The sequence below is a fragment of the Coregonus lavaretus genome (genome assembly GCF_964263955.1).
Source record: "Coregonus lavaretus genome assembly, chromosome: 36".
Lineage (NCBI taxonomy): Eukaryota > Metazoa > Chordata > Actinopteri > Salmoniformes > Salmonidae > Coregonus > Coregonus lavaretus.
In genome coordinates, this window is record NC_140023.1 from 3,133,532 (window position 1) to 3,200,200 (window position 66,669).

Genomic DNA, 66,669 nt, shown 5'->3' on the forward strand with positions numbered 1-66,669 from the left:
ATAAGAGGAGGAGGGAAAGGGGAAGGAGGAGGGATAAGAGGAGGAGGGAAAGGGGAAGGAGGAGGGATAAGAGGAGGAGGGAAAGGGGAAGGAGGAGGGATAAGAGGAGGAGGGAGAGGGGAAGGAGGAGGGATAAGAGGAGGAGGGAGAGGGGAAAGAGGTGGGATAAGAGGAGGAGGGAGAGGGGAAAGAGGTGGGATAAGAGGAGGAGGGAGAGGGGAAAGAGGAGGGATAAGAGGAGGAGGAAGAGGGGAAGGAGGATGGATAAGAGGAGGAGGAAGAGGGGAAGGAGGATGGATAAGAGGAGGAGGAGGAGGAGGAGAAGGAGGAGGGATAAGAGGAGGAGGGAGAGGGGAAAGATGGTTGTGGGTCTTTGGTATTCAGGTGAGTTTAGTTGCTATAAGACTGAGGTCAAGGGGTTCTTTAAAATGCCAGTTGTATGTACAGTATTTGGTATATATACAGTGGGGGAAAAAAAGTATTTAGTCAGCCACCAATTGTGCAAGTTCTCCCACTTAAAAAGATGAGAGAGGCCTGTAATTTTCATCATAGGTACACGTCAACTATGACAGACAAAATGAGATGTTTTTTTCCAGAAAATCACATTGTAGGATTTTTAATGAATTTATTTGCAAATTATGGTGGAAAATAAGTATTTGGTCACCTACAAACAAGCAAGATTTCTGGCTCTAACAGACCTGTAACTTCTTCTTTAAGAGGCTCCTCTGTCCTCCACTCGTTACCTGTATTAATGGCACCTGTTTGAACTTGTTATCAGTATAAAAGACACCTGTCCACAACCTCACACAGTCACACTCCAAACTCCACTATGGCCAAGACCAAAGAGCTGTCAAAGGACACCAGAAACAAAATTGTAGACCTGCACCAGGCTGGGAAGACTGAATCTGCAATAGGTAAGCAGCTTGGTTTGAAGAAATCAACTGTGGGAGCAATTATTAGGAAATGGAAGACATAAAAGACCACTGATAATCTCCCTCGATCTGGGGCTCCACGCAAGATCTCACCCTGTGGGGTCAAAATGATCACAAGAACGGTGAGCAAAAATCCCAGAACCACACGGGGGGACCTAGTGAATGACCTGCAGAGAGCTGGGACCAAAGTAACAAAGCCTACCATCAGTAACACACTACGCCGCCAGGGACTCAAATCCTGCAGTGCCAGACGTGTCCCCCTGCTTAAGCCAGTACATGTCCAGGCCCGTCTGAAGTTTGCTAGAGTGCATTTGGATGATCCAGAAGAGGATTGGGAGAATGTCATATGGTCAGATGAAACCAAAATAGAACTTTTTGGTAAAAACTCAACTCGTCGTGTTTGGAGGACAAATAATGCTGAGTTGCATCCAAAGAACACCATACCTACTGTGAAGCATGGGGGTGGAAACATCATGCTTTGGGGCTGTTTTTCTGCAAAGGGACCAGGACGACTGATCCGTGTAAAGGAAAGAATGAATGGGGCCATGTATCGTGAGATTTTGAATGAAAACCTCCTTCCATCAGCAAGGGCATTGAAGATGAAACGTGGCTGGGTCTTTCAACATGACAATGATCCCAAACACACCGCCCGGGCAACGAAGGAGTGGCTTCGTAAGAAGCATTTTAAGGTCCTGGAGTGGCCTAGCCAGTCTCCAGATCTCAACCCAATAGAAAATCTTTGGAGGGAGTTGAAAGTCCGTGTTGCCCAGCGACAGCCCCAAAACATCACTGCTCTAGAGGAGATCGGCATGGAGGAATGGGCCAAAATACCAGCAACAGTGTGTGAAAACCTTGTGAAGACTTATAGAAAACGTTTGACCTGTGTCATTGCCAACAAAGGGTATATAACAAAGTATTGAGAAACTTTTGTTATTGACCAAATACTTATTTTCCACCATCATTTGCAAATAAATTCATTAAAAATCCTACAATGTGATTTTCTGGATTTTTTTTCTCATTTTGTCTGTCATAGTTTACGTGTACCTATGATGAAAATTACAGGCCTCTCTCATCTTTTTAAGTGGGAGAACTTGCACAATTGGTGGCTGACTAAATACTTTTTTTCACCACTGTATGTATGTACAGTATATGGTATTGATGTGACTTGGTATTTGTGTGTGTGGTTGAGGTTGAGGTTGTGTATGTATCTGTGAATTGGTAAGCTGTGGTTGTGTGTGTGGTTGAGGTTGTGTGTGCTTATGTGCAGTGGTGTAAAGTAAAGTAAAAATACTTTAAAGTACTACTTAAGTCGTTTTTATGGGGTATCTGTACTTTACTATTTATATTTTTGACTACTTTTACTTTTACTTCACTACATTCCTAAAGAAAATAATGTACTTTTTACTCCATACAATTTCCCTGACACCCAAAAGTACTCGTTACATTTTGAATGCTTAGCAGGACAGGAAAATGGTCCAATTCACGCAATTATCAAGAGAACACTCCTGGTCCTCCGTACTGCCTTTGATCTGATGGACTCACTAAACACACATGCTTTGTTTGTAAATTATGTCTGAGTGTTGGAGTGTGCCCCTGGCTATCCGTAAATAAAAATAAATAAAATGGTGCCGTCTGGTTTGCTTAATATAAGGAATTATAAATAAATGAATTATAAAATACTACTCAAGTAGTATTTTACTGGGTGACTTTCACTTTTACTTGAGTCATTTTCTATTAAGGTATCTTTACTTTTACTGAAGTATGACAATTGGGGGCCTCCCGAGTGGCGCAGTGGTCTAAGGCACTGCCTGGCAGAGCTAGAGGCGTCACAGACCCGGGTTCGCTGTGTCACAACTGGCTGTGACCGGGAGTCGCATAGGGCGGGTTTGGCCGGGGGGGCTTTACTTGGCTCATTTCGCTCTAACGACTCCTTGTGGCAGGCCGGGCGCCTGCAGGCTGACTTCAGTCGTCAGTTAAACAGTGTTTCTTCTGACACATTGGTGCGGCTGGCTTCCGGGTTAAATGGGCGGGTGTTAAGGAGCGCGGTTTGGCGGGTCATGTTTCGGAGGATGCATGACTCGACATATGCCTCTCTTGAGCCCATTGGGGAGTTGCAGTGATGAGACAAGATCGTAATTGGATATGAGGAAAAAGGGGGGTAAAATATGACAATTGGGTACTTTTCCACCACTGCTTATGTGAGTTGTCTTGTTGTGTGTGTGGATTGGATTGCTCGAGCTGATGTGTGTATTTATGTGGGTGTGAGAGCGGGTGTTTGTCAGGTTGGTGTGAAAGTGGGTGTTTGTTAGGTTGGTGTGAGAGCGGATGTTTGTCAGGTTGGTGTGAAAGCGGGTGTTTGTCAGGTTGGTGTGAGAGCGGGTGTTTGTCAGGTTGGTGTGATAGCGGGTGTTTGTCAGGTTGGTGTGAAAGCGGGTGTTTGTCAGGTTGGTGTGAGAGCGGGTGTTTGTCAGGTTGGTGTGAGAGATGGTGTTTGTCAGGTTGGTGGTGTAAGTTAGGGTGTAGGTTTGGCTGTTGGGTTTGGCTCAGGGTGTTGACTTGAGTTGACTTGATGTGATGTGTGTGCGTCAGGTGGTTGATGTTTGAGTGTGTCATGGGGCTGGTCTGGGTTAGTGTGTTGCTGTGTTTGTGTGTCAGGCTGCTGGTTTGGATGGCCGGCAGTGTCAATCAAATGTATTTATAAAGCCGTTTTTACATCAGCAGATGTCACAAAGTGCTATACAGAAACCCAGCCTAAAACCGCAAACAGAAAGCAATGTAGATGTAGAAGCACGGTGGTTAGGAAATACTCCCTAGAAAGACAAAAACCTAGGAAGGCTCTGAGGGGTGGCCAGTCCTCTTCTGGCTGTGCATGGTAGAGATTATAAGAGTACCAAATTGTTCTTCAAGATGTTCAAACGTTCATAGATGACCAGCAGGGTCAAATAATAATCAGTGGTTGTAGAAGGTGCAACAGGTCAGAACCTCAGGAGTAAATGTCAGTTGGCTTTTCACAGCCGAGCATTCAGAGGTCGAGACAGCAGGTGCGGTAGAGAGAGAGAGTCGAAAACAGCAGGTCCAGGACAAGGTAGCACGTCTGGTGAACAGGTCAGTGTTCCCTAGACGTAGGCAGAACAGTTGAAACTGGAGCAGCAGCACGACCAGGTGGACTGGGGACAGCCAGGAGTCATCAGGCCAGGTAGTCCTGAGGCATGATCCTAGGGCTCAGGTCCTCCGGGAGGGGAGGGAGAAAGGGAGAGAGAGAGAATTAGAGGGAGCATACTTAAATTCACACAGGACACCAGATAAGACAGGAAAATTACACCAGATATAACAGACTGACCCTAGCCCCCCGGCACATGGACTATTGCAACATAGATACTGGAGACTGACACAGGGGTGGCTTTTCTGTGGGATTGGACCCTTCCTGACCAGTGCCACTCTGTTTCTCCACTTTTTAGATGGAGGGACCATGGACACATCCACAAACCCTCTCTGACTCGGGTACTTCTCATTAGGCAGAAGGATCCTGGGGAAGCAGAAACACACTCAGAATTTGGGAAAACTACACAGACGACCTCACTACAGTTCACAGACGACCTCACTGCAGTTCACAGACGACCTCACTGCAGTTCACAGACGACCTCACTACAGTTCACAGACGACCTCACTACAGTTCACATAATGTGTTGTTTGTATCCTGATCTAGTTACTGCATGTCTATAGCATACTACCTTTACTTTGTGTTATCCCACTGTAATACCAGTTACTACCAGAAGAGGTACCACTATACCTGTTGATTTAACATGGCATACAGTATAATCAATGTGATACAAGGCTGTTCAAGGCTCACGATAACCCAACAAAGAATGATATAATGACTGTGTTGAATGTAGGTCATTTTGCAGACCCTCCGAGGTCCTTGATATAGAAGGGTACAGACATCGCTGCAGCTGCTTTTGGCTATCACCTGGGAGGGAGGGAGGGATGGAGAGGGAGGGAGGAAGGGCCATGGTATACAACACCTTCACTACCATCCACCCCTGGCTCTTTAGAGCAGGGCTCTCCAACTACTGTCCTGGAGAGATACTGTGTGTGCAAGCGTATGTTCCATTCCAGCTCTAACATACCTGATTCAGGTAATTGTGATCCAGGTTGAAGACCATTATTTAGTGATTATTTGAACTGGCCTGCAATCAAAGTCTGTACACCTAGTAGCCCTTCAGGACCTGAGTTATGAGGTCAACCCAAACAGATTGGATAATGTTCCTGGGGAATACATCTCTGTGCATTAGGCCTATTTCTATAGGGTCACGTACTCAGCGAGCAGCAAATGGTAACTGCAGAATTCCAATATGGGAAACAATGTTTTCAATGTATCTGTCACAAAAACATAAATACATTATTATTAGTATTGTAGTTTAATTTCTCAGAACCAAGAGATACAGCCATGCAGTCATGAACATTCACTCTGCATTTTCTTCACTCCCTCTCCTGAAAGAGGTAAAAAAGTTAATATTCATGACTAGCTGTATCTCTTGATCCAGAGAAATTCAAACTAAAGCTACAGAACTCTATATATACAAAAGTATGTGGACACGCATTTAAATGAGTGGATTCGGCTATTTCTGCCACACCCGTTGCTGACAGGTGTATAAAATCGAGCACACAGCCGTGAAATCTCCATAGTCAAACATTGGCAGTAGAAGGGCCTTACTGAAGAGGCAAGTCAGTTTGTCAGATTTCTGCCCTGCTAGAGCTGCCCCAGTCAACTGCAAGGGCTGTTATTGTGAAGTGGAAACGTCTAGGAGCAACAACGGCTCAGTCGCGAAGTGGTAGGCCACATAAGTTTACAGAACGGGGCCGACAAGTGCTGAAGCGCGTAGCGCTTGTCCTCGATTGCAACACTCACTACCGAGTTCCAAACTGCCTCTGGAAGCAAAGTCCACACAATAACTGTTCATTGGGAGCTTCATGAAATGGGTTTCCACGACCGAGCAGCCGCACACAAGCCTAAGATCACCATGCGCAATGCCAAGCGTCAGCTGGAGTGGTGTAAAGCTCGCCGCCATTGGACTCTGGAACAGTGGAAATGCGTTCTCTGGAGTGATTAATCACTCTTCACCATTTTAATTTTTTTATGTAACCTTTATATCACTAGGCAAGTCAGTAAAGAACTAATTCTTATTTACAATGATGGCCTACCAAACCCGGACAACGCTGGGCCAATTGTATGCCACACTATGGGACTCCCAATCACGGCCAGATTGTGATACAGCCTGGAATCAAACCAGGGTCTGTAGTGACGCCTCTAGCACTGAGATGCAGTGCCTTAGACCGCTGTGCCACTCGGGAGCCTGAGGCCATCTGGCAGTCCAACGGACAAATCTGGGTTTGGCGGATGCCAGGAGAACGCTACCTGCCAGAATGCATAGTGCCAACTGTAAAGTTTGGTGGAGGAGGAATAATGGTCTGGGGCTGTTTTTCATGGTTTCGGGCTAGGCTCCTTAGTTCCAGTGAAGGGAAATCTCAACGCTACAGCATACAATGACATTCTAGACGATTCTGTGCTTCCAACTTTGTGGCAACAGTTTGGGGACAGTTTCAGCATGACAATGCCCCCGTGCACAAAGCGAGATCCATACAGAAATGGTTTGTCTAGATCGGTGTGGAAGAACTTGACTGGCCTGCACAGAGCCCTGACCTCAACCCCATCGAACACATTTGGAATGAATTGGAACGCCGACTGTGAGCCAGGCCTAATCGCCCAACATCAGTGCCCGACCTCACTAACGCTCCTGTGGCTGAATGGAAGCAAGTCCCCGCAGCAATGTTCCAACATCTAGTGGAAAGCCTTCCCAGAAGAGCGGAGGCTGCTATAGCAGCAAAGGGTGGTCCAACTCCATATTAATGCCCATGACTTTATAATGAGATGTTCGATGAGCAGGTGTCCACATACTTTTTTTCATCTAGTGTATTATTACTTAGATTTTCACATCCCACTGGAGGGCTGGAGCGGAGAGCTGGCACAACCCGTCCTGGCTGGATGCCTACTTCCGCACAGTATGTGTGAGGCATCAGCACAGGACGCACTGGGCTGTGCACGCGCACTGGCGATACAGTTCGTAGAACTGGCGCAGGATATGCGGGACCGAGGAGGCGTACTGGAGACCAGGAGCGTTGAGCCGGCACACCCCGTCCTGGCTGGATGCCCATCTTCGCACGGCACGTGCGTGGTGCAAGCACAGGACGTACAGGACTGTGCCGGCGCAGTACGTAGCTCCGCATAACACGGAGCCTGCCCAGTCATACGCTTCCTCGCGTGAGTACGGGGAGTTGGCTCTGCTCTGACACTAGGCTCCGCCAACCACCCCGTGTGCCCCCCCAAATGTTTTTATTGGGGCTGCTTCTCGGGCTTCCTCCTCGACCGGCCTCCTCCGTGTTGCCGTTGCTCCTCTCCTGCCTGGGCATCTACCTTAGCCCATGGTCCTCTCCCCGCAAATATCTCTTCCCATGACCACAAATTGCCCACCTGTGACATGGCTACTCGCTCCGCCTGGGCACACTGCTTGGTCCTCTTTTGGTGGGATCTTCTGTCACGTTCGTTGAATGACAGGTCAGACCAAGGCGCAGCGTGATATACGTACATGTTTATGAACTATTAAACACAACGACAAAACAACAACCGAAACGTGAAGTCCAATGTAGCACACACAACATACCTTACAAGGAACAAGATCCCACAACTAGACAGTGCCAATAGGCTGCCTAAGTATGATCCCCAATCAGAGACAACGAGCGACAGCTGCCTCTGATTGGGAACCACACCGGCCAACATAGAACTATACATACTAGATCCCACACATAGAAAAAGCACAACAAGGAATATACACACCCTGACTCAACATATAAGCGTCCCCTGAGTCAGGGCGTGACACTTATGGGCATGCCTCTGTCAGATAGATATGGAAACAGTCCACCGAGAAAAAGGTCCTCTGTCAGAGTTTTGTCTTGCAATGGTTCCCAGGGAGTGTTGTTTAAAGCCATGTTCGCTATGGATACAACACAATACAACTCCATTATCCTCAGGTTACTGGCTCTGTTCTCTATTGTAGAGATATTTGTCAACTGTACTGTACTGTACTGTACTGTACTGTACTGTACTGTACTGTACTGTACACACACACACGCACACACCTGTACACTTGGTGAGAATTGTAACGTGGCTCATATTAGCGAGGATAGCTACAAAAGCTAGATTTTGTCCCACCAACGTAAGCTGTTCTACCATTTACATTTACATTTACGTCATTTAGCAGACGCTCTTATCCAGAGCGACTTACAAATAGGTGCATTCACCCTATAGCCAGTGGGATAACCACTTTACAATATCTTTTTTTTTTTTTTTTTTTTTTTTTTAGGGGGGGGGGGGGGGGGTAGAAGGATTACTTTATCCTATCCCAGGTATTCCTTAAAGAGGTGGGGTTTCAAATGTCTCCGGAAGGTGGTGAGTGACTCCGCTGTCCTGGCGTCGTGAGGGAGCTTGTTCCACCATTGGGGTGCCAGAGCAGCGAACAGTTTTGACTGGGCTGAGCGGGAACTATGCTTCCGCAGAGGAAGGGGAGCCAGCAGGCCAGAGGTGGATGAACGCAATGCCCTCGTTTGGATGTAGGGACTGATCAGAGCCTGAAGGTACAGAGGTGCCGATCCCCTCACAGCTCCATAGGCAAGCACCATGGTCTTGTAACAGATGCGAGCTTCAACTGGAAGCCAGTGGAGTGTGCGGAGGAGCAGGGTGACGTGAGAGAACTTGGGAAGGTTGAACACCAGACGGGCTGCGGCATTCTGGATGAGTTGTAGGGGTTTAATGGCACAGGCAGGGAGCCCAGCCAACAGTGAGTTGCAGTAATCCAGACGGGAGATGACAAGTGCCTGGATTAGGACCTGTGCCGCTTCCTGTGTAAGGCAGGGTCGTACTCTCCGAATGTTGTAGAGCATGAACCTGCAGGATCGGGTCACCGCCTTGATGTTAGCGGAGAACGACAGGGTGTTGTCCAGGGTCACGCCAAGGCTCTTCGCACTCTGGGAGGAGGACACAACGGAGTTGTCAACCGTGATGGCGAGATCATGGAACGGGCAGTCCTTCCCCGGGAGGAAGAGCAGCTCCGTCTTGCCAAGGTTCAGCTTGAGGTGGTGATCCGTCATCCATACTGATATGTCTGCCAGACATGCAGAGATGCGATTCGCCACCTGGTTATCAGAAGGGGGAAAGGAGAAGATTAGTTGTGTATCGTCAGCGTAGCAATGATAGGAGAGGCCATGTGAGGATATGACAGAGCCAAGTGACTTGGTGTATAGGGAGAATAGGAGAGGGCCTAGAACTGAGCCCTGGGGGACACCAGTGGTGAGAGCACGTGGTGCGGAGACAGCTTCTCGCCACGCCACTTGGTAGGAGCGACCGGTCAGGTAGGACGCGATCCAGGAGTGAGCCGCGCCGGAGATGCCCAGCTCGGAGAGGGTGGAGAGGAGGATCTGATGGTTCACAGTATCAAAGGCAGCAGACAGGTCTAGAAGGACAAGAGCAGAGGAGAGAGAGTTAGCTTTAGCAGTGCGGAGAGCCTCCGTGACACAGAGAAGAGCAGTCTCAGTTGAATGACCTGTCCTGAAACCTGACTGGTTTGGATCAAGAAGGTCATTCTGAGAGAGATAGCAAGAGAGTTGGCTAAAGACGGCACGCTCAATAGTTTTGGAAAGAAAAGAAAGAAGGGATACTGGTCTGTAGTTGTTGACATCAGTGGGATCGAGTGTTGGTTTTTTGAGAAGGGGTGCAACTCTCGCTCTCTTGAAGACGGAAGGGACATAGCCAGCGGTCAAGGATGAGTTGATCAGCGAAGTGAGGTAGGGGAGAAGGTCACCGGAGATGGTCTGGAGAAGAGAGGAGGGGATGGGGTCAAGCGGGCAGGTTGTTGGGCGGCCTGCAGTCACAAGTCGCAAGATTTTATCTGGAGAGAGAGGGGAGAAAGAAGTCAAAGCATAGGGTAGGGCAGTGTGAGCAGGACCAGCAGTGTCATTAGACTTAACAAACGAGGATCGGATGTCGTCAACCTTCTTTTCAAAGTGGTTGACGAAGTCATCCACAGAGAGAGAGGAGGGGGGGGGGGGGGGATTCAGCAGGGAGGAGAATGTGGCAAAGAGCTTCCTAGGGTTAGAGGCAGATGCTTGGAATTTAGAGTGGTAGAAAATGGCCTTAGCAGCAGAAACAGATGAAGAAAATGTAGAGAGGAGGGAGTGAAAAGATGCCAGGTCGGCAGGGAGTTTAGTTTTCTTCCATTTCCGCTCTGCTGCCCGGAGCTCTGTTCTGTGAGCTCGCAATGAGTCATCAAGCCACGGAGCTGGAGGGGAGCACCGAGCCGGCCGGGAGGATAGGGGACACAGAGAGTCAAAGGATGCAGAAAGGGAGGAGAGGAGGGTTGAGGAGGCAGAATCAGGAGATTGGAGGGAGAAGGATTGAGCAGAGGGAAGAGATGATAGGATGGAAGAGGAGAGAGTAGTGGGAGAGAGAGAGCGAAGGTTGCGGCGGCGCATTACCATCTGTGTAGGGGCAGAGTGAGTAGTGTTGGAGGAGAGCGAGAGAGAAAAGGATACAAAGTAGTGGTCGGAGACATGGAGGGGAGTTGCAGTGAGATTAGTAGAAGAGCAGCATCTCGTAAAGATGAGGTCAAGCGTATTGCCTGCCTTGTGAGTAGGGGGGGACGGTGAGAGGGTGAGGTCAAAAGAGGAGAGGAGTGGAAAGAAGGAGGCAGAGAGAAATGAGTCAAATGTAGACGTAGGGAGGTTGAAATCCCCCAAAACAGTGAGGGGTGAGCCATCCTCAGGAAAGGAACTTATCAAGGCGTCAAGCTCATTGATGAACTCTCCAAGGGAACCTGGAGGGCGATAGATGACAAGGATATTAAGCTTAAATGGGCTAGTGACTGTGACAGCATGGAATTCAAATGAGGAGATAGACAGATGGGTTAGGGGAAAAATTGAGAATGTCCACTTGGGAGAGATGAGGATTCCTGTGCCACCACCCCTCTGACCAGATGCTCTCGGGGTATGCGAGAACACATGGTCAGACGAGGAGAGAGCAGTAGGAGTAGCAGTGTTTTCAGTGGTAATCCATGTTTCCGTCAGCGCCAGGAAGTCGAGGGACTGGAGGGTAGCATAGGCTGGGATGAAGTCAGCCTTGTTGGCAGCAGAACGGCAGTTCCAGAGGCTGCCTGAGACCTGGAACTCCAGGTGTGGGGTGCGTGCAGGGACCACCAGGTTAGAGAGGCAGCAGCCACGCGGTGTGAGGCGTTTGTGTAGCCTGTGCGGAGAGGAGAGAACAGGGATAGGCAGAGGCATAGTTGACAGGCTGTAGCAAATGGCTACAATAATGCAGAGGAGATCGGAATGAAATGAACTAAACATCTGGGAAAGGAGAGAGTAAAAACCAAAACTCCCAAATATAACTCTCCCAACTTCACCTCAGAAACTATAATTGTTTCACTGAACCACCCGAATAAAACTCTCCCAACTTCCACTTTAGAAATTAGAATTGTTGTGAACTACAGCGGTTCAATGTTTCAAGGAATAGACTCAACTTACTTTATTCAGCTAGCTAACTATGACGCTATAGCTAACTAGCATGCTAGCATCCAATAACACACAGTTTAGCACCAATACTTGGTTACAACAAACTACCAATAGTGTGTTAACACACTAAACAGATAATTCGTGTCCGTGTCTAGTTCCTTTCATAACGTGGCAATAATTAAACGTTGGCTAACTAGCACAAATATATTGTATTTAGCTGCTACAGTACAGCTAGCTGGTCGTGTTGGCTAGCTAGCAATGGCTGCTGTGTTGACTTTGTTTGAAAAACGGCGGCGCTGCGAACAAATGTAGCTGGCTAAAAGGATATTGTATTTAGTTGCTACCGTTGCTAATAGCTACTCGCCAGCTAGTCCAGGAGGTGAGTTAGCTAGCTAGCTAGCTTCGTGCTACACCCGGCACCGCCGAATACAATGCTAACTTACAATAACTACCCACAACAGCCCACGATGCCTACCTATAATACCTAATAATATACAGCCCACGATGCCTACCTATAATACCTAACTACAATCTAAATACATAGTTTAAGCCTTACTCGACAAAGCCCAAGCTATGTATAAAGCCAAACTTACCCGACGCCAGCTGTCTGGGGGTCTTCTGCAATCAGTAGCTGTAATTAAGTACAGTAGCTACTAACTACCTAACGTTAATGCCTCGGATAATGAGGTAAGAAAAACTGTCTCTCCTCTCTTCTCCTCTCCTCTCTGATGCCATTCGATTTGTTTTGTCCATCGTCACACTCACTCACAGGGAACCTTAATCAGCATGAGTGAAGGGACAGAGAGGGACGGCACTCTCTCTATCTCTAAAAATAGTGCACACACAGATCATCCTTATCGTTGTACGTTGTACTGACATGAATGTACTGATAATGTAACCTGAACAACACCAACAAATCCCACAAAGATCCAAAGTGAGTTCTTAAAACAGAAATACCTCAAATGTTAGGAATGTGAATCCCCCCACTTTGTATCTGAAATCCCCATCACCCACTGATTAACATGTAATTTTAGCAGATACTTTTTCTGGGAGCTAGTACTATGTCTTGGATGGAAAATTGCTGAGGATAATAGCGGAAGATATTGCCACTCCTATTTGCCATATCTTCAATTTAAGCCTACTAGAAAGTGTGTGCCCTCAGGCCTGGAGGGAAGCAAAAGTTATTCCCCTACCTAAGAATAGTAAAGACCCCTTAACTGGCTCAAATAGCCGACCAATCAGCCTGTTACCAACCCTTAGTAAACTTTTGGGAAAAGTTGTGTTTGACCAGATAAAATGCTATTTTACAGTAAACTAATTGACAACAGACTTTCAGCACGCTTATAGGGAAGGACATTCAACAAGCACAGCACTTACACAAATGACTGATGATTGGCTGAGAGAAATTGATGATAAAAAGATTGTGGGGGCTGTTTTGTTAGACTTCAGTGTGGCTTTTGACATTATCGATCATAGTCTGTTGCTATCTAACGGAACACATAGGGTGTTCTTTAATAGAAGCCTCTCCAACAAAATCCAGGTAGAATCAGGAATTCCCCAGGGCAGCTGTCTAGGCCCCTTACTTTTTTCAATCTTTACATGACTCAACACTATACACGTCAGCTACCACAGCGACTGAAATGACAGCAACACTTAACAAAGAGCTGCAGTTAGTTTCAGAATGGGTGGCAAGGAATAATTTAGTCCTAAATATTTCAAAAACAAAAAGCATTGTATTTGGGACAAATCATTTACTAAACCGTAAACCTCTACTAAATCTTGTAATGAATAATGTGGACATTGAGCAAGTTGAGGAGACTACATTTCTTGGAGTAACCCTGGATTGTAAACTGTCATGGTCAAAACATGTTGATACAACAGTAGCTAGGATGGGGAGAAGTATGTCTATAATAAAACGCTGCTCTGCATTCTTAACAGCACTATCAACAAGACAGGTCCTACAGGCCCTAGTTTTGTCGCACCTGGACTACTGTTCAGTCGTGTGGTCAGGTGCCACAAAGAGGGACTTAGGAAAATGGCAATTGGCTCAGAACAGGGCAGCACAGCTGGCTCTTGGATGTACACAGAGAGCTAACGTTAATAATATGCATGTCAATCTTTCCTGGCTCAAAGTGGAGGAGAGATTGACTTCATCACTACTTGTATTTGTGAGAGGTATTGACATGTTGATCGAGGGAGATTATCAGAGGTCTTGTATGTCTTCCATTTCCTAATAATTGCTCCCACAGTTGATTTCTTCAAACCAAGCTGCTTACCTATTGCAGATTCAGTCTTCCCAGCCTGGTGCAGGTCTACAATTTTGTTTCTGGTGTCCTTTGACAGCTCTTTGGTCTTGGCCATAGTGGAGTTTGGAGTGTGACTGTTTGAGGTTGTGGACAGGTGTCTTTTATACTGATAACAAGTTCAAACAGGTGCCATTAATACAGGTAACGAGTGGAGGACAGAGGAGCCTCTTAAAGAAGAAGTTACAGGTATGTGAGAGCCAGAAATGTTCCTTGTTTGTAGGTGACCATATACTTATTTTCCACCATAATTTGCAAATAAATTCATTAAAAACCCTACAATGTGATTTTCTGGGAAAAAATTTTCTCAATTTGTCTGTCATAGTTGACATGTACCTATGATGAAAATTACAGGCCTCTCTCATCTTTTTAAGTGGGAGAACTTGCACAATTGGTGGATGACTAAATACTTTTTTCCCCCACTGTATATGAATAATAAAATAAATAAAAATTCAAGTATTAATTACTAAAATGACCATAGATTGCCATAGATTACTGGTTAATTACCTAAATTAACTTTGGTAAATTAATGGTAGCTTTGCAACCATAGTTACCATATAAACAACAAACATAGACATACCCAGCTGGCCATTTATAAAAGGAACTGCCCTTATTGTCACGTTCGTTGAATGACGGGTCAGACCAAGGCGCAGCGTGATATACGTACATGTTTATTAACTATTAAACACAACGACAAAACAACAACGGGCACGGGCCGTGCCGGACTGGACAAACGCACCACTGGTCTGGTGCGAGGAGCAGGCACTGGCCGGACCGGACTAGGAACACGCACCACTGGCTTGGTGCGAGGGGCAGGAACGGGCCGGGCCGGACTGGTGACGCGCACCACTGGCTTGGTGCGAGGAGCAGGAACGGGCTGGGCCAGACTGGCGACGCGCACCACTGGCCTGGTGCGAGGAGCAGGAACAGGCCGGGCCGGACTGGCGACGCACACCACTGGCTTGGTGCGAGGAGCAGGAACAGGCCGGGCCGGACTATGGAGGCGGACTGGAGGTCTGGAGCGGAGAGCTGGCACAACCCGTCCTGACTGAATGCCTACTTCCGCACAGTATGTGTGAGGCATCAGCACAGGACGCACTGGGCTGTGCACGCGCACTGGCGATACAGTTCGTAGAACTGGCGCAGGATATGCGGGACCGAGGAGGCGTACTGGAGACCAGGAGCGTTGAGCCGGCACACCCCATCCTGGCTGGATGCCCATCTTCGCACGGCACGTGCGTGGTGCAAGCACAGGACGTACAGGACTGTGCCGGCGCAGTACGTAGCTCCGCATAACACGGAGCCTGCCCAGTCATACGCTTCCTCGCGTGAGTACGGGGAGTTGGCTCTGCTCTGACACTAGGCTCCGCCAACCACCCCGTGTGCCCCCCCAAATGTTTTTATTGGGGCTGCTTCTCGGGCTTCCTCCTCGACCGGCCTCCTCCGTGTTGCCGTTGCTCCTCTCCTGCCTGGGCATCTACCTTAGCCCATGGTCCTCTCCCCGCAAATATCTCTTCCCATGACCACAAATTGCCCACCTGTGACATGGCTACTCGCTCCGCCTGGGCACACTGCTTGGTCCTCTTTTGGTGGGATCTTCTGTCACGTTCGTTGAATGACAGGACAGACCAAGGCGCAGCGTGATATACATACATGTTTATGAACTATTAAACACAATGACAAAACAACAACCGAAACGTGAAGTCCAATGTAGAACACACAACATACCTTACAAGGAACAAGATCCCACAACTAGACAGTGCCAATAGGCTGCCTAAGTATGAACCCCAATCAGAGACAACGAGCGACAGCTGCCTCTGATTGGGAACCACACCGGCCAACATAGAACTATACATACTAGATCCCACACATAGAAAAAGCACAACAAGGAATATACACACCCTGACTCAACATATAAGCGTCCCCTGAGTCAGGGCGTGACACTTATGGGCATGCCTCTGTCAGATAGATATGGAAACAGTCCACCGAGAAAAAGGTCCTCTGTCAGAGTTTTGTCTTGCAATGGTTCCCAGGGAGTGTTGTTTAAAGCCATGTTCGCTATGGATACAACACAATACAACTCCATTATCCTCAGGTTACTGGCTCTGTTCTCTATTGTAGAGATATTTGTCTACTGTACTGTACTGTACTGTACTGTACTGTACTGTACTGTACTGTACTGTACTGTACTGTACTGTACTGTACTGTACACACACACACGCACACACCTGTACACTTGGTGAGAATTGTAACGTGGCTCATATTAGCGAGGATAGCTACAAAAGCTAGATTTTGTCCCACCAACGTAAGCTGTTCTACCACAGTGCACACACAGATCATCCTTATCGTTGTACGTTGTACTGACATGAATGTACTGATAATGTAACCTGAACAACACCAACCAATCCCACAAAGATCCAAAGTGAGTTCTTAAAACAGAAATACCTCAAATGTTAGGGATGTGAATCCCCCCACTTTGTATCTGAAATCCCCATCACCCACTGATTAGCATGTAATTTTAGCAGATACTTTTTCTGGGAGCTAGTACTATGTCTTGGATGGAAAATTGCTGAGGATAATAGCGGAAGATATTGCCACTCCTATTTGCCATATCTTCAATTTAAGCCTACTAGAAAGTGTGTGCCCTCAGGCCTGGAGGGAAGCAAAAGTTATTCCCCTACCTAAGAATAGTAAAGACCCCTTAACTGGCTCAAATAGCCGACCAATCAGCCTGTTACCAACCCTTAGTAAACTTTTGGGAAAAATTGTGTTTGACCAGATAAAATGCTATTTTACAGTAAACTAATTGACAACAGACTTTCAGCACGCTTATAGGGAAGGACATTCAACAAGCACAGCACTTACACAAATGACTGATGATTGGCTGAGAGAAATTGATGATAAAAAGATTGTGGGGGCTGTTTTGTTAGACTTCAGTGTGGCTTTTGACATTATCGATCATAGTCTGTTGCTATCTAACGGAACACATAGGGTGTTCTTTAATAGAAGCCTCTCCAACAAAATCCAGGTAGAATCAGGAATTCCCCAGGGCAGCTGTCTAGGCCCCTTACTTTTTTCAATCTTTACATGACTCAACACTATACACGTCAGCTACCACAGCGACTGAAATGACAGCAACACTTAACAAAGAGCTGCAGTTAGTTTCAGAATGGGTGGCAAGGAATAATTTAGTCCTAAATATTTCAAAAACAAAAAGCATTGTATTTGGGACAAATCATTTACTAAACCGTAAACCTCTACTAAATCTTGTAATGAATAATGTGGACATTGAGCAAGTTGAGGAGACTACATTTCTTGGAGTAACCCTGGATTGTAAACTGTCATGGTCAAAACATGTTGATACAACAGTAGCTAGGATGGGGAGAAGTATGTCTATAATAAAGCGCTGCTCTGCATTCTTAACAGCACTATCAACAAGACAGGTCCTACAGGCCCTAGTTTTGTCGCACCTGGACTACTGTTCAGTCGTGTGGTCAGGTGCCACAAAGAGGGACTTAGGAAAATGGCAATTGGCTCAGAACAGGGCAGCACAGCTGGCTCTTGGATGTACACAGAGAGCTAACGTTAATAATATGCATGTCAATCTTTCCTGGCTCAAAGTGGAGGAGAGATTGACTTCATCACTACTTGTATTTGTGAGAGGTATTGACATGTTGAATGCACCGAGCTGTCTGTTTGAACTACTGGCACACAGCTCGGACACCCATGCATACCCCACAAGACATGCCACTAAAGGTCTCTTCACGGTCCCCAAGTCAAGAACAGACTATGGGAGGCGCACAGTACTACATAGAACCATGACTACATGGAACTCTATTCCACATCAAGTAACTCATGCCAGCAGTAAAATTAGATTTAAAAAACAGACAAAATACACCTTATGGAACAGCGGGGACTGTGAAGCAACACAAATATAGACACATGCATACAAACACACGATAACATGCGCACTATACACACATGTACACATGGATTTTGTGTTATAGATATGTGGTAGTAGAGTAGAGGCCTGAGGGCACACTCCTAATATGTTGTGAAATCTGTTATTAATGTATTGTAGTGTTTTTTAAATGTATAACTGCCTTAATTTTGCTGGACCCCAGGAAGAGTAGCTGCTGCCTTGGCAGCAGCTAATGGGGATCCATAATAAATACCAATACAAATATTTATCTGTATGACTAGAGCCTGACCGATAGGGTTTATTTGGGTCCGATACCGTTTCCAATTTTTTGGGAGGACAAAACTTACTGATACTGATATATATATGCCGATATAATAACTGTTTTACAGTGGGAAATTAAAAAGTGACATTTTTCTACACCGAGTTCTCATAAATTGCCATACAACAGAGCAATTGTCCAACAAATATGCTTAAAATGTGGATATCTTACATTGTGACAATAATGACAAATCACGAGAAAAGCTGCAAGTGTTCAGATAAGTGTGAGATTCCCTTTTTTCACATTATTTATTGAGTATCGGTTATCGGTATGGAATTATCATCCTATATCGATATAGCCTAAAAAGGCCAATATTGGCCGATAAAATTGTTGAAACTATATATCGGTCGGGCTCTAAGTTTATGGTATATCAATTGGTTGTTCAAACCACCTAAAACCAACTTGTGCGTAGAATGTAGATGATGGTAATAGTTAAAACATGCTGTAACGTCCTCTAGTTCCAAAATTCTAATACTTGTTTTTTTACTGTTTTGCGTGCTAAGGGTACTGCACGGCGCTTTGTGCCCTAGGGAAAAACTGTCATGAAAATACAGTAGGTCTGTTGAGAATATAGGTGATTCTGTTGGAACTTGCAGTGCCACTCCTCTGACTATCATTGTTATGATGCCAAGAATCATAATAACCTGTATTCAAAACAGCCATGGATTATTTCACAATTTCATGAACCAAATCAAATCACATGTTATTTGTCACATGCACCGAATACAACTGGTGTAGACTTTACAGGGAAATACTTGCTTACGAGCCCTTCCCAACGATGCAGTTTAAAAATAATAATACAAATAAAATAGTAACACAAAAGGAATAAAATAAAAGACACAAGAATGGAGCTATATCCAAGGAGTACCAGTACCAGATCAATGTGCAGAGGTACGAGGTATTTGAGGTAGATATATACATGAAGGCAGGGTAATGTGACTAGGCATCAGGATAGATAATAATAAAAGTAAAATAAAGAACAGAGTAGCAGCAGCAAATGATGAGTGTAAAAGTGTGTTAGTGTGAGTGTGTAATGTGTATGTATGTGTGTTTGTGTTGTGTTGGTATGCGTGTGTGTGTTATGTGTGTGTGTGTGCATATGTAGTGTATGTGAATGTGTGTGGGTTTTGTATGGGAGTGTCAATGTAGTGTGTTTGAGTAAGTGTGTATAAGGTGTGTATGTAAAGTCTAGTGAGTGTGCGTAGGGTCAGTGCAAGATAGAGTCAGTGCAGATAGTTTGGGTAGCATTAATTGCCTAGTTAGCAGTCTTATGGCATGGGGGTAGAGCCTGTTGGTCTTATGGAGAATAAACTATTTTCCTGACAGTTTTTCCAGAGCTAGCGGCATAGGTAATGGCATAGCAGAAGAAGAGCTGAGGGCCAGCATCAATCCACACCTAGGAACACCACATGATTGAACACACATGAACACACGAACACACCCAAACCCACACACAGATTCAGACAACATGAACACAAACATGCACACACAGTCAAACATGAACACAAACATGCACACACAGTCAAATAATAACCCCTGGGTTTTACGGGATAACACTGCTGCTGTGCAGTCACTCCTTCATGGCTCTATGACATATAAACTTGACTTGACTGTGCTAGTTTACAGCTCAGTTCTCTTCCCTGAAGCACATGCAGATTTGGAACCAGGCTAGGTCTGTGAGAGGTTTTGTTGAGAAAGTGACTTCCCGCTATTCTGTGGTAACCTCGTATTTGAGCCTCCTAACCGTAATGATAAAGTTGAGAAAAAAATAACATATTTACCTTTTCTAATTCTATTTATCGAATATCGGTGGAATGAATTATCGGCCGATATCGATATATCGGTAAAATACCAATATCGGCCAATAATATCGGAAACGATATATCGGTCGGTGTCACGCCCTGGCTCTAGGGACTCTTTTATGTTGAGCCAGGGTGTGTAGAGTCTATGTTTTCTGTTCATTGTTTCAGTTTCTAGTTCATGTGTTTCTATGTTGGCCGGGGTGGTTCTCAATCAGAGGCAACGTGAATCAGCTGTTGCTTGTTGTCTCTGATTGGGAACCATACTTAGGCAGCCGTTTGGCACTTGTGTTTTTTGGGATCTTGTTCTGTGTTGGTTTGTGTATGTACCCAAGGACTTCACGTATCGTTTTGTTGTTTTTGTTCGTGTGGTGAATAATAATAAAAGATGTTCGCATTCCACGCTGCGCATTGGTCCACTCCTTTTGACGATCGTGACAGAAGATCCCACCATAACAGGACCAAGCAGCGTGTCCAGGAGCAGACAGCCTGGACTTGGGAGGAGATATTGGACGGGAAAGGGTCCTGGACTTGGGAGGAGATCCAGGCCGGTATGGATCGCCGTCCGTCGGAGGAGACGGTGGAGGCGCGCCGTAGAGAGGAGCAGCGGCGCCAACCGGGCCGACGTCGGACACGCAAGAGGCAACCCCAAGAAATTTTTAGGGGGGGGCACACGGCATGGACGACGGGGCTGCTGGAGGCAGCTACAGGGCGAGTTTGGGGATTAGGAGAGGAGGCCACCGGGTTTGGGGGGCCGGAAGGGAGGTTGGCGGAGCCTAAAGGTAGAGCAGAGCCAACTCCCCGTACTCAGGCTAGGCAGCGTGAGACTGGGCAGGTTCCGAGATATGCGGAGCTGCGTACTGTGCAGCGAGTGGTCCGGCACAGTCCGGTACGTCCTGTGTGAGCACCACGCACGTGTCGTGCTAAGGTGGGCATGCAGCCAGGACGGAGTGTGCCGGCTCAACACTCGTGGCCTCCAGTACCCCTCCTCGGTCCCGGATATCCTGTGCCAGTGTCACGTGCTGTTGTGCCAGTACGTGTACACAGCCCTGTACGTCCTGTGCTGATGCCTCACACAGAGTGTGTTAAGATAGGCATTCAGCCAGGACGGGTTGTGTCAGCTCTTCGCTCCAGACCTCCAGTCCGTCTCCACAGCCTGGTCCGGCCTGTTCCTGCCCCTCGCACCAAGCCAATGGTGCGCGTCGCCAGCCCGGTCCGGCCTGTTCCTGCCCCTCGCACCAAGCCAATGGTGCGCGTCGCCAGCCCGGCCCGGCCTGTTCCTGGTACCCGCACCAAGCCAATGGTGCACGTTGCCAGCCCGGCCCGGCCTGTTCCTGCTCCCCGCACCAAGCCAGTGGTGCGCTTCGTCAGCCCGGCCCGGCCCGTTCCTGCTCCCCGCACCAAGCCTGTGGTGCGCATCACCAGCCCGGTCCGGCCCGTTCCTGCTCCCCGCACCAAGCCAGGGGTGCGCGTCGTCAGCCCGGTCCGGCCCATTCCTGCTCCCCGCACCAAGCCTGTGGTGCGCGTCGTCAGTCCGGCACAGCCCGTGCCCGTTTCACCGGTGCCTGGTCAGGTACCGGTCAGCTGCTCCACACCGGAGCCTAAGCAATCCGCTCCACCGATGTCCAGTCCAGCTCCAGCCAGCGGGGCCAGACCAGACCAGGGGCACTACGGGGGGGTTATTAGAGGGTGGTGGTCACGCCCGGAGCCGGATCCGCCTCCGAGGAGGAATGCCCACCCGGCCCTCCCCTGTTCGGTTTATGTTGGCGCGGTCGCAGTCCGCGCCTTTGGGGGGGGGGGGGGGGGGTACTGTCACGCCCTGGCTCTAGGGACTCTTTTATGTTGAGCCAGGGTGTGTAGAGTCTATGTTTTGTGTTCATTGTTTCAGTTTCTAGTTCATGTGTTTCTATGTTGGCCGGGGTGGTTCTCAATCAGAGGCAACGTGAATCAGCTGTTACTTGTTGTCTCTGATTGGGAACCATACTTAGGCAGCCGTTTGGCACTTGTGTTTTGTGGGATCTTGTTCCGTGTTGGTTTGTGTATGTACCCAAGGACTTCACGTATCGTTTTGTTGTTTTTGTTCGTGTGGTGAATAATAATAAAAGATGTTCGCATTCCACGCTGCGCATTGGTCCACTCCTTTTGACGATCGTGACAGTCGGGCTCTAGCTATGACATAGACATTTATTATTGGACAGCTTTGTATTTCAAAAGCTTAGAATTTTCCCCTCTCAAAAGTCAACATTCTCTGATGACTGGACCTCCAACCATCTTTATGATGCCATTGGAAAGTTGAATTCCCATTTTGGTACATTTATCAACCAAAACAGGACACTCACCCTGTATTCAAGAGCATGTTATGTCTAAACCGATGGCGGGCACAACACAAAAACCTTAGATGATGTAAAATAGGGTCTAAGCTACAACATACAGTACCAGTCAAAAGTTTGGACACACCTACTCATTCCAGGGTTTTTCTTTATTTTTACTATTTTCTACATTGTAGAATAATAGTGAAGACATCAAAACTATGAAATAACACATATGGAATCATGTAGTAACCAAAAAAGTGTTAAAAATAATCAAAATATATTTTATATTTGAGATTCTTCAAAGTAGCCACCCTTTGCCTTGATGACACCTTTGCAAACTCTTGGCATTCTCTCAACCAACTTCACCTGGAATGCTTTTCAAACAGTCTTGAAGGAGTTCCCACATATGCTGAGCACTTGTTGGCTGCTTTTCCTTCACTCTGCGGTCCAACTCATCCCAAACCATCTCAATTGGGTTGAGGTCGGGTGATTGTCGAGGCCAGGTCATCTGATGCAGCACTCCATCACTCTCCTTATTGGTCAAATAGCCCTTACACAGCCTGGAGGTGTGTTGGGTCATTGTCCTGTTGAAAAACAAATGATAGTCCCACTAAGCGCAAACCAGATGGGATGGCGTATCGCTGCAGAATGCTTAGACTACAGTGCAGCACACAGTGTGTATATTTCAAATATTTAAATATTACATTTCAAGACAGACTAGAGAGGCAATGATTATATTGCATTCTACTGTATTCTATTATATTCTACTGTATTCTATTGTGTTTTACTGTATTGTACAGTATTCTATTGTATTCTATTCACTTATGAATGAGAAGGAATAGAAGTAGGCTACAAGTCTGATGTCATTGGTCAGGGTGACAAAGAAACTTGTGGAATGTTGCCTGCCCAACATTCTCTCTGAAAGTAGTTTATGGCCCCTGTTCAGTAACTGAGTTTATAGGTTTAACTCTTCTTTAGCCTACTCTTACCGTTTGTCTGGCTCTTCAGGTACGCTACACATTCACGGTTTATTTGGGGTAAATTTGAGGAGGACCCAAATGAGACAGGTACGGAGTTTACTGATAACCTTTCTCTTTGTGTTTACAAAGGTAGACTATGAACAGGATGACAGCAAACACCAACACAGAGAGTAAGAGACCAGGCTGGATTTACAGACAAAATGGCTGCATTTACACAGGCAGCCAAATTCTGATCTTATTTCCACTAATGGTCTTTTGACCAATCACATCAGATCTTTTCTAATACTACATTTTTCAGAGCTGATCTGATTGGTCAAAAGACCAATTAGTGAAAAAAACAAAACTGAATTAGGCTTCCTGTGTAAACGCATCCAGTGATGACCACAGAGGTACTGTCAGGGCGACGTGTATGCGGTGAGCGAAGTCAAGCGCAGGACACCGAGCTACTGGCAGACAAACTTTACTAGCACAGTAATATAAATACAAACAAACCTCCAAACAGGGAGGAAACAAAATACGCATTCACCCGAACACTGCCGACCTCACGGAAAACAATCACACACAATAACCAATGAGAGACAGGGGGTTATAAAGGGAATACAATATAACATAATGGGAAACAGGTGAAAACAATCAGGACAAACTAGACAAACACCGAAACATAGATCGGTGGCAGCTAGTACTCCGGGGACGACGAATGCCGAAGCCTGCCCGAGCAAGGAGGAGGGGCAGCCTCGGCTGATTCCGTGACAGGTACCTGAAACACACACACACACCACACAGAGCAGACCACATCCACATTGCATACAGTCCTTTCAGTGTAACTTAGTGAATCAATAAGCAGTGGACCAAACTTTGAGACTGGAAGTCAAACTATTTTCCTAAAGAAATTGTAACTCCTATGTAGGCTTATTGGCAAGCTATTAAGAAGAGAACCCAATTTACTTATGCCACTTGTATCTTATCTGTACCATCCCATGTAAGAGCCAATCGCTGACCATTTACACATAGCTCAAATGGGCTACTCCACTTCTCTGAAGGCTTTGCCCAAACTTAATTAATTAAATTAATTATTTTATTAATTAATTAAACAATGTAAAATCGAATTCCATAGCGAATGCCTTAGGAATAATTCACACTGAAATGATTCTATCTGTTTAGCAGCAGCAGCACGTGTTCCACTTCAGAAAGTATAGGCATTACCTAGTTGGTAAACAGTTCTTATTCAAAATGAATCCCTTACATCACCTAGCAGTGTTAAAGAAACTATTAAGTCCAGTTTTTAGACGTTAACCCCCCTCTCCATATAAAAATCTAATATGGATGCCAATGTTATGAATTGCCTAGTTTGGGCAATCTGTAGGCTGCTCACTGTGCCTTCTATTTCTGTACGGGATGAATCTATCTTACCTGTTTATTATACTTTGTCTTGTGTCCTTCTTCTGTATATTTCTAAGGTTTTAATAATCACACTCTACTAGCCTACACACCAGTAGCGGTGCGTGGGTAAAATCACTGGGGAATCCAAGCAAATCCAGTAATAAAAGCCATATTACAACCTATGTTATGATAATTGCAGTGTTTGCTATATAACCCATTCGTTCATACGCCACCATGATATACAGTCGTGGTCAAAAGTTTTGAGAATGACACAAATACTAATTTTCACAAAGTCTGCTGCCTCAGTTTTGATGATGGCAATTTGCATATACTCCAGAATGTCATGAAGAGTGATCAGATTAATTGCAATTAATTGCAAAGTCCCTCTTTGCCATGAAAATGAACTTAATCCCAAAAAAACATTTCCACTGCATTTCAGCCCTGCCACAAAAGGACCAGCTGCCATCATGTCAGTGATTCTCTCGTTAACACAGGTGAGAGTGTTGATGAGGACAAGGCTGGAGATCACTCTGTCATGCTGATTGAGTTAGAATAACAGACTGGAAGCTTAAAAGGAAGGTGGTGCTTGAAATCATTGTTCTTCCTCTGTTAACCATGGTTACCTGCAAGGAAACACATGCCGTCATCATTGCTTTGCACAAAAAGGGCTTCACAGGCAAGGATATTGCTGCTAGTAAGATTGCACCTAAATCAACCATTTATCGGATCATCAAGAACTTCAAGGAGAGAGGTTCAATTGTTGTGAAGAAGGCGTCAGGGCGCCCAAGAAAGTCCAGCAAGCGCCAGGACCATCTCCTAAAGTTGATTCAGCTGCGGGATCGGGGCACCACCAGTGCAGAGCTTGCTCAGGAATGGCAGCAGGCAGGTGTGAGTGCATCTGCACGCACAGTGAGGCGAAGACTTTTGGAGGATGGCCTGGTGTCAAGAAGGGCAGCAAAGAAGCCACTTCTCTCCAGGAAAAACATCAGGGACAGACTGATATTCTGCAAAAGGTACAGAGATTGGACTGCTGAGGACAGGGGTAAAGTCATTTTCTCTGATGAATCCCCTTTCCGATTGTTTGGGGCATCCGGAAAACACCTTGTCCAGAGAAGACAAGGTGAGCGCTACCATCAGTCCTGTGTCATGCCAACAGTAAAGCATCCTGAGACCATTCATGTGTGGGGTTGCTTCTCAGCCAAGGGAGTGGGCTCACTCACAATTTTGCCTAAGAACACAGCCATGAATAAAGAATGGTACCAACACATCCTCCGAGAGCAACTTCTCCCAACCATCCAAGAACAGTTTGGGGACGACCAATGCCTTTTCCAGCATGATGGAGCACCTTGCCATAAGGCAAAAGTTATAACTAAGTGGCTCGGGGAACAAAACATCGACATTTTGGGTCCATGGCCAGGAAACTCCCCAGACCTTAATCCCATTGAGAACTTGTGGTCGATCCTCAAGAGGCGGGTGGACAAACAAAACCCCACAAATTCTGACAAACTCCAAGCATTGATTATGCAAGAATGGGCTGCCATCAGTCAGGATGTGGCCCAGAAGTTAATTGACAGCATGCCAGGGCGGATTGCAGAGGTCTTGAAAAAGAAGGATCAACACTGCAAATATTGTCTCTTTGCATAAACTTAATGTAATTGTCAATTTGGACACTTATGGAATGCTTGTAATTATACTTCAGTATACCATAGTAACATCTGACAAAAATATCTCATAACACTGAAGCAGCAAACTTTGTGAAGACCAATACTTGTGTAGTTCTCAAAACTTTTGACCACGACTGTACAATAAGGCAGAGACAACAAAAAGAGAACAGTCACACAGTGGTGGAATAACTTAAACTACACATTCCTTTGTTTTATCACAAAACCGGAGATTAACATCTGTCCGGTGAAGTCCACAAAGCAAATATTGCATGCAACAAACAGTTACATGACCTACAGCATGGTCCAGCTAGTTAATGTTTTCTACAGTTTACTAAACAACTACTGATTTAGAACCACAGAGTTACCACAAGTCAGCACAATGACAAAAGGAGCACTGCCTCCGCTATTCCAGCACCATTTCAACTTAAATATTTAAACATCATAAAATCAACTAGGCTATAATACAGTGAAAACAAACTTAAAGATAGCAACAACAAAAATTGTCCTATCAATGTTGCTAAATATCATGTGGCTGTCCATGGTCCTGATTTCTGTCTGTCTCTGTGTGTGTGTGTGCGTGCGTGTGTGTGTGTGTGTGTGTGTGTGTGTGTGTGTGTGTGTGTGTGCACGCACAAGTAAAAAAGACTAGTTGACTAGTTGAACGCCAATGCCATTCTCCCCTCTTTCCTGTTGGCAAAACGATCTATGGCTCTGTCATGCAGTAGGCTTTTAGTTTTTGTTGTCATAGGCTACCTAGCTAAAATACTTGCTAGCCTAACTTCCTCGCAAAGGCAACAATGCACCAGCTAAGTTAGCTAGTTAGTTAACGTTAGCCTACTAGGCTATATCTATCTATATCAATCGTCTCAGGCGCGTTCCACAATATATTAATTTATGGTTAGATCAGAATCGCCGTCATAATCATTGCCCTGTACAATTAAGTCAAAACCACAACTCCAAATTCACATCTCCATCCATGGCTTACCCTTCCGAAAACATATTGCAGTCAGAGTGCAGTATAACTGCAGTATGCTGCAAATGCTGCATCCAAAATAATACCTTTTTTTACCCCCGCAGTTATTTTGCAGTTGAACTGCAGTACAGTGCAGTATAAATGCAGTTCAACTGCAATGACTGCAATTCAATTCTGCAATGACTGCTTCCAAAACACCATGAATACACGCCACTGCTACACACTACTCAACGTTGTTGTCTTCCAGTTCCAGTGCATAATTTAATTTCACACTTTTATTTTGAAATCAGTTACAGTGGCTATCGTACCTTTTTTTTTTTTGTGGGGGAACGGAAGTCGCTGCTTAGCGACCGCTGAAAGCGTCTGATAAGTGCGAACTTGCAGTTACTAGCGGCTTAATAAAAAAAAATATATAATATTTTAATTAGAAACAAACATTTATATATTATATATATATAGCTAGCTATGCCACCAAAAAGAAAAGGGCCTTTGCAAACAGTGCAAAGAGAGACGGATGATATCAAAAAACAGGTGAGCCTGCTAGCTTAGCTAATGTTAGCTAGCTAACTTGAATGCAATGCATGGTGGTTTTTCCTGTGTTGCTTGCAGTCATCCTAGGCTACGATCCATCACATGTGTGATCTATTTTACTTCCCTAGGTTGACAGTCTGATAAAAGATGCACGGCAGTCAGATGTGTCAGGGCGCACAGAGGCATATCAGAGGTAGCTAACCCCCTTCACTTATTCAAATCTGCTAAACGTTACTAGTTATAGCTAGCTAGCTGCTAACGTATGGATATTATAACTAGCTAACTTAAAACGTTGCCTTTTCTTCCAGCAGATGCATACATCTACAAAACCTAGTGGAGGAGACAACCAGGAAGCTCAAGAAGTTAACCAAGGTGTGTATATAAAGCATTTCTAAAGCTAGCTAGCTACATTATTTTCCCCCCATTCATTTTCATCGTTGTTTTGTCTTTCAAATGCTGCTCCATACTTTTGTTGTTTTAGCTAGCTACTTAGCTACACATTTTTCATTTGCTCCCCACTAAAGGCTGATGAGCCAGCCCCAGTGGGGAATTACGACCAGAGGAAGATGGAGGAGGAGAGCCGTCTGCGGGGGATTGAGGAGCAGCTGCTGGTCTTGGTCCTGGAGCTCTCTCCGCCTCAGAAACATGAGGGAGGGTGAGGAACATAGCAATGTTTCTTAATAAACACATTCAAGACTATGGTCCTTGTGTAATGTTGTGTACGTTCTGATCCATGACTTGTGAGGATTGTTTCTGTCTCCCAGTCCTCATATGTGAGCTGTAGGCCCTTGTACATGGCCCTTTGTTTCAACCAAAATACTTGCTTGGCTTCTGCTAGTGTGTGGAGGTTGCTATCTACCACTTAGCTATGTGTTAAATTAAGACAAGTTCTTGAAACTTCCAGTCTCCAAAGAGAAAGACCATCTGTCATTTTTTCCCCCAGGTCATCCCAAGCCCAGGAAGATGAAGAGGAGGAAGACAGTGAGGAAGACAGTGAGGAAGACGAGAGTGAAGATGAGAGTGTAGAAGATGAGGAAGATGTAGTCACAAAGACCACGGAACAAATCCCAGAGTCAGGCACTGCCACGTATATGGTTATCAGTGCCTTTAAAGGAGAGCAGGAGGGAGATCTTACCATTCAGGTGAAAATACTGCTCAGACAAATTCACTAGCAGACGAAGATCATATCCTGCCTGTTTGTCATAATGTAGTTAAACAGTGGTGATCTTTTTTGCTTATTGTTTCAGATGGGTGAGGTCCTGACAATTCTCAGTAAGAATGAGGATGGATGGTGGCTTGCTCAGGACTCAAAGGGCAATAAGGGACTAGTCCCCAAAACCTACTTGAAGGTACCATCAGTTTATCAATTATTTGATGTTGATTGCTGTAGTTCTAATTACAACAAAAATAATAAATGTTATGTATGTTGTGTTTTTATGTTTTAGAGATATTCAGACCAGGATGATGAGGATTATGAGGATGATGAAGCATCAGAGGATGAGGATGAGGAGATTGAGTCCAAAAGGATGCATAGGTGAGGCTCTCTTCATAACCACTAGATGGCAATGTTTACAAAGGCATCGCTCGAAGACTATCAATCCCTCAACAAAGTGATTATGAATCTTTCTGACTGCTAGTCAATCAAGTTTGTTGTTGTTGATCTATAATTGATAACACATACATTTGCAATGCTGATGATGATATTCTAGTGTTAGTTCCCAATGACTGTCACAGTGAATATCTTCTCCCATAAACAGCTCGAACCTGGACAGTGTGAGGAGAGCCATCACTGAGGTAAGATGAGCTAGTGGTGGATCAGTTCAACTAGATTCTAGAAAATCATCTACTACTTGTGTGTGTGTGTGTGTGTGTATGCACATGTACATTTGTGTGTGTCTATTCCTGTGTGAAATTCTTTTCAGATTGATGCTACTGATGTTCTGTCTGCCATGGGTGCCATCCCTGCTGGGTTTAGGTCATCCACCCTCTCTAAACTACTAGATGAAGGTAAGCCTCTGAGCTTAGATAAGCCTTGTCTCACAGAGGCATGACATTCTGCCGGAACAGAAAGACTCTCCTGATCAACAGAAAGTGCATGTAGATAGTTCTCCCGAATAATATTGAATAATGTATCATCAGCTTGTGTACTGTGGGCCAGATTGGATGTCATTGATAAAGAACAACTGCGTCATCTTTTAGTACCCAGTGTTCTGATGACCCATTATCTTCATCAAATACACACATTTACCCTAACCCTCTGGGCTACAGACACACACACACACGCGCGCACACACACACACACACACTCACAGCTAATATGTCACAGCAGGCATGCATGCACACAGACATAGACACTTTCTGCCATGTCGGTCACCCATCCCAGAGGCTGTATGCTTTTTATGCTCTGCATAATTCTTCAATAGTGGACAGGGTCACACCCAATGTTCCCTCTAGGCTGCGTGTGTGGGCAGCCGTGCACTTTCTCCAGGACTGCCGCACAGAAGAAATGCCAGGCAGCGCAGAGACGCAAGAGATTAAACTTCACTGAGTTCACCCCATTAATTTGCACTATATAGATCAATGTTTTTTCTGTGATTGAATCAACATTATATCGGCCCCTTTTCAATGCAACAAGCCAAAACAAATCTAACTTTGCAAGATTGAGCCTGTGATTTTGTTGTAGGCAGAGCCAGAGCACAAAGGAGTATAATTCTATTGGCGGTCTTTCAATCACCCACGAGTGAAAGCGCTTTTCAGATCAGAGTGCAGTGCCACGTGTTTGCACATTTGTTGATATTCTTTGCTAGTTAGCAAGTTATTAGCCCAGTTATAGATAAGTATAGGTCATCAATGGGGAGTTACTGCTTCGTTCAAGAGCACAAAACATGTAGGCTACATTTCAAGCTGTCTTTGAAAAGCCAGTCAGGTAAAAAGCTTATGTCTTAATTAAAAGGGAAGTGTTGTATTTTGAGACAGGCTTGAATATGCAAATACACCAATAGGCAGAGGGGTTGCCTACATTGTCTAATTCTCTGTATGGTAATAATAACTTTTATTTTGTAAAGTGGTTTCTTGCATCATACAACACAATACAATGCAATTTACGGTCACGTATTTGACCCATGGTGTTACACACCAAGTAAAAAATCATTAATTAATGTCAAGCCCTTCATAATGTAAAAAAAAAAGTTTTTAAAAGTCTCATGCAATGTAGGCCTGCATTGAACACCACATATAGGCTACTCATAGAAATCAAAAGCGATTTCAATGTGAAAATGTTATGGGATTTTCTCCATTGGTTTTGTTGGTAGGCTCAAATATCCACAATAGCCTATTGGCTACTGTCTAATACTGTAAGTGTACAGTCTCAGTGTTCACTGTAAATGCACGCCAGAAGTTGCACAGAAATTCTCACAATGTTGAAGTTTCTGCTCATAAGACCTAAAAATTGCTTGTATGTTTTCATAAGGGTGTGTGGCCTGTGTGTTTTACAGGGATCACCTACAGAAGAAGTCACTACATCCAGCCAGAGTTGAGCCAATCCAAACTGTCCTTCAAAGACCTCTTCCGGGACCCAGACACTGGAAAAGTAAGCATTTAGACTGAGATGACGTTAAAGTAGTTATGGCCAACTTGCAAAGGTCACATCACACAAATAGGTCTTCCTTTAGCATGGTGTCAGTTAGGGCTGAGGCGGCCATGACATTTTGTCAGCCGGTGATTGTCAAGCAAATAACTGCCGGTCTCATGGTAATTGACCGTTAATTAACATCAACACGTTTAGCATCTCCTGGCTTCCACCATAGCCTATAAGCCACTGATACAGACCGTAGGAACTTCTACATTTGAAAAAGTCTAATAAATCAATTTAATATAACCTACACCGTCACAATAAATCCATTATTTATTTTAGACCGGCCTAAAAAAACATGAGATAAAGAAAATGTAGTCTATTTCAGAAGAACAGAATAGCATACTCTGAGTTGTCCTTGTTAGGTCCTGATATGGCTACAGTGTGAGGAAAAAAGTATTTGATCCCCTGCTGATTTTGTACGTTTGCCCACTGACAAAGAAATGATCAGTCTATAATTTTAATGGTATGGTTATTTGAACAGATAGAGACAGAATAACAACAAAAAAATCCAGAAAAACGCATGTCAAAAATGTTATAAATTGATTTGCATTTTAATGAGGGAAATAAGTATTTGACCCCCTCTCAATCCGAAAGATTTCTGGCTCCCAGGTGTCTTTTATACAGGTAACGAGTTGAGATTAGGAGCACACTCTTAAAGGGAGTGCTCCTAATCTCAGCTTGTTACCTGTATAAATGACACCTGTCCACAGAAGCAATCAATCAATCAGATTCCAAACTCTCCACCATGGCCTAGACCAAAGAGCTCTCCAAAGATGTCAGGGACAAGATTGTAGACCTACACAAGGCTGGAATGGGCTACAAGACCATCGCCAAGCAGCTTGGTGAGAAGGTGACAACAGTTGGTGCGATTATTCACAAATGGAAGAAACACAAAATAACTGTCAATCTCCCTTGGCCTGGGGCTCCATGCAAGATCTCACCTCGTGGACTTGCAATGATCATGAGAACGGTGAGGAATCAGCCCAGAACTACACGGCAGGATCTTGTCAATGATCTCAAGGCAGCTGGGACCATAGTCAACAAGAAAACAATTGGTAACACACTATGCCGTGAAGGACTGAAATCCTGTAGCGCCTGCAAGGTCTCCCTGCTCAAGAAAGCACATATACAGGCCCGTCTGAAGTTTGCCAATGAACATCTGAATGATTCAGAGGAGAACTGGGTGAAAGGGTTGTGGTCAGATGAGACCAAAATCAAGCTCTTTGGCATCAGCTCAACTCGCCATGTTTGGAGGAGGAGGAATGCTGCCTATGACCCCAAGAACACCATCCCCACCGTCAAACGTGGAGGTGGAAACATTATGCTTTGGGGGTGTTTTTCTGCTAAAGGGACAGGACAACTTCACCGCATCAAAGGGACGATGGACGTGGCCATGTACCGTCATATCTTGCCAGGGCATTGAAAATGGGTCGTGGATGGGTATTCCAGCATGACAATGACCCCAAAAACACGGCCAAGGCAACAAAGGAGTGGCTCAAGAAGAAGCACATTAAGGTCCTGGAGTGGCCTAGCAAGTCTCCAGACTTTAATCCCATAGAAAATCTGAGGGAGCTGAAGGTTCGAGTTGCCAAACGTCAGGCTCGAAACCTTAATGACTTGGAGAAGATCTGCAAAGAGGAGTGGGACAAAATCGTTCCTGAGATGTGTGAAAACCTGGTGGCCAACTACAAGAAACGTCTGACCTCTGATTGCCAACAAGGGTTTTGCAGAGGGGTCAAATACTTATTTCCCTCTTTAAAATGCAAATCAATTTATAACATTTTTGACATGCGTTTTTCTGGATTTATTTTGTTGTTATTCTGTCTCTCACTGTTCAAATAAACCTACCATTAAAATTATAGACTGATCATGTCTTTGTCAGTGGGCAAACGTACAAAATCAGCAGGGGATCAAATACTTTTTTCCCTCACTGTACACACTTGCCATTTGCCACATAGAAGCTAAATATTTTTAGAATATAATTATAGGTAGCACTTCTTCTTTTATTCCAGGCTTTATCTAAATATTCCACAAACGGAAATACACAATGGACAAAAAAACATTTCAATTTCTCCTCATCGCTCAGCCACATAATAACAGGGTATATCGGGTGGGCTTTCTGAAATAGGAGCAAGTGTATATCGTGGTACAAAGGGCAATAGAGGATACTAATGACCATCAGCAGCATCTCCGCAACAGCCCTAGTTTTTAGAAGGTCAAGAGCTGTGCGTCCTCCGAAACACAACACAACCGAGCCGCACTGCTTCTTGACACAATGCCCACTTAACCCGGAATGAGTGTGGATCCCGCACCAATGTGTTGGAGGAAACACTGTACACCAGGCGACCATGTCAGCGTGCACTGCGCCCGCCACAGGAGTTACTAGTGCGCGATGGGACAAGAACATCCCTGCTGGCCAAACCCTCCCCTAACCTGGGTGACGCTGGGCCAATTGTGCGCTGCTCCATGGTCGCGGCCGGCTGCTTAGACCACTGCACCACTCGGGAGGCCCTCAGCTATTGTGTGTGTGTTGGTGACAATTGTTAATAGTGTGTGCTGTTTTGTTTGACTCAACCATTGTGAGTCAGGGCTTCATCTTTATTAGTTTGGTATAGGTTTGACTCTAGTGTGCATGTATTAGGAGTGCGAAGAAACCCTCTCGTCCCCCGTAGGTTCGTCAGAGGACAGCGAGGACGTCCCTCACTCTGACTCTGTGGAGCTGCAAGAGTATCCCCACCCCAGGGGTCGGAGTTCAAGTCCTCAGTCGGCACATCCGCCTCTGCGCCTTCGACGGCACTCAGGTGGGACACTTCTACACTGCCGTGCTCACCCATGATGCCTTTTTGACTGGATTGTGTCTTTCTACACTCTTCTCTTGCCCAACATTTGTTTCTTTCAACATACCTAGCTCTTTTTTTAATAATGTCAGTGTGGCTGTTGTGGATGTTGTGAGTGAGGGTCAATAGTTTCGTTGTTGACCGTCTTCTCTTTTTAGGTTCTTAGTAACATCCATACCATCCGAGCCACTTGCAATGCAAACAACGTCAAGACCTGGTCCTTTTCTCCCCGGGTACTGCATCATTTCGACATCACTGAACACTCAAGCTATTGAAATGGAGCAGAGCGTACCATGCTGTATAGTCTGAATGTATTTCTGTAAAGCTAATAGTTTAGTTTAAATGCTTGTTTGGTTTGGTTTAGCAGATGACTGGGAATCTACCCAGCCTTTTGGACAGGGACTGTTTTCTGAGGTGCAACTTGGACACTCCTGAGCTGGGAATATTATTTGAACTTGGCGTCACATACATCCGAAATGTAAGCATTTCTTATACCATTCCTGAGAAAGACTACTCAAGTCTACAGCAAAGTTGTCTCTTTCAGTGTGCTAGCCATGTCTGTAGACTAACCCCTCTAGCAATGTCCTATGGGGTAGCTGTTATTTCTCCAACAGTATCTATAACATGATTTTTGAGTGATTCTTGGTTTGCATTGATTTATATTGAGCTCTTGCTCTCCAGTCTACCGGTGAGAGAGGAGACCTGAGCTGTGGCTGGGCCTTCCTGAAGCTCTTTGATGCCAATGGAGCTCCTATCCCACACAGGTACTGTATTACTCCTTTGCTGGTCCGGAGCCAAAAAGACTCGCATTTCGATGTTGCCATCAACACAGATGCCCTAAGAGATATCATAATCTGATTTCATTGATCAGGTCATGTACTGTAGTGTACATGAGGGTGTTGTAGAACGTAGAACAGAAAGGTCATCTAGTCAGATTGGTGTTGCCCCTGTTTCACCTGTGTTGATGATCAGATACAGAGAACACCAGACTGCTTTTCCTACAGTAGTACAATACAGTATGTGTTTCAGTAGCTGTTTGTTAGTAATGAGGACTGCTCTCGGGCTGATGTTGTTCCGTCTCATTTCTCCCCAACACATCTGTCCCAAAGCCAAAAATGACTCGCAGCCCAGTATCGTCATCAACACATACAGTATGTCAGAAGAGATTTCATCGTCTGGGAGTGAATCTCATGCCTGTGTCTGTCTGTCTCTGTCTGTAGGACCTATGAATTGCTTGTGCATGGAGGCACACCGTATGAAAAGGACATAGAGGTAGATCCGTCTTTAACAAGAGGAGGTATGAACGCGCAAAAAGTGCATATTAATTACATGTTAATAAATGAAGTTGTATTGAATTGATAGAGGTCATTATTACTAATATTATGTTGAGAATGAGAGTTTCTGAGGTTCTCATCATCCATGTGATCTCTCTCTGGTCACAGCCACAGGAACAGGCATGTTCCAGCAGATGATGTTTTCCAGGAAACTCCCTAAACTCTTCCTCAAACTGAAATCGCCAAACGCTCGCACAAGGTCACAGCTGAGGTGAGTGTGGATTTTGGAATGGAAGCTACAGCACCTCTTGTCATGTTGGAGATCTCATAGTAGTTTGGATGTTCCTGTAGCTAGCTAACTCCTCTCCCTGCGTTGTCAGTGCTCTTCCAGACACTCTGGTGGGCAGTCTCTCCAGTATACACCTGCTGGTTCTACACAGACAACTACTGGCAGATGCTCTGCTAATGAACAGGGCTACCATGCAGAATGCAGGTAACACATGCAAGCACACTCCAACACATCCATGGACAGGATAATGGGTTGACTTCTGTTAGGTTCTGAAAAACAGAGTTAAAAACTCAAACGGATGACTAGAAAACGCTAAAACCAAGTTTATTAACCCACTGGGTCAAGCAGCTGAAAAGACAAAGACATGTTTACACAAGGACATATATGTATACCCTCTACTGGGCAGAGTCAACTCCTTGCACATCTAGATATTTCAAGTTAGAAGTTCGAATCCAACAGTCCCCCCTATTTAACAGTAACTCCATACTGTTCAAAATTATATAAACTTGGAAATTACTTATAAATGAACAAAAAAAATGAACATTAACAAAAAATTAAACATGATTAACATTCACAGTTGATTTGTCTATTTACACCTCCGAGACTTATGTCCTCTGATCTATAATCACACTATGCACACTCTGATTTCCATCTCTCGTCGGACAACTGATAATGACATTTCAGCTGGTGCTTTTGACTTCCTCCATTTCAGCTGGAGCTTTTGACTGTCTCCATTTCCTCCTTGGGGTTCCTAAGAGTGTGATTGCACAAGACTTGAAAAGCAAAAGAGACACAAAACATAACAGGTATTAATGATGCGTTAAGCTATGCATAATTATATATGCAAAGAAAAACCGAAGTTTGATAACATGACGATTCCCACTCTCTCTTCGCCTGACTATGCCTTCGGGATACTTTTCTGCTGGGTTCCACAAACATGCAGGCCCTAAAATACTTCATTTTTTTATTTTTTTATTTCACCTTTATTTAACCAGGTAGGCCAGTTGAGAACAAGTTCTCATTTACAACTGCGACCTGGCCAAGATAAAGCAAAGCAGTGTGATAAAAACAACAACATCACAGAGTTACACATGGGATAAACAAAACATACAGTCAATAATACAATATAAAATCTATATACAGTGTGTGCAAATGTAGTAAGTTATGGAGGTAAGGCAATAAATAGGCCATAGTGCAAAATAATTACAATTTAGTATTAACACTGGAATGATAGATGTGCAAATAGAGATACTGGGGTGCAAATGAGCAAAATAAATAACAATATGGGGATGAAGTAGTTGGGTGGGCTAATTACAGATTGGCTGTGTACAGGTGCAGTGATCGGTAAGCTGCTCTGACAACTGATGCTTAAAGTTAGTGAGGGAGATAAGTCTCCAGCTTCAGAGATTTTTGCAGTTTGTTCCAGTCATTAGCAGCAGAGAACTGGAAGGAATGGCAGCCAAAGGAGGTGTTGGCTTTGGGGATGACCAGTGAGATATACCTGCTGGAGCGCATACTACGGGTGGGTGTTGCTATGGTGACCAATGAGCTAAGATAAGGCAGGGATTTGCCTAGCAGAGATTTATAGACGACCTGGAGCCAGTGGGTTTGGCGACGAATATGTAGTGAGGGCCAGCCAACGAGAGCGTACAGGTCACAAGGGTGGGTAGTATATGGGGCTTTGGTGACAAAACGGATGGCAGTGTGATAGACTACATCCAATTTGCTGAGTAGAGTGTTGGAGGCTATTTTGTAAATGACATCGCCGAAGTCAAGGATCGGTAGGATAGTCAGTTTTACGAGGGCATGTTTGGCGGCATGAGTGAAGGAGGCTTTGTTGCGAAATAGGAAGCCGATTCTAGATTTAACTTTGGATTGGAGATGCTTAATGTGAGTCTGGAAGGAGAGTTTACGGTCTAACCAGACACCTAGGTATTTGTAGTTGTCCACATATTCTAAGTCAGACCCGCCGAGAGTAGTGATTCTAGTCGCGGGTGCAAGCAGCGTTCGATTGAAGAGCATGCATTTAGTTTGACTAGCGTTTAAGAGCAGTTGGAGGCTACGGAAGGAGTGTTGTATGACATTGAAGCTCGTTTGGAGGTTTGTTAACACAGTGTCCAATGAAGGGCCAGATGTATACAAAATGGTGTCGTCTTCGTATAGGTGGATCTGAGAGTCACCAGCAGCAAGAGCGACGTCATTGATATACACAGAAAATAGAGTCGGCCCGAGAATTGAACCCTGTAGCACCCCCATAGAGACTGCCAGAGGTCCAGACAACAGGCCCTCCGATTTGACACATTGAACTCTATCTGAGAAGTAGTTGGTGAACCAGGCGAGGCAGTCATTTGAGAAACCAAGGCTATTTAGTCTGCCAATAAGAATGCGGTGATTGACAGAGTCGATGAAGACGGCTGCACAGTACTGTCTATTATCGATCGCGGTTATAATATCGTTTAGGACCTTAAGCGTGGCTGATGCTTTCACCCAGTCTTCCCACGTTAAGCCACAGGTTAGAAAAAGTGTGATAACGCCATAATTTTCACTTCGCTCCCCATCTCCTTCTTCCTCCATGGCCACACGATATACAGCACCCAATGTCACAGGAAGGCCAAAAAGATCATCAAGGACATCAACCACCCGAGCTGCTGCCTGTTCACCCCACTCCTTTGTGAACACCCTCATTACAGTGTAAACTTTGGGTCCCAACGGTTGATACGCAGCCACCTTCTGACACCTTCCTGCTGGCGGTTAGGAATGAGGGAGAAATTAGTGCTGTTGGAAGAGTACCCAACCTTTCAAAACTCTGAGTCACATGTTTCTTAATCACACTCTACAGGAGATGTGATGCTATTATTACAGCGAACTTCCCTTCTGGTGAAGTGGCCTCCTGTATACAGGGATCTGTGGCTATTCTTTCAAGCGTTGTACCTTCTTTGATGAACCCCTCACTGAAAGTTGACAATAGTGTCTGAAATGACAACAATCAATCAATCATCAAATTTGATTTATAAAGCCCTTTTTACATCAGCAGATGTCACAAAGTGCTATACAGAAACCCAGCGTAAAACCCCAAACAGCAAGCAATGCAGATGTAGAAGCACGGTGGCTAGGAAAAACTCCCTAGAAAGGCAGAAACCTAGGAAGAAACCTAGAGAGGAACCAGGCTCTGAGGGGTGGCCATTGCCCTTCTGGATGTGCCGGGTGGAGATTATACAGTGGGGAAAAAAAGTATTTAGTCAGCCACCAATTGTGCAAGTTCTCCCACTTAAAAAGATGAGAGACGCCTGTAATTTTCATCATAGGTACACGTCAAGTATGACAGACAAAATGAGAAAACAAATCCAGAAAATCACATTAGTAGGATTTTTTATGAATTTATTTGCAAATTATGGTGGAAAATAAGTATTTGGTCACCTACAAACAAGCAAGATTTCTGGCTCTCACAGACCTGTAACTTCTTATTTAAGAGGCTCCTCTGTCCTCCACTCGTTACCTGTATTAATGGCACCTGTTTGAACTTGTTATCAGTATAAAAGACACCTGTCCACAACCTCAAACAGTCACACTCCAAACTCCACTATGGCCAAGACCAAAGAGCTGTCAAAGGACACCAGAAACAAAATTGTAGACCTGCACCAGGCTGGGAAGACTGAATCTGCAATAGGTAAGCAGCTTGGTTTGAAGAAATCAACTGTGGGAGCAATTATTAGGAAATGGAAGACATACAAGACCACTGATAATCTCCCTCGATCTGGGGCTCCACGCAAGATCTCACCCCGTGGGGTCAAAATGATCACAAGAACGGTGAGCAAAAATCCCAGAACCACACGGGGGGACCTAGTGAATGACCTGCAGAGAGCTAGGACCAAAGTAACAAAGCCTACCATCAGTAACACACTACGCCGCCAGGGACTCAAATCCTGCAGTGCCAGACGTGTCCCCCTGCTTAAGCCAGTACATGTCCAGGCCCGTCTGAAGTTTGCTAGAGTGCATTTGGATGATCCAAAAGAGGATTGGGAGAATGTCATATGGTCAGATGAAACCAAAATAGAACTTTTTGGTAAAAACTCAACTCGTCGTGTTTGGAGGACAAAGAATGCTGAGTTGCATCCAAAGAACACCATACCTACTGTGAAGCATGGGGGTGGAAACATCATGCTTTGGGGCTGTTTTTCTGCAAAGGGACCAGGACGACTGATCCGTGTAAAGGAAAGAATGAATGGGGCCATGTATCATGAGATTTTGAGTGAAAACCTCCTTCCATCAGCAAGGGCATTGAAGATGAAACGTGGCTGGGTCTTTTACAGTGTAGACCTCCAAAATCAACCTGATACCCCAAATAAACAGTTTAGGGCAATCCTAAATAAATGTACGGGTACAGTTGACCACCCCCCTCCTTCCCGGTACTCATCTTTTGGCGTATCTTCATTTTCTTCTTCAGATAGCGTTACAGTTCATCCTCCCAGGACACATATGTAACTCATGCCTGTCAAAGTGGATGGCCCTTGATAATGTCCCGATTTCAATATCTGGGGGATAATCCGATTTTCCCAAGCACACAAATCTCTCACCTGAGCCGCCATCACCATTCTGTACAGACCATTCTGTCTGGTCCATTTTCCCACCAGTGCACCAGCAGCAGGAGAGGAGTGTGAACATAATCTCTCTCCATGCTCACTCCACATGCACGGTCTCAGGACTCATGCCGTGCTTCTGCTGCTTGTACTCAGGTTGCTGGCTCGGACTCAGGTCACAGGTAGGAGTGGTGAAAGACAGGGCCGTAGTGAACACCATTTCCGCCATTACTTCAGCCGGTTGCGGGGGAGGGGGGGGGGTGAGGGTGAGCTCACACTGTTCTCGTTGTATTATTCCCTCCATGCATATAGATACCATCGGTAATCACTATCGCCACAACTTCGAGAAAGGACAGACCAAAACAACAGTTTAAGGCATACCCAGTTTACAACCAAATTAAAAACACCCCACACAGTAAATCAAACACAGTATTAACACCACTAACAAATATTCATAACCGGTGGGTTGTGTGTGCTGGTGTGTGTGGTAAAATGTAGGGCAAAAACAAACAAATGGCCAGGCCTTACTTATCTGGGAGCTCCCTTTACGGTCGGATCCGGATACCTTTATACTTTATAAAACTGCAGAATTTGCACATCTAGACAGCCAATACATCTATGTTGCTAGGCAGGAACTTAAGTGGTTCCTCTCATTGGTGTAGTCATGGCCCTGCCTCCTATGTGTGTATGTCATAGGAATGTTCCTTCTTCGTTCATCTGACCTGACCTCAGCCCACATTCCTCACTCCTCCCTAATCCACAGCTAGACAACCTTATCAGTGACTGAAACCAGACCGTTGCCCTTCTCCTCTCCATTGTCACGTTCGTCGTATTGAACAGACCAAGGCGCAGTGTGATGAACGAACATGTTTAACTTTATTATCTTTAGTGATAATAGAACACAATCAACAAAACAAGAAACGACTCGTGAAGTCCACGGTAACAATGACCGAACACGGAACAAGAACCCACAAACACAAAGGGAAAATAGACAGTATAAATATGGCTCCCAATCAGAGACAACCAACGACAGCTGACACTCGTTGCCTCTGATTGGGAGTCACTCTAGCCAACATAGAAATAAACACAACAGAATTACCAACATAGAAATAAACACATAGAATGAACACACCCTGGCTCAACATATAGAGTCCCAGAGCCAGGGTGTGACAGGACCCCCCCCCCTAAAGGCGCGGACTGCGACCGCGCCTCAACCTGAACAAAACAGGGGAGGGCTGGGCGGGCATACCTCCTCGGCGGCGGTTCTGGCTCCGGCCTTGACCACCACCCTCCAATAAACCCCCCATAGCGCCCCTGGTCCAGTCTGGCCCCGCCGGCTGGAGCTGAACTGGACTTAGCAGGAGCGGTTAGCTTCAGCTCCATAGTGGAGCAGTTGACCGGTACCTTACCAGGCACCGGTGACCCAGGCACGGGTTGTGCTGGACTGACGACGCGCACCCCTGGCTTGGTGCGTGGAGGAGGAACGGGCCTTACCAGGCTGACGACGCGCACCCCTGGCTTGGTGCGTGGAGGAGGAACGGGCCTTACCAGGCTGACGACTCGCACCCCTGGCTTAGTGCGTGGAGGAGGAACGGGCCTTACCAGGCTGACGACTCGCACCCCTGGCTTAGTGCGTGGAGGAGGAACGGGCCTTACCAGGCTGACGACTCGCACCCCTGGCTTGGTGCGTGGAGGAGGGACGGGCCTTACCAGGCTGACGTCTCGCACCCCTGGCTTAGTGCGAGTAGCAGGAACAGGCCTTACCAGGCTGACGTCTCGCACCCCTGGCTTAGTGCGAGTAGCAGGAACAGGCCGGGCCGGGCTGGCGACGCGCACCGTAGACTTGGTGCGAGTGGCAGGAACAGGCCGGGCCGGGCTGGCGACGCGCACCGTAGACTTGGTGCGAGTGGCAGGAACAGGCCGGGCCGGGCTGGTGACGCGCACCGTAGACTTGGTGCGAGTGGCAGGAACAGGCCGGGCCGGGCTGGCGACACGCACCGTAGACTTGGTGCGAGTGGCAGGAACAGGCCGGGCCGGGCTGGCGACGCGCACCGTAGACTTGGTGCGAGTGGCAGGAACAGGCCGGGCCGGGCTGGCGACGCGCACCGTAGACTTGGTGCGAGTGGCAGGAACAGGCCGGGCCGGGCTGGCGACGCGCACCGTAGACTTGGTGCGAGTGGCAGGAACAGGCCGGGCCGGGCTGGCGACGCGCACCGTAGACTTGGTGCGAGTGGCAGGAACAGGCCGGGCCGGGCTGGCGACGCACACCGTAGGCTTGGTGCGTGGAGCAGGGACAGGCGGGACTGGGCTGGCGACGCACACCGTAGGCTTGGTGCGTAGAGCAGGGACAGGCCGGACTGGGCTGGCGACGCACACCGTAGGCTTGGTGCGTAGAGCAGGGACAGACCGGGCTGGGCTGGCGACGCACTCCGTAGGCTTGGTGCGTGGAGCAGGGACAGGCCGAACCGGGCTGTGGAGACGGATAGGAGACCTGGAGTGAAGAGCGGCCACAACCCGTCCTGGCTGAATGCCTACCCTCACACACTCTGTGTGAGGCATCCGCACAGGACGTACAGGGCGGTGTATCCGTAACCTGGTGGCCTTCTGAATCCGCCCCTTTTTTGCCTCCGTCAGCCCCGTCGTCCATGCCGTGTGCCCCCCCCTAAAAATGTTCTGGGGTTGCCTCTCGCCTGTCCGACGTTGACCCGTTTGGCGCCGCTGCTCCTCTCTACGGCGCGCCTCCACCGTCTCTTCTCCCGGCGCTTCCTCCCATGTCCAGCCCAAGAGCTGCCCCTGGACACGCTGCTTGGTCGTTGCATGGTGGGTCCTTCTGTCACGTTCGTCGTATTGAACAGACCAAGGCGCAGCGTGATGAACGAACATGTTTAACTTTATTATCTTTAGTGATAATAGAACACAATCAACAAAACAAGAAACGACTCGTGAAGTCCACGGTAACAATGACCGAACACGGAACAAGAACCCACAAACACAAAGGGAAAATAGACAGTATAAATATGGCTCCCAATCAGAGACAACCAACGACAGCTGACACTCGTTGCCTCTGATTGGGAGTCACTCTAGCCAACATAGAAATAAACACAACAGAATTACCAACATAGAAATAAACACATAGAATGAACACACCCTGGCTCAACATATAGAGTCCCAGAGCCAGGGTGTGACATCCATAGGATACATGAGACTTAACCCTAACATGTTCTGACAGAATGTAAACTTTCTGCACTCCCCTTTCTCACTCAGTAGATTTCCATTCACTCAGTTCTAATAGTGTAAGATATTTGAAGTTAGAAGTTTGAATCCAACACTACATATTATATGTTGGATACAGCATCCCCACCATTGATCAGGTCACATAGTAGTCTACATGATGGTGTCTTCCACATAGAACAGAGTCCGGTTTCCCGATAGCGATGGAATTTTGGCTTATGAGTGTTTTTAACAATGCATCGTTCCTATAATGGCCGAAGATAAACACCACGCAGAGAGAACATCCAATACGTGTGTTGTTGGAGCACTTGTCGATACTGAGAGGATCGAAAGAAAGGCAGCGCTGCTCCTGGATCAGCTTTCTCCATTCAAATTTTACCTCAACATTAGAATTATTCCACAATACTGATGATGGATCAGCATCTAGAGATCAGCAGCAGCTGTAAGCGGCGGTCGTGTCGCAAAACTAAGGCCGTTGCTGAAATAAAGACGGTTCTCCTAGTTATTTTTCGATGATCTCATTTTGCTCTTTTGTAGCTTTGGCAGCTATGTGTGTGTGTTTTCTATACCTGTTCACTCATTTTACATTTACATTTTAGTCATTTAGCAGACGCTCTCATCCAGAGCGACTTACAGTTAGTGAGTGCATACATTATTTTTTTCATACTGGGAATCGAACCCACAACCCTGGCGTTGCAAACGCCATGCTCTACCAACTGAGCTACATCCCTGCCGGCCATTCCCTCCCCTACCCTGGACGACGCCGGGCCAATTGTGCGCCGCCCCATGGGACTCCCAGTCACGGCCGGCTACGACAGAGCCTGGATTCGAACCAGGATCTCTAGTGGCGCAGCTAGCACTGCGATGCAGCGCCTTAGCCTTAGACCACTGCGCCACTTCCTGTAGGCTTTACAGATGCTCCCCTCCCCTTGGTTGCAACCCTTCTAATTTAGTGTACCCTGCACGCCCAACCCATGTGGAATTCCTGGTCTCAGCACCGATCTGCGGTCAAGAACGCCGAGTTCATCTCAGCCTATGCCTCCCTTCAGTCCCTTGACTTTTTGGCCCTGACGGAGACATGGGTCACCCCAGAGAACCCTGCTACTCCAGCTGCTCTTTCTTCATCTGACTACGTTTTCTCTCATAGTCCAAGAGCATCTGGTCATCGCGGTGGTGGCACAGGGCTACTCATTTCTCCTCAATTGAGATTTTATATTTTCTCCCTAACTCACCTGTCCATCTCCTCATTTGAATACCGTCACTTGTCCACTCAAGCTTAACATTGTTGTCATCTACCGCCCACCAGGTGCTCTTAGAGAGCTCCTCAATGAGCTTGACACCTTGATAAGCTAATTTCCTGACAATGGCTCACCGCTCTTTGTACTTTGCGACTTCAACCTCCCGACGTCTGCCTTCGTTTAATTTCTTTCCAACTCTCTTTCCCCTCTTTGCCTCTTTTAACCTCACCCTTTCCCAATCCCCTCCAACTCACAAGGCAGGAAATACGCTTGACCTCATCTTTACTAGAGGCTGTTCACCTACTAATCTCACTGCAACCCCCCTCCAGGACTATGATCACTACTTTGTTTCCTTTTCTGTCTCCCTCTCCTCCAACCCTAGCCACTCAGCCCCTACCCAGATGGTAATGTGCCGTCACAGTCTTCACTATCTCTCTCCTCTTCTATCCTATCCTCTCTCCCTTCTGCTAAATCCTTCTCCCTCCTGTCTCCTGGTTCTGCCTCTTCAACCCTAGTCGCATCCTATGACTCGCACTGTCCCCTTTCCTCTGAGCCGGCTCGGGCACTGCCCGCTCAAAGACCTCTCCATCAGGGTTGACAACTCCACGTTGTCCCCGTCCCAGAGTAAATATTTCCACAGCACCCCCCTCGCTCCCTCTTCCCCTGTACTTACTATGACTGTGATATGTGGTTGTCCCACTTAGCTATCTTAAGATGAATGCACTAACTGTAAATCGCTCTGCATATGAGTGTCTGCTAAATGACTCAAATGTAAAATGTAAATATTACCACCTAAATGGCTGCTTATCCTAATGGTTACCCAATAATAATGCATTAAATCACAGATTGCACATCATTGCACACTCATCACTAAGCTAAGGACCCTGGGACTGAACACCTCCCTCTGTAGCTGGATCCTGGACTTCCTGACAGGCCGCCCCCAGGTGATGAGGGTAGGCAACAACACCTCCGCCAAGTTGACCCTCAACACAGGGGCCCCTCAGGGGTGCGTGCTCAGTCCCCTCCTGTACTCTCTGTTCACCCACGACTGCGTGGCCGCGCACGATGCCAACACCATCATTAAGTTTGCCAATGACACGACGGTGGTAGACCTGATCACCAACAACGATGAGACAGCCTATAGGGAGGAGGTCAGAGGCCTGGCATTGTGGTGCCAGGACAACAACCTTTCCCTCAGCGTGAGCAAGACAAATGGAGCTTATCATGGACTACAGGAAACGGAGGGCTGAACACGCCCCCATTCACATCGACGGAGCTGTAGTGGAGCGGGTTGAGAGATTCAAGTTCCTCCTCACTAACGACCTATCATGGTCCAAAAACACGACAACGCCTCTTCCCCCTCAGGAGGCTGAAAAGATTTGTCATGAGCCCTCAGGTCCTCAAAAAGTTATACAGCTGCACCATTGAGAGCATCTTGACTGGTTGCATCACCGCTTGGTATGGCAACTGCTCTGCATCCGAACGCAAGGCGCTACAGAGGGTAGTGCGTACGGCCAAGTACATCACTGGGGCTGAACTCCCTGCCGTCTAGAGAGAGAGAGGGAGCGAGAGAGAGCTAGCTATATTTCGTAGTATATATATTTTTCACTTTCACTTACTTAGCTAGCATCGAATGCAGCTAGCTAGTTTGGCTTACCCAAACACCCGGCTCAAACAGAGAGGGTTGCTATGTTAGCTAGCTGACTATGGCTATCCAATACTGGAACTTTTCCAAGTCAAGGTAAGCTTTTGGTTTTATTAGTCTATTGTCACCGGGGCCCACCGGTGTATCTGCTAAACTGCTTGCTGCTGACTGTACGCTGTACTGCAGTGGTTCCCAACCTTTTTCGGTTATTGTACCACCAACGGAATTACCCCGAGTACTCCGAGGAGTCCTAGTACTTCTGGTTAGGAACCACTGCCGTACTGCATGATTGAAGCAGGTTTAGTAACGCGTTAGTGTCGTAGAAATATTTGACTCAAAAGTAGTCAACTCAAAAATATCTCTCAAGAAACTGGAGCCTGTGAATCCAAAAATTAGACTTTTATTATCTAATAACAAAAGCCGAGCAGTTCCATGGAACTGGCTCAAAGATTGGCTCAAAGATCTCATTTTATACAAATACAAGTGCATAGTCATGTTTACATAGCATATACAGCTACTTCCCTTAAGATAACTGATTAACATCTTTAACTGCCACGCCACCATTATCTTTCGAAGTCCAATAACACATGTTGTTTACTCTTACAAGGGCTACATGCGCTTTCCAATTGAAGCCTCTTTCCCTTATCTCTTTATATTGGTGGCGTGACTCAGACACTTTCTTAAAAATAATATACATACATTGATTAAAGCATGGTTACACACTGTATTGGCTAAATTCCTTATTTAAACATGCATCTGGATTATATAATGTCAATCATGTTTACTATATTTTACTTTTGACATTTCCCAACATTTGCCTTAATGATACATAAAATATTACCATATTAGTTATAGTAGCTATGTTGACTATGACCTGACAACAATGTAGGCTGTGTGTAGCGGTTATGATATGTTTTTTTAGATGGTCACAGACAGCTGATGTATTGTACACTGAAGTCCACAAGCGAAGGGAAAAGATGAGAGGACAGCACATAGATAGATGCGAGAAGGAATGATATATACAACAAGCTGTTTGTATGTGGCTGCTATGAAAGTGAACTGTGTTTGCGTGTGATCAGGAGTGTATTCATTATGCCGATTCTGTTGAAAAACGTTTCTTAAACAAAAGCAAACGGAACGAAACAGGGATAAACATACCTGAATTTGTCCAATAGAAACTCTTGTGTGAAACTGTTGGACTAATGATTACACCCTAGATCAGCAAGATGCAGGCAAGAGTGTGCAACGCGGTATTGAATGTGTCACTGTCTGTCACCTTGATTACTCAAAATTCTCTCGACCTTTGCACCTACGTTGTAAACTTTCATTCATAGGCTAGGTTGTAGCAACCTCATAATGGGTACGTGGAAAATTTGAGTATCATGTAGTAGCCTAAACCTATCAATGTTACATTGAGCTGGGTGAATGGAATATGAATGACATTCATCCAACATGCTGTAATAGAAATAAGGCCATGTTGATCAAAAAATGTTTTATCATCCTCCCTCATCTTAAACGGCACCGACTGCCACTGATACACACACTACATATTTCCATTTTTTATTATTAGTAAATGTGTCATTATGTGGTATTGTGGGTAGATTGATGAGAAGAAAAACATTTATTTAATCCATTTTAGAATAAGGCTGTATAGTTTTTTATTTATTTATCAAATATTTGTCTTTTTAACTCTGCAATGTTAGGATTGGGCTCATAAGCATATCACTGTAAAGTCTACACCTGTTCTATTCGGCACATGTGACCAATAAAATTGGATTTGATTTGAGTCTTTTTGGGTAATTCTCTTAAGACCTTTCCACACCTGGATTGTACAATATTTGCCCATTATTCTTTTTTTAATTTTTCAAGCTCTGTCAGTTGATTGTTGATCATTGCTAGACAGCCATTTTCAAGTCTTGCCATAGATTTTTAAGTCAAAACTGTAACTAGGCCACTCAGGAACATTCAATGTCATCTTGGTAAGCAACGCCAGTGTAGAAGTGCCTTGTTGCAAACAGGATGCATATTTTGGAATCTTTGAATTATGTACAGGTTTCCTTCTTTTCACTGTCATTTAGGTTAGTATTGTGGAGTAACTACAATGTTGTTCATCCATCCTCAGTTTTCTCATATCACAACCATTCAACTCTGTAACTCTTTTAAAGTCACCATTGGCCTCATGGTGAAATCCCTGAGCAGTTTCCTTCCTCTCTGGCAACTGAGTTAGGAAGGACGCCTTTATCTTTGTAGTGACTGGGTGTATTGATACACTATCCAAAGGCCTAATTGATAACTTCACCATGCTCAAAGGGATATTCAATGTCTGCTCTTTTTATTTTTACACATCTACCAATCGGTGCCCGTCTTTGCAAGGCATTGAAAAACCACCCTGTTCTTTGTGGTTGAATCTGTGCTTGAAATGTACTACCCAATGGAGGGACCTTACAGATAATTGTATGTGTGGGGTACAGAGATGGGGTAGTCATTAAAAAAATAATGTTAACCACTATTATTGAAGACGTAATGAGTCCATGCAACTTATTATGCGATTTGTTAAGCACATTTTTACTCCTGAACTTATTTAGGCTAACAAAGGGGTTGAACACTTATTGACTCAAGACATTTCAGCTTAAATCTTTGTATTAATTTTGAAAAATGTCTACAAACAGAATTCCACTTTGACATTATGGGGTATTGTGTGTAGATCAGTGACACAAAATCTCAATTTAATCCATTTTAGATTCAGGCTGTTACACAACAAAATGTGGAAAAAGTAAAGGTGTGAATACTTTCTGAAGGCACTGTATTGGCCCATGTAGCCTATTTATGTTTTACTGCAGTCATCTTTCGATTTTCATTTGAAGCATTTTTTTATCCTTCACTTGTTGGTAACAATTGCAAAGACATTGGCAACATTTGTTTGTAGTCAACTTTGTTCTCAAGTTATCAGTGGTTACAGAGAGACAGATAAACATCTTGATTCTACACTGAGTGTACAAAACATTAGGAACTCTTTCCATGACATAGACTGACCAGGTGAATCCAGGTGACAGCTATGATCCCTTATTGATGTCACCTGTTAAATCCACTTCAATCAAATCAAATTGTATTGGTCACTACACATATTTAGCAGATGTTATTGCGGGTGTAACTAAATGCTTGTGTTCCTAGCTCCAACAGTGCAGTAGTATCTAAAAATTCACAACAATACATACAAATCTAAAAGTAAAAGAATGGAATTAAGAAATATGTAAATATTAGGATAAGCAATGTCAGAGTGGCATTGACTAGAATACAGAAGAATACAGTATATACATATGAAATGAGTAAAACAGTATGCAAACATTATTAAAGTGACCAGTGTTCCATTATTAAAGTGACCAGTGATCCATGTCTATGTACATAGGGCAGCAGCCTCTAAGGTGCAGGGATGAGTAACTGGGTGGTAGCCAGCTAGTGACAGTGACTAAGTTCAAGGCAGGGTACTGGGTGGAGGCAGACCGGTTAAAGAAGGAATTTTAAGCCTTGAGATAATTGAGACATGGATTGTTTATGTGTGCCATTCAGAGGGTGAATGGGCAAGACAAAGGATTTATGTGCCTTTGAATGGGATGTGGTGCCAGGCACACCGGTTTGAGTGTGTCAAGAACTGCAACACTGCTGGGTTTTTTCACGTTCAACAGTTTCCCGTGTGTATCAAGAATGGTGCTCCACCCAAAGGGTATCCAGCTAACTTGACACAACTGTGTGAAGCATTGAAGTCAACATGGGCCAGCATCCCTGTTGAACGCTTTCAACACCTTGTAGAGTCCATGCCCCGACAAATTGAGGCTGTTCTGTGGGCAAAAAGGGGTGCAACTCAATATCAGCTAAGTGTTCCTAATGTTTTGTACACTCAGTGTATGTTTAGCTGAGATCTTCTGTGTATAAAGTGACACGGAAGGGCAAAAAAGAATCTATCGATTCACTTAGTTGTTCTACGAGTGGTCTGAGGCAGTTGGTAAATAACAAGCGTTTTCAAGTGCAACTTTAGTAACGATGGTTTTGGGAAACAGCTCAGAGATTTAACGATGCTCCTATGAAGGTTCTAATGATGAACTTACAGTGAGGGAAAAAAGTATTTGATCCCCTGCTGATTTTGTACGTTTGCCCACTGACAAAGAAATGAACAGTCTATAATTTTAATGGTAGGTTTATTTGAACAGTGAGAGACAGAATAACAACAAAATAATCCAGAAAAACGCATGTCAAAAATGTTATAAATTGATTTGCATTTTAATGAGGGAAATAAGTATTTGACCCCCTCTCAATCAGAAAGATTTCTGGCTCCCAGGTGTCTTTTATACAGGTAACGAGCTGAGATTAGGAGCACACTCTTAAAGGGAGTGCTCCTAATGTCAGCTTGTTACCTGTATAAAAGACACCTGTCCACAGAAGCAATCAATCAATCAGATTCCAAACTCTCCACCATGGCCAAGACCACAGAGCTCTCCAAGGATGTCAGGGACAAGATTGTAGACCTACACAAGGCTGGAATGGGCTACAAGACCATCGCCAAGCAGCTTGGTGAGAAGGTGACAACAGTTGGTGTGATTATTCGCAAATGGAAGAAACACAAAAGAACTGTCAATCTCCCTCGGCCTGGGGCTCCATGCAAGATCTCACCTCGTGGAGTTGCAATGATCATGAGAACGGTGAGGAATCAGCCCAGAACTACACGGGAGGATCTTGTCAATGATCTCAAGGCAGCTGGGACCATAGTCACCAAGAAAACAATTGGTAACACACTACGCCATGAAGGACTGAAATCCTGCAGCACCCGCAAGGTCCCCCTGCTCAAGAAAGCACATATACAGGGCTGTCTGAAGTTTGCCAATGAACATCTGAATGATTCAGAGGAGAACTGGGTGAAAGTGTTGTGGTCAGATGAGACCAAAATCGAGCTCTTTGGCATCAACTCAACTCGCTGTGTTTGGAGGAGGAGGAATGCTCCCTATGACCCGAAGAACACCATCCCCACTGTCGAACATGGAGGTGGAAACATTATGCTTTGGGGGTGTTTTCTGCTAAGGGGACAGGACAACTTCACTGCATCAAAGGGACGATGGACGGGGCCATGTACCGTCAAATCTTGGGTGAGAACCTCCTTCCCTCAGCCAGGGCATTGAAAATGGGTCGTGGATGGGTATTCCAGCATGACAATGACCCAAAACACACGGCCAAGGCAACAAAGGAGTGGCTCAAGAAGAAGCACATTAAGGTCCTGGAGTGGCCTAGCCAGTCTCCAGACCTTAATCCCATAGACAATCTGTGGAGGGAGCTGAAGGCTCGAGTTGCCAAACGTCAGCCTCGAAACCTTAATGACTTGGAGAAGATCTGCAAAGAGGAGTGGAACAAAATCCCTCCTGAGATGTGTGCAAACCTGGTGGCCAACTACAAGAAACGTCTGACCTCTGTGATTGCCAACAAGGGTTTTGCAGATGGGTCAAATACTTATTTCCCTCATTAAAATGCAAATCAATTTATAATATTTTTGACATGCGTTTTTCTGGATTTCTTTTGTTGTTATTCTGTCTCTCACTGTTCAAATAAACCTACCATTAAAATTATAGACTGATCATGTCTTTGTCAGTGGGCAAACGTACAAAATCAGCAGGGGATCAAATATTTTTTTCCCTCACTGTAGCCTTAAGATGCTTTTGGGAAACCGGGCCCAGGAAGGTCATCTAGTCAGATTGGTGTTGTCCTTGTTTCACCTGTGTTGATGATCAGATACAGAGAACACCAAACTGCTTTTCCTACAGTAGTACAGTACAGTATGTGTTGCAGTAGCTGTTTGTCACCAATGAGGAATGCTCTCAGGCCGATGCCATTCCGTCTCATTTCTCCCCAACAGATCTGATCTGTAGTCCTCTGCTGGCCACCTTCCCAGAGATCATGGACCAAACGGACCTGCTGGATGCCCTGAGGGTAAATTCCGTAGCCGGATCGAGGCTAGCTCATCTCACCACACCCTGAAAACCCAATGCAATTCATCTGCTGTTTTCAGGAAGCAGTGGGCTCTTTTATAGACTGATGGCTAGCTACAGTGTATTTACTAATATGTTGCAACATCCCCCTGACTGAATTGTTTGTCTGTTCAGAAGTCTTGGTTGGAGGCTGAGAGCAATATGAAGAGATCTGAAAAGGTAAGCAAATCCTTAGAGCAGAACGCACAATACAAAAGATACCTAGGTTTTCCTCTTTTGTTTGTGACAAACTTTCACAACATTCAGACACAGATTAAGCCTAGTCCTGGACTGTAGCATTTTTTATTGGGATTCTCCATTTAAAGTGCTTTTTAGTGTGCAGGAATCCGGCCCTTATATATTTTTGTAGTGAATTGTGAAGCAATTTTTTGTGGCACTGCTGAAGTGGCTTGTTCTGTGGGTATGTGTTTTGTGTGATGGTGGTTTTACGTGTGTGTGTGTGTGTGTTTTTCAGAGGGACCTACCCCTGCTTAAGAGGATGTTTGTGAGGGTGTACATGGACAACATATATCCTCTCCTCTACTCGGCTGACCTGCCCCCTCCTCGCTGGGCTGATGAGATGGTGGAGAACCAGCGGGCACGAGTCATCTTCACCAGCCTACAGACCACCAGTACCCAGGAACCCTTCCACACACACACAGACAGCCCCCCTCGCCACCAAGCCTTCGACATCTCACAGCTCACCTTTGACCTCCTCTGCATGGCCCAATAGCAACTGCATCAACCCTTCTGTTTCCAGAGTTATTTATTAGAAATTATAAACTGGGTGGTTCGAGCCCTGAATGCTGATTAGCTGACAGCTGTGGTATATCAGACCGTATACCATGGGTAAGACAGAACCGTTGGTAACCAGTTTATAATAGCAATAAGGAACCTCAGGGGTTTGTGGTATATGGCCAATATACCACGGCTAATGGCTGTATACAGGCACTCCATGTTGCGTCATGCATAAGAACAGCCCTTAGCCGTGGTATGTTGGCCATATACCACGCCCCCTCTGGCCTTATTGCTTAATTATATGTCACTATTTTGTTTTTGTATTTTTCTATATTTATAATAAACTACTTGAGGCAATGACATTGCTCATCACCCTTTTTAATTTTTTACTCAGATGTTTAAAATACAGTCACAGAAAGAAACAGGGCTTTGTGTAGAGTGCATTATTGCCAAACATCCACTAGGGAGTGATGGCGTTTACACACACACACCTTCACTCTTATGAAACTCTACAATAACCAATGTACTGTATGGAAGGTGTCAGAGCCTGAGATTAAAATAAAAAATAAATAAATTGGTCATTTAGCAGACGCTCTTATCCAGAGCGACTTACAGGAGCAATTAGGGTTAAGTGCCTTGCTCAAGTGCACATCGACAGATTTTTCACCTAGTCGGCTCGGGGATTAGAACCAGCGACCTTTCGGTTACTGGCACAACGCTCTTACCCACTAAGCTACCTGCCGCCCACCAGCTACCAGATTAGACACGACAGGCTGTGATATTCACTGTCATTGATATGGTTAGGTAAATAGTTGGCTCCAAGAAAAGGAAAAACATTTCCCATTGTGCAGTTGCTCTGGAATGTGTGGTTATAACTGATACAACACATTTCCCATAAGGCATTATGAACAGTTTCATTATGTGGGTGTGGTTATAAGGTTTGGATTTTTTTCTTTCCGTGGGAAATTTAGGCTCACAGCCTAACCCTTTGCCTTGCCTAGCTGAGTAAGAGGTCATTACGACAGCCACAAGTGAGATACATACCTCTCCCTCTTAGTCATAATGGTGTACAAAACATAATGGTGTACAAAACAAAAGGAAAAATAGTGTGACTCTCCCAAATTTCCTCTTGGATGTAGGCCATGTGAAATGAACTTGCAAAACAGGTGAAGGACATATAGTGCCTTCGGAAGTATTCAGACCGCTTTACTTTTTCCACATTTTGTTACGTTACAGCCTTATTCTAAAATGTATTAAATCGTTTTTCCCCCCCTCATTCATCTACACAAAATACCCCATAATGACAAAGCAAAAATAGGTTTTTATAAATTTTTGCAAATTTATTAAAAATAAAAAACTGAAAAATGACGATTATGTAAGTATTCAGACCTTTAACTCATTACTTTGTTGTAGCACCTTTGGCAGCGATTACAGCAATGAGTCTTCTTGGGAATGACGCAACAAGCTTGGCACACCTGTATTTGGGGAGTTTCTCCCATTCATCTCTGCAGATCCTCTCAAGCTCTGTCAGGTTGGATGGTCTCTCCAGAGATATTCGATCGGGTTCAAGTCTGGGCTCTGGCTGGGCCACTCAAGGACATTCAGAGACTTGTCCCGAAGCCACTCCTGCGTTGTCTTGGCTGTGTGCTTAGGGTCATATTCCTATTGGAAGGTGAACCTTCTCCCCAGTCTGAGGTCCTGAGCACTCTGGAGCAGGTTTTCATCAAGGATCTCTCTGTACTTTGTTCTGTTAATATTTTCCTCTATCCTGACTAGTCTCCCAGTCCCTGCCGATGAAAAACATCCCCACAGCATGATGCTGCCACCACCATGCTTCACCGTAGGGATGGTGCCAGGTTTCCTCCAGATGTGATTCTTGGCATTCAGGCCAAAGAGTTCAATCTTGGTTTCATCAGACCAGAGAATCTTGTTTCTCATGGTCTGAGAGTCTTTAGGTGCCTTTTGGCAAACTCCAAGCGGGCTGTCATGTGCCTTTTACTGAGGAGTGGCTTCCGTGTGGCCACTGATTGGTGGTGCTGCAGAGATGGTTGTCCTTCTGGAAGGTTCTCCCATCTCCACAGAGGAACTCTGGAGCTCTGTCAGAGTGACCATCGAGTTCTTGGTCACCTCCCTGACCAAGGCCCTTCTCCCCCGATAGCTCAGTTTTGCCGGGCGGCCAGCTCTTGGAAGAGTCTTAGTGGTTCCAAACGTCTTCCATTTATGAATGATGGAGGCCGATGGGTTCTTGGGGACCTTCAATGCTGCAGAAATGTTTTGGTACCCTTCCCCAGATCTGTGTCTCAACACAATCCTGTCTCGGAGCTCTATGCGTAATTCCTTCTGACATGCACTGTCAACTGTGGGACCTTAAATAGACAGGTGTGTGCTTTTCCAAATCATGTCCAATCAATTGAATTTACCACAGGTGGACTCCAATAAAGTTGTAGAAACATCTCAAGAATGATCAATGGAAACAGGATGCACCTGAGCTCAATTTTGTGTCTCTTATCAAAGGGTCTGAAAACTTATCTAGATAAGGTGTTTCTGTTTTTAATTTGTACAAAATTTGCAAACATTTCTAAAAACCTGTTTTTGCTTCGTCATTATGGGGTATTATGTGTAGATTGATTAGGAAAATGCTCGTCGGATGTGGCAGGGTTTGCAAACTATTACAGACTACAAAGGGAAACACAGCCGCGAGCTGCCCAGTGACACGAGCCTACCAGACGAGCTAAATTACTTCTACAGTGAGGGAAAAAAGTATTTGATCCCTTGCTGATTTTGTACGTTTGCCCACTGACAAAGACATGATCAGTCTATAATTTTAATGGTAGGTTTATTTGAACAGTGAGAGACAGAACAACAACAAAAAAATCCAGAGAAACGCATGTCAAAAATGTTATAAATTGATTTGCATTTTAATGTGGGAAATAAGTATTTGACCCCCTCTCAATCAGAAAGATTTCTGGCTCCCAGGTGTCTTTTATACAGGTAACGAGCTGAGATTAGGAGCACACTCTTAAAGGGAATGCTCCTAATCTCAGCTTGTTACCTGTATAAAAGACACCTGTCCACAGATCAATCAGCAATCAATCAATCAGATTCCAAACTCTCCACCATGGCCAAGACCATAGAGCTCTCCAAAGATGTCAGGGACAAGATTGTAGACCTACACAAGGCTGGAATGGGCTACAAGACCATCGCCAAGCAGCTTGGTGAGAAGGTGACAACAGTTGGTGCGATTATTCGCAAATGGAAGAAACACAAAATAACTGTCCATCTCCCTCGGCCTGGTGCTCCATGCAAGATCTCACCTCGTGGAGTTGCAATGATCATGAGAACGGTGAGGAATCAGCCCAGAACTACACGGGAGGATCTTGTCAATGATCTCAAGGCAGCTGGGACCATAGTCACCAAGAAAACAATTGGTAACACACTACACCGTGAAGGACTGAAATCCTGCAGCGCCCGCAAGGTCCCCCTGGTCAAGAAAGCACATATACAGGCCCGTCTGAAGTTTGCCAATAACAAACGAAACGTGAAATTCTAGGTTAATAACACAAACCTTAACGGAACAAGATCCCACAACGTAACATGCCAACAGGCTGCCTAAGTTTGGTCCCCAATCAGAGACAACGAGCTACAGCTGTCTCTGATTGGGAACAACCCTGGCCAACATAGAAATACACGATCTAGAACAACAAACCTAGAAAACTAAACAAGGAAAAATCCACACCCTGGCTCAACATTTAAGAGTCCCCAGAGCCAGGGCGTGACAGTACCCCCCCCCAAAGGCGCGGACTGCGACCGCGCCAAGCAAACACAAGAGGGTAGGGGCCGGGTGGGCATTCTGCCTCGGCGGCGGATCCGGCTCCGGGCGTGACCACCACACTCTCTCTACCCCCCCGTTGCGCCCCTGGTCTGGTCTGGCCCCTCTGGCCGGAGCTGGACTGAACACCGGTGGAGCGGATTGCTCTGGCTCCGGCGTGGAGCAGCTGACCGGTGCCGGACCAGGCACCGGTGGAACAGGCACGGACCGTGCCGGACTGACGACGCGCACCACTGGCTTGGTGCGGGGAGCAGGAACGGGCCGGACCGGGCTGACGACGCGCACCACTGGCTTGGTGCGGGGAGCAGGAACGGGCCGGACCGGGCTGACGACGCGCACCATTGGCTTGGTGCGGGGAGCAGGAACAGGGCGGACCGGGCTGGCGACGCGCACCACTGGCTTGGTGCGGGGAGCAGGAACGGGCCGGACCGGGCTGACGACGCGCACCATTGGCTTGGTGCGGGGAACAGGCCGGACCGGGCTGGCGACGCGCACCACTGGCTTGGTGCGGGGAGCAGGAACAGGCCGGACCGGGCTGACGACGTGCACCACTGGCTTGGTGTGGGGAGCAGGAACAGGCCGGACCGGGCTGGCGACGCGCACCACTGGCTTGGTGCGGGGAGCAGGAACGGGCCGGACCGGGCTGACGACGCGCACCATTGGCTTGGTGTGGGGAGCAGGAACAGGCCGGACCGGGCTGGCGACGCACACCACTGGCTTGGTGCGGGGAGCAGGAACGGGCCGGACCGGGCTGACGACGCGCACCATTGGCTTGGTGCGGGGAGCAGGAACAGGCCGGACCGGGCTGGCGACGCGCACCACAGGCTTAGTGCGGGGAGCAGGAACGGGCCTGAGCGTACTGGGAACACACACCACTGGCCTTGTGCGGGAATCAGGAACGGGCCGGACCGGACTGGTGACACACACCACTTGCTTGGTGCGAGGAGCGGAACTGGGTTTCCTCATAAACCTCCGCTCCCTCTGCTGCCTAACCAGTTCCTCTCGCCGTGCCTCCACACTCTCCTTCTCCCTCGTGACCAGTGGCCCCCGTAACCTGGCGGCCTCCTCTGCTAACCTGCTGAACCGCTCTATCGCGGCCTCCTGCTGCCTCGTCGTCCACGGCGTGAGCCCCCCCCTAAATTTTTTTGGGGCTTGTCTATCCCCCGTGAACATGGCCTCCATGGCTCTCGCCAGACTCTCACTCTTCTCCTCCCAAGTCCATCCTCTCTCCTCTTCACGCTGCTTGATCCAGTCGTGGTGGGATCTTCTGTCACGATCGTCGACAGATGCGGACCAAGGCGCAGCGTGATAAGCGTACATTCTTTTATTAAGTGTACACAACATGAACCAAAACAACAAACGAAACGTGAAGTCCTAGGTTAATAACACAAACCTTAACGGAACAAGATCCCACAACGTAACATGCCAACAGGCTGCCTAAGTATGGTCCCCAATCAGAGACAACGAGCTACAGCTGTCTCTGATTGGGAACCACCCTGGCCAACATAGAAATACACGATCTAGAACGACAAACCTAGAAAACTAAACAAGGAAAAATCCACACCCTGGCTCAACATTTAAGAGTCCCCAGAGCCAGGGCGTGACAATGTGTCAAGTGCAGCGTCTGGCTGCTTCTCATTACACACCACAGACAAGCAAATATTATTTACATCATCAACGTAAGAATCACTACAAAACTTTTTGTATGAAGTCTTATACACTATATTAGCCCCAGCCTTTGGAACTTTGGTTTTCCTAGATATGGCTACTATATTGTGATCACTACATCCAATGGATTTGGATACTGCTTTAAAGCAAATTTCTGCAGCATTAGTAAAGATGTGATCAATACATGTTGATTATTTCATTCCTGTGCTGTTTGTAACTACACTGATAGGTTGACTGATAACCTGAACCAGGTTGCAGGTGCTGGTTACAGTTTGAAGCTTTTTCTTGAGTGGGCAGCTTGATGAATTCCATTCAATATTGAAATCACCCAGAACATATACCTCTCTGTTGACATCACATACATTATCAAGCATTTCACACATATTATCCAGATACTGACTGTTAGCACTTGGTGGTCTATAGCAGCTTCCCACAAGAATGGGCTTTAGGTGAGGCATATGAACCTGTAGCCATATTACTTCAACAGTATTTAACATGAGATCCTCTCTAAGCTTTACAGGAATGTGGTTGTTAATATAGACCGCAACACCACCCCCATTGACATTTCTGTATTTTCTGTAAATGGTATAACCATGTATTGCTACCACTGTATCATCAAAGGTGAGTTTCAGAGATAGTCAGAATATGAATGTCATCTGTTTCTAGCAAGTTATTGACTTCATGAACCTTGTTTCTTAGGCTACATATGTTAACGTGGGCATTAATCACTTTCCTGGGATACTTGATTGTTTTCATTGCTTTACTGGGAAGTTTAGCAGAAGTAGACATGCTCATGCTATTTATGTTAGTGCAGGGTGAGCTGCCCACAGTGGATTTCCTACTAGGACACACCGCCTCAGTGCTAACAGTTGAACTGGTTCATAGGCACATGATTACTGCATACAATAGCTGTGAGATCCGCAGAGGCATTCAGGGCAGTTAGAGGGACATACATTAAATGACACTGTGTCTTCCAACGTCACTGGGATAATGTAGATTTGCTGAAGCATTATGATAACTCAGTGACACAATGCTAGGGATTAAGTTAGCTGGGCTTGGGTCATTGATAAGTCATTGTCTCAACGCAGCCTTATAATGCTGTGAAAGGATCCAGGTACCCAAATGATTTGGGTGGATCCCATCCTCCTTATAAAATGGGCGGCAGGTAGCTTAGTGGGTATGAGCGTTGTGCCAGTAACCGAAAGGTCGCTGGTTCTAATCCCCGAGCCGACTAGGTGAAAAATCTGTCGATGTGCCCTTAAGCAAGGCACTTAACCCTAATTGCTCCTGTAAGTCGCTCTGGATAAGAGCGTCTGCTAAATGACTAAAATGTAAAATGAGCATTGTTTCCAGAAGGTATCAAAATTGTCAATAAATGTTACACCCATATAGCTGCAATAGTCTCGTAGACAGTTATGGATGGCTAAAAGTCTGCTGAAATGTTCAATGCCACTATTTAGGGAAGGGGACAGATATTGTGGGGGGTTTATTGGTCTCAAGCAGGGACCCAATCAGTTCTTTAAAATCCATCTTCAGCTGTTCTGAGCTGCCTTTCATAATGAACTATGATAGACTCAATTTCCTGATGCTGGTTTAAAATGTTTGTGAGCAGCTTATTGATGTCCTGTACTCGTGCTCCTGGATAGCGCAACGTTTTTGCTCCAGGGATTGAGACATTTCTCACCATTGAACTTCCCAATACAGCAGCCAGAGAGGGGAATGGAGAAATCCGCCCATTCCTACCCCTCACACAAATTGTTGAACCTTTCACGGGTCCACGAGAAGCAGGATAGCGTATGTACACTGCTCCCGGCGATAGGTCCAGTCCTCCCACAGCAGGCAGTGCTCCGTCTGATCCAGAGAGAGGGAAAGGAGCCGAACCCGACGACAAAGCCGCTGCTGGAGTCAGTGTAGTTGGTGTCAGCAGACACAGGCAATCCCACTGATGAAGGTGCAGGTAGATCATACAGATATACGTTTTTACCGCCTTTCTGATTTTCTCTATTTTTGATACTGAATGTTATGAGATCTTCAACCAAAACCTGATATTAGATAAAGGGAACCTGAGTTTATAATAACAAATGGTTTTGCCAGACAAATGGCTTTGCCAGACATAATGGGGGGCAGAGGGAACACTTATACATGTACTGATGAGAGGATATGAACCAGGTGTGTGTAATAAACAAGACAAAACAAATGGAATGATGAGATGATGAGCGGCAGTGGCTAGAAAGCCAGTGACGACGAACGCCGAAGCCTGCCCGAACAAGGAGAGGAGGCAGCTTTGGAGGAAGTCGTGACATAATGGGACCCATCTCGTCCAAAGAGTTGACTCAAGTTTGCCAAAAAGCCCCTGGAAGCACCTGGATGATCATCAAGACTCTTGGAAGAATGTTCTATGGATAGATGAGTCAAAAGTAAAACTTTTTGGACAACATGGGTCCCATTATGCCTGGCGAAAACCAAACACTGCATTCCACAGTAAGAACCAACGGTCAAGCATGGTGGTGGTAGTGTGATGGTTTGGGGATGCTTTGCTGCCTCGGGACCTGGACGACTTGCCTTAATAGAAGGAACCATGAATTTTGCTCTGTATCAGAGAATTCTACAAGAGAATGTCAGGCCATCCGTCTGTGAGCAGAAGCTGAAGCGCAGCTGGGTCAGGCAGCAAGACAATGATCCAAAACACACAATCAAGTCTACATGAAAATGGTTAAAAAGCTCAACCTAACCTTAACCCTTTAACCTAACGCCTAAACTTAACCCTAACCCTAACCCCTAGCCTAGCTAACGTTTTCCAGCTAGCTAACGTTAGCCACCTAGCCAGAATTCGTAAAATATCATATGTTTTGCAAATTTGCAACATAAAGTACTTTTGGCAAATTCGGAACATATAATACGAATTGTAATAAATAAAATATCATAAGAAATGGGTGATGGACATCCACAAATTAATACAGACCATACGAAACGTAACAGTGTCCTCAGATTTACGTACAGAATAATACGAAATGCTCTGAGACCAGGTTGATATACCAATATGGTTTCACACAGAGATCAATCAATCGGAGATCCCCCATAATGTGTAATTAATTTATTGTTTCATCCCTTTTATGCCTTCATCTCACTGATTACTTACTACGATGAGCACACACATCCACTCACACACCCACTACACTACTGTAAATCTCACTGGCCCCAGTTGTTTCACCCAGTTGTTTCATCCAGTCGTTTTAAGGGTTTCAAAGTGTTACTTTTTCCTGGGTCTTTGTTTAGGAGTAAGTTCCATTACTCCCAGAACTGTGCTTTTAATGATAGAGCATAGAAGTCTAACATACAAGCACATTTTCGTCCACTTTCCCTCTCCTACCTGCCTCTCCTTGACTACCTTTGAACATTTTCAAAAGGAGGCCAGAGAGGATGGAGGACGCAGGAGTTGAGCAAATCTAATTGAGAAAAGGCCTATGAAATGAGAGCCTCCACTCGTGCGTCATCAGGCAAATAACGTCTCCAGGAGTGGATCCCAAAATAGAACAAAACGTTTAAGATCTCCTAAGCCTGTGTTTACCACAGACCTTATTTTCGGCATTTATCCAAAAACCCTACAAAAACTCCATTAATTTTCCCACAGGCTTTGTTCAAGAAACCATGGCGGAGTTAGTGCCTACAAAAAGACTCTATTACTACTGCTTTCTATAGAGTACCACAGCATGAGTCATTATTCCTATAAAACCTAGCAGTCGAACATGCAAATGGTTCAAATAATTTTTCCACCATTCATTTTTTCCATAGTGGATTTGAGAAAATAAGGGCTGTGTTTCGTGTAGACTTAAGGTGACTTTTATCAAAGTTATTCACCTGTATTACCCCCCAAAAATGAAACGCGAATTAGATAGCTATCATACAGAACTACAAATCTTCAGGTCACTCACCAGGGCCATGATGATTTGGACGAGACTGACGAATCAAGGCAAAGCTAACAATATCTGGAATAACTATTTTATGGATTCCGATATTATATTGATACTTTGTCTCGAGATATCAATTTGTAAATAATAATTAATAAATCAAAAACATATTTTTGGGAGTTGCTAGATGGCATTAGCTAGCGCTAGTCGGCTGTACCTGCGCCAAAACGCCGGAATTGTTCATCCTATATCTTGTTCTCCATTAGCTCTCAAAAACTCTAGGGGGCATTCTGCCTTCTCTCTACAGTTTTCAGTCATTAGCTTAACCCACAAACTACAATCCCAACGCTGTGTTTTAATGTTTAGAAACGTCAATAATCATCGCTTGCGATTCGGCTTTCGAAACATATGGCCCTTATCTTTCATCATCGAGAAAGAATCCTTCAAACAAAAAAATGTACACTTACTGTAGCAGTTTTGAACAGATCCATACAGCTCTGGGTGCCTCCATCTGATGAAACTACACTTCCGTTACACTTCCCGAGTTACGCTTACACAGATGTTCGGAGCATGCTGGATAGCTAATTAGCACAGGTGGTCTCATCTTGTCTTCTGTCTGTTTTCCGTAAACAAACGCTGTAACATGGAGATATGGCCGTGTGGGAACACTAACCCAATAAAGGTGTGTATCAATTTAACCTATTGTTTTTTGAAAATTATTTCTCGCTGATATGAAAGATAAGGTGATATGCTCCTAAAACCGTACCACAAGCGACGTGTGTAAATGTTCAGATTGAGCGTTGCTGCTCTTAACCGTACAGAAGATGCCTTAGTCCAATGACTCTTATGCGTAATGTAATGGAACTGAGAGTCATGATCAAGGGCTTGTTCTCCATCTTCTTTTTAAATAGTGAGCCGACATGTTTTCAGCACTTTTATTTTCATGACTGATCAAAACTCATTTTCTCATGCTCTCTCTCGTCTCTCTGCAGAAGACGTATAGTGAGCAATATGTTTGGAACATCAAAACAATAAAATCGCAGTATGGAATCGCAATACATATAGAATTGTGAGAATCGCAATACATATCGTATCGGCACCTAAGTATCGTGATAATATTGTATCGTGAGGTCCTTGGCAATTCCCAGTCCTAGTAGGCAAGGTTATGCAACCTTATTTAGTCCTACCTGCTATGGTAGGTTTTAAATTAATTGCTTTTCACGTGTTTGTTTTTGAGGTAGAATTACTGTCATGTTATTGATGCCAAATTGCAAACCTTATTTGCACCTTCTCTATTCCAGAGCAAATGGGTGTGTCTGGGCCTTAAGCCACCATATGCAGCTTTTACAGCGAACTCAGGATATCTCCGCAAACGCAGGAATTTCAATCGCGCTATAGCGCTGAACTTCCGCAATACGGATTGAATCGAGCTCCTAAGTTATTCTTGCATCTCGTCGCTTTCACCTATTTACAAGCTGAATGGAAATAGCAGACTGAAAGAAAAGAATGAGAAGCATCCATCCAAGTTAATCACTTGTTCAATCTGTTTCTCTGCCTGGGAGACCAGTGGAATGTCTTATCAGTGAGACTCCATCGTCCCAGTTCAAAGGCTGTGGATACTCTAGTAGGTTTATGGGAAAGCTCTTTGATCTCTAGTCCTCCTCCCCGCCCCGTCTTTAGGTCTGTATGACACAGGCCTTTAAACATGCTTGGTTGAACTTCATTACTCTAGGCATAGGGTCACAGGTTTGCGCTGGGCATTCACAGAGAAGATATGTTGTCCTACCGCCATGACAAAGGCCTCACTGAGCAGGGTTCAGGGAGTAGCCTACTCTCTGCTCAAACACACCAGAGGAGTGATCTCTGGGCCAAGAACAGGCCCTCTGAAAGAACATTTATTGTCCAATATGAACAATACACTCTTAGAAGAAAAGGTGCTATCTAGAACCTAAAATGGTTGTTCGGCTGTCCCCATAGGAGAACCCTTTGAATAACCTTTTTTGGTTCCAGGTCGAACTTTTTTTGTTCCAGTTAGAACCCTTTTGGGTTCCAAGTAAAACCCTTCCCACAGATGGTTCTACATGGAACCCAAAATAGTTCTACCTGGAATCCAAAAAGTGTTCTACCTGGAACCAAAAAGGGTTCTCCTATGGGGACAGCCGAATAACCATTTTGGAACCCTTTTTTCTAGGAGTGTAGACATGACATGTAACTATATGACTCAGGATATTGCAATCAAATTTTTAAAAAGTACAATGAGGAAGATGTTTACCAAACATGAACGGAAAAATACTTATTCCCATGTCCATACGTGTGTGTGTGTAAGCTTGGGTTGTCCCAGTTATAGCGCTCATGCTGCAGTTTCTGGGATTGGCCCTCCCCCCTCTCTCTCTGGTTTGTTCTCTACGAACTGTAATGTTGACAGGTGACAAACTGAATGGAAATGGGGAGGCAACACTCCTGGCAAACAGTCCTGCCCACCACACACAATGGGCCTCCTGTCTGAAGTCAATGGCACACCTTATCCATTTTCATCAAGGGTGTGGCAAGTGATAGATGATGACAGTTACTTTTGAGATGTGATGTGGGCCACATTGGGCCTCTCGCTTACATACAGATGAAGGATCTTAATTTGATCCAGTTTGCTACAGAATAAAAAATAATCCTACAGCAACAGGAAATGTGAATTATTATGTGGATTATAATTAATGGACATTTTTGTAGGGGTTGATATATTTTTTGTTAGGGCAAATCAAGTCTTAAATTTCAAAGTGGAAATTACAAACTTTAGAAGCCTTTTTTAAAACTCAAATACACTACACATTTGCATTTCCTGCTTTTCTCAACAACAAAAGAGTGATCAAATTAAGATCCTACATCTGTACACGAGCTGACACAACCAACTGGTATTTCAATGTAGTGAAGAAATAAACCGTCAAGAGAAAGACAGGAGGAGGAGGAACAGGTGTGGGTTAAGGGAAGCAAGGCTTTAAAAGGCAGAATTTGTTAGCTCACAGGTCTCAATCTAGATAGAACTGTCTTGGGCACACACCCATATTAACACCCACGACAACACACAGATAGGCCTAGACACTTTGGGAATATGGCTTCCAGCAACCCTCTGCCCAGTGGCACCAGTGTGTTCACCACTATTCCAGACATCTTCTTCATCCCTGAGTTTGTGAGTACAGACAAATCAAATAAGTGTTCTGCTCTCAGCTGTGACTGGACTACTGCTCTTGACTCTAGAAATATTATTTACTCTAATGCTCTTTACTCAAGAAATTGGAATGAATGCCCTTCACATTTATCAGAGGGAGACAAATGTGATTGTTTAATGTAATATTTGGGTATGCATGAAGTATTTCAGAGTGCACTGACAGGAGTATTACTTTAGAATGGCAGACACTGTGTGTAGACTCATACCATGCACTTTTTTGATTGGTGCAGCCTTCATGGTCAGGTATCCCTTGCGATAGAGACTATGTGTAACAATGGGCTTTTCCTGGTTAAATAAAGGTACAAATTCAAATAAATGGTGGTGCATTTCTGCTGGTAATTGTTACCATAGTACTTGAAAATATGTTGGGCCATGGTGATTTCTGGTTTGTGAATATCAGTTAAATCCTTATCTGAAACCAAACTATGGAGATCACATGTTCCGTACTGTATCAAAACGCCATTAATCCAATTTTTATTGCCGTGTTTGTTGAAGGAGGGGGCAGAATGTGTGTGTGAGTTTGGAAATGACTGTGTATGAAGCAGTATCAGCTTCTCTATGGAGAAATTGTGGCATTTGTATCTAGTAACTAATCAAATAGCATATGATTATGAACAAGTGTTCATTTGGATGTTTTTGACAGAGGTAAAGATAACATAGAAACCTTAACTGTTTATTGTTACATGCCCTAGCTGTCACAGCCATTACTTGGTGAAATGTTCTATGCAAATGGTTGAACCCCTGACTAAAGTAGGTTTAGTAAGACAGAGCTGTCAGACCTTGCCTAGAGGTGCATGTTTACTTACCTTGTTACTGTGGCCTGCTCTCTGTGGTCTTACCA

The 66,669-nt window shown here is 45.3% G+C and overlaps 2 protein-coding genes across 2 annotated transcripts in view; both read left to right on the forward strand.

Annotated features, from left to right (window-relative positions):
- The first annotated feature begins 27,665 nt into the window (after positions 1-27,665).
- Positions 27,666-53,618, forward strand: LOC311110684 (nephrocystin-1-like). Its single transcript, XM_084153219.1, has 20 exons — positions 27,666-27,732; positions 27,861-27,925; positions 28,041-28,104; positions 28,257-28,387; positions 28,676-28,874; positions 28,980-29,081; positions 29,178-29,266; positions 29,490-29,526; positions 29,655-29,739; positions 31,227-31,321; positions 34,039-34,167; positions 34,362-34,436; positions 34,571-34,681; positions 34,885-34,967; positions 35,424-35,500; positions 35,646-35,748; positions 35,858-35,970; positions 52,354-52,427; positions 52,601-52,645; positions 52,941-53,618. Exons 1-20 carry the CDS (start codon positions 27,667-27,669, stop codon positions 53,196-53,198), a joined length of 2,001 nt encoding a protein of 666 aa, XP_084009345.1. The 5' UTR covers position 27,666; the 3' UTR covers positions 53,199-53,618.
- An 11,943-nt stretch (positions 53,619-65,561) lies between these two features.
- The window catches only part of LOC311110770 (myelin and lymphocyte protein-like), a 3,035-nt gene continuing 1,927 nt past the window's right edge, over positions 65,562-66,669 (forward strand). The window contains exon 1 of the mRNA XM_084153335.1: positions 65,562-65,789. Within this exon, the coding sequence (XP_084009461.1) occupies positions 65,712-65,789 (78 nt within the window). The 5' untranslated portion in view covers positions 65,562-65,711. The remainder of the gene's footprint in view (positions 65,790-66,669) is intronic.

What these genes read in the sequence shown, in the direction of transcription:
- LOC311110684 (XM_084153219.1), top strand. Translation starts at nt 27,667, where the DNA reads ATGCCACCAAAAAGAAAAGGGCCTTTGCAAACAGTGCAAAGAGAGACG. An exon ending in CGGATGATATCAAAAAACAG is followed by an intron (nt 27,733 to 27,860) that starts GTGAGCCTGCTA and finishes TTACTTCCCTAG; the next exon opens with GTTGACAGTCTGATAAAAGA. An exon ending in ACCTGCTGGATGCCCTGAGG is followed by an intron (nt 52,428 to 52,600) that starts GTAAATTCCGTA and finishes TTGTCTGTTCAG; the next exon opens with AAGTCTTGGTTGGAGGCTGA.